This window comes from Arachis stenosperma, chromosome 5 (genome assembly GCF_014773155.1).
Source record: "Arachis stenosperma cultivar V10309 chromosome 5, arast.V10309.gnm1.PFL2, whole genome shotgun sequence".
In the NCBI taxonomy this organism is placed as follows: domain Eukaryota; kingdom Viridiplantae; phylum Streptophyta; class Magnoliopsida; order Fabales; family Fabaceae; genus Arachis; species Arachis stenosperma.
The window spans coordinates 84881207-84953295 of record NC_080381.1 but is presented as its reverse complement, the minus strand read 5'-3'; the positions used below and the strand labels follow the sequence as shown (position 1 = coordinate 84953295).

Genomic DNA, 72089 nt, shown 5'->3' with positions numbered 1-72089 from the left:
TAACTTGAAAGAAAATGGAAGTAGCAATAGTAGATCTACAACAAAGTATAAGAACAATATAAAGGAAATTACAACAAAGGAGTAGAAGAATGATGAAGGTAACAACAAAGAATTGGGAAGTAGAAGTAGAAGAGAACATGAATTAAAACCTAGATCTAAGAACTAAACCTAATCCTAATTCTAGAGAGAAGTGAGAGCTTCTCTCTCTAAAACTCTAAACTAATCCTAAGTATATTATATGCTAGACTTCGATGATTGATTCCTTGATTCATGCCTTCCCCTTAATCCTTCATCCTTTTATTCCTTTCCCTTAGCAATTGGCGCCAAAATTAGGTTCAGAAACCCTCTCAAATCGCCAGGCACGTGTTGCATTAATGAGGTCATGTGCTGTCATCGACGCGTGCGCGTCCTTGGCCGATTCTGCAATGTGCGCGCGAGCGCCTTGTGCGCGTGCGCGTGCATGGCCGAGATCAATTCCTTTGGCTTTTGTGCTTCTCTCCACTTGCATGCTTTCTTCCTTGCTCCCTTGATCTATGACTAGCCTATTTCAACCTGCGATTACTAGCAAACATATCAAGGCATCTTATGGAATCAAAGAGGAACTAGAATTCATCAAAATAAGGCTTAAAAAGCATGTTTTTACACTTAAGCACAAATACAGGAGAGATTACAAAACCATGCCAATTCATAGGTTAAATGCGAGAAAAGGTTATCAAAATACTCTAAATTCAATACAAGATAAACCCTAAAAATGGGGTTTATCACTAGGGCGTTAAACGCCCTCCCTAGTGTTTAACACCAATGTTGCAAATGATGTTTTTTATTTTTTTGAGGACGAGGTTTGGCGCTAAACACCCGGGTGGCATTTATCACCCTATAGGAAATGTACTGAATAGGGAGTGGTGCCATCCAAGGGGTTAAACGCCCTCCTTGGCGTTTAACGCCAGCATGCTAGCTACCAATTCAGGCACTAAACTCCCAGGTCTACGTTTAGCATCCAAAACAACATAACTTCACCTTGATTTGCGTGCTCCTTGGTGCGAAATGCCCAGCCTGGCATTTAGCGGCACCCAAACAAAGAGCTTCTTGAGATTAGTGCCCTTTCTGGCGCTGAACGCCCATCCTGGCGTTTAGCGCCACAGACCCAAATTGAAATCCTCTCCAGGGTATTTTGTTCTTCTTTCAGACTCTTCTGTCACTGTTTTAAACACTTTGCATGACCACAAACATTATAAAAACCAAGGAAAACTATGAATAACAACATAAATAAATGAAAGTAAAACTGGAAATGGAATCAAAGGATACTAAGGATTGGGTTGCCTCCCAACAAGCGCTTCTTTACCGTCACTAGCTTGACGGTCAGCCCTGCTAAGGCGAGGGTCGATCATAGTGCCTTAGCTCCTCACCTCTCACTGTGAATCTTTTCCCTGTGTTCTCATGGATTAGCTCAATATGCTTAAGAGAGATGATCCTGTTCACTGTATGAGGCAAGATTGGGCCTTTAGTCAACACCACTTTCATTCCTGGTGAGAAATCTTTAGTGGAGATCTTCTTGTTTCTCCATCCCTTGGGTATTTTGTTCTTGGAAACTTTCTCCTTGGTGGATGATGCACACCCAACACCAAACTTAGGTTTGATGTCAGGGAGAATTGTATTGGTTCCAATCAAAGGAGGTTTGAGCTGTAAACCTTGTTGTGCATTATCTGTGGGTTCTTGAAGGGTTGGAACAATAAGCTCAGTCTGCATACACTTTTCCTCTCTGCCTGATAAATGCATGATTTTGAAGACATGAAAGGCTACTTGCTCAGTATGTACTCTAAGTACTAATTCACCCTCTTCAACATCAATGAGAGCTCTCCCAGTGGCTACGAATGGTCTTCCCAGGATTATAGAGGCATCTTCATCCTCTCCCATGTCAAGAATAACAAAATCTGTTAGGAGAAAAAATTTTCCTACCTTGACCAAGACATTCTCCATTATTTCGTGTGCATGCTTCAAATATTTGTCTGCCATTTGTAATGCTATCCTTGTTGGTTGTGCCTATTAGATTTGCAACTTCTTCATCACAGACAAGGGGATTAGATTGGTACTTGCACCAAGATCACATAGAGCTTTGTCAAAGGTTATGCTCCCAATAGTGCATGGAATCTGAAAGCTCCCTGGATCTGGTATCTTTTTTGGCAATTTACTATGAATTATGGCACTACATTCCTTGGTTAGGACCACTGTCTCATCTTCCCTTAAAGACTTCTTCTTGGAGAGTAAATCCTTCATGAACTTGACATAGAGAGGCATTTGCTCCAAAACCTCAGCAAAAGAAATATTGATTTTCAACTTTCTGAAGACTTCCAAGAACTTTGAAAATTGTTTGTCCTTGGTCTCCTTTTATAGCTTCTGAGGATATGGCATCTTGGGCTTATATTCAGGAGCCATGAGAAATGCCGAGTGCTTCTCAAGATTAACTGGGGAAGGATTTCTCGGATGTCCTAGAAGGACATGTGCCATAGTTTCCTCAATCCTCTTTGGAGCTTTTGTTTACACTAATCCTTCAATAACTTGTGCTTCCTCATCTATCATTGCTTCGTTTGCCACTGTGATAGCCTTACACATTTCTCTTGGATTAGGCACTGTGTCACTAAGAAGAGTGTTAGGGGCTTCTCAGGTACTTGCTTACTCAACTGACCCATTTGAATCTCCAAATTCTTGAGTGAAGCTCTTGTCTCCTGCATAAAACTATGGGTGTTCTTGGAGAGTTCTAGAACTATAAAGGCCAAGTCCAGAGTATTTTAAGGCTGAAAGGGTGTTTGTTGTGGCTGAGAAGCTTGAAACTGACGGTTGTTGAAATTATTCTGATTAAAACCTCCCTAAGAATTATTGAAGTTCGGTTGCCTCTGAGGTTGGTCTCTCCACCCAAAATTGGGATGATTCCTCCACCCTTGATTATATGTCTTAGAAAAAGGGTCATTGTTGGAGGGTCTAGAGGAATTACCCATAAAATTAACCTGTTCATAAGTAAACTGGCCATAGTCATAAATCTCACCTTGAGAGAGGCCACCACTTATATCATAAGAAGTGTCTTGAGCATTGACGGCTGAAACTTGCATTCCACTCAAGTGTTAAGTAATAGCATTAATTTGCTGAGACATAGCCTTGTTCTGGGCAAGAATAGCATCCAAGGTGTCCAACTTCATGACTCCCTTCTTAATTGAAGTCTTCTCAGAAGAATATAAATACTAGTTATTGGCAACCATCTCAATTAACTCCATGGCCTCATCAGAGGTCTTTTTCATGTGGAGTGACCCTCCTGTAAAATTATCTAGAGACATTCTGGCGGTCATAGAGACTCCATCATAGAATATCTACAACTGAATCCAATTTGAGAACATATTAGGGGGACACTTCTTGAGCATCAGCTTGTACCTTTCCTAGGCTTCATAGAGAGACTTTTCCTCTCTTTGCCTGAAGGTCTGAACATCTGTCCTCAGCTTAATCAGTTTCTGAGGTGGAAAGAACTTGGTCAGAAATCTGTTCACCACCTTATCCCAAGTATCAAAACTCTCCTTGGGCTGAGTGTCAAGCCATTGTTTAGCTCAGTCCCGTACAATAAATGGGAAGAGAAATAGCTTATAGACATCATGATGGACTCCATTAGTCTTCACAATGTCACAGATCTGTAGAAAATCAGAAATAAAAAAGCTTGCGTCTTCCTACTGGAGTTTGTGAAACTGGCAATTTTGCTGCACCAGAGAAATCAACTGAGGCTTCAGCTTAAAGTTATTAGTAGCAACTGGGGGTACAACAATACTATTTTCATAGAAATCTGGGCTAGGAGCAGTATAAGAGCTAAGTGTTCTCCTAGGTTTTGTAGGCATATTAGGAGGAGGATTAACAACATTGGCATTAATCACATTGTTGTTATTGTTGAGCTCCATAGTAGATTCTGCAGCTTCTTTGTCAAAATTATCCCTGAGATTCTCACCGGCTTTATAAGCTCTAGCTTGTTGTAAATGCCGCTTCAATGTCCTTTCAATCTCAGGATCAAAATCTAGAAGAGGTTCTTGTTCCTATTCCTGTTCATAAACAATAGAAAACAAAGAAAGGATGGGAATCTCTACGTCAGAGTGGACAGAATTCACAGTGAAGTATCCTGTGTAAAAGAAGTAAACTAAAATAAACTAAACAAATAGCACTAAAAATTTTGAAAAATAACAAAGAAAAATAACCCTTAAATTCAAAAATAATAAAAAGAAAATTAATCAGGAAAAATAAATAAGATTACTAAGGGGACACCAAACTTAATTTCAAAAACTAAGAGAAATTTAAAAAAAATAATTTGAAAAAAATTAAAGAAGGAAATTAAAGCAAAAATGCCTAATCTAAGAAATCAAACAACTAGTAGTTGTCAATCACAGCTAATCCCCGGCAACGGCACCAAAAACTTGAATTGAACCTAATCCTCTAATTTTTTTGAGGGGAGGAGCCCTGCTGAGTCCTATGAAATAATAAAAGTACTACTATTTCTTGTTCGATCAGTGTTTGAATTACTTCTATGATGTATATCCGATCTTCATCGTGGTGAATAGGATGATCTAACAAATTAGCTCTGTTCATCACATTAAGATCAATGTGCCTGACAAACACCTGCGTCTACTTGGGTTTGTGTGAGTACCTGGAAGAAAAGCACGAGCCAACAGCTATGTTTATACATCTCTCAGACGGTTAATCCACGACTTCGTTGGGGACTTCTCGAGACACTAGTTCAGCCAATTTTTGGGGAGATTATGGTCTCCGTGGTATAGGCTAGAATTCCAAGAAGCAGCGTTCTCTGATCCGGAATATTCAACCTTGTCTGTGACGTTTTGAGTAGGATCGCCAGGAGAATGACTTGCTAAGCACTTCACCCTTCGTCAGATTGGATGACCACGGCCAATGGCGTTTATTCTGTAGCAGAGGAGATCAATGACCACGGGCAATGGCTTTGATCACATACAGCCTGCCATAGAAGAAGATCATTCACAAGCAAAGAAGATAGTAATACCAGAGTTAATTCAGAAAGGCAAAGCAACTCCGACTCTCAACTCTATTCCTATCATTTAATCCAATTGGTTTTACCCCTTTCAACATTTATGACATATAATCATTTAAGGGTTACATAATATAATCCAACTTCTTCTGAATCCGCCTGATTAAGACCTGCAAGACAACCATAAGCTTGCTTCAAGCCACAATCCTCGTGGTATAGAACCTGATTCGCTCAGGTATTACTTGGATGACCCAGTGCACTTACTGGTACTACCGTACGAAGAGTTGTAAGGTTTGCGTACGCGCACCAATCGGGGTGCATAGTTATATTCATTTTATTTTATTCCTTAGTCAATAGCAACACACCACAGCATACTGACAAACTTCAACAAAGCATGATTAGTAATTTACTCTAAAGTCAATAAACCAAAAACCATACAGACACATTCACAGAATTTCACAACACAGAGATATGCGCAAACAAGTATGATGTATGTCTAGTCCTGTACAGGCCATGAGTTCATGTGTCGATTTGTTGCCCGATTCTCGATACTGGTCCTGAGATAAGTGTTTTGTATCGCCGTCCCTATCTCAGCCAACGTCACCTTCATGAGCATCATGCATCGCCGTCCCCTCTGAGCTATCCCTATAGTATCAAGTGAGCGTTATGCATCGTCGTCCTCACTAGACACTTGGCACTAAGGCCCAAATAGCACTCAATTTCTTTTCAGTCTTTGCTCTCAACTCTACTGTGGTAGAGATCCCTTTAATTAATACCTTCTTTTCTATATGCTCTACTGTGGTAGACGTTCATTATCATCCTTTCGGTCACTGCTCTCTGCTCTTCTGTGGTAAAGATCCTTTTACTTAATACATCCTTCTCTTTTTGTTCTTTTTCTTTTCTTTTCTTTCTCATCTTTCTCTTTTATTTTCTAACTTCATTTCTTTCTCTCTTCTTTTCTTTCTTATCACTCCATAATATAAATTATCTTAGCATTATTCCATCGCCTTTTCCTAAGTGTCTTATGAAAAAGAATTATAAAATACTTTAATTAAGTCTGCATTCTCTAAAGCTTTTAAGATCACTATGTTCGCTCTTCTCTGACTTATAATAATATTACTAATATCTTTACTTGATAATATTCTTAATAAAAATAATAATAATAATAATAATATAAATAAGATATTTTAAATGATAAATAAATAATATTTATATCCATTCTTAAAAACTTAACTTCATAAAGCTTTTATTCTTAAACTCTTATTATCTATGTTTGAACCTTTAAACTTTTAAATACATTATTTTTAACTCAACATTTTTACAAAATTATATTTGAAACCTCAATTATCTCAGTATTTATAAAAGTAACCCTGATCTTTAATAAAATACCCATTTTATCCCCGTACTTTATTTATTACCCAAAATATCCAAAACTTATATAATTACAAAATGTACATCGATTTTTATATACAAATACAATGTTACTGATGAATCCACATTTCACGGTATTTATTGCTTTAATTAGGTAGATTTCATTGACTTTTCTTGCATTTATTCATTGAAATAGCATAATTTTGTGAATTCTTTCTTAATTGTGCTTAATTGTGAAAAACATGATTTTTATGCCTAAAATTGTCAATTTTAATTCATTTTTCTCCCATTCGATGCTTTGATATATTTGTTTGAGTGATTTAAGGTTTTGAAGGCATGAATGGCTTGAAGAAGTGGAAGAAAATCATGCAAAGTGGAAGAATCCAAGAAATGAAGGATTTGCAAAGCTATCAATCTTGGCGTCTTTACACTAAATTGATCATAACTTGAGCTACAGAGGTCCAAATGAGGCGGTTCTAGTGGCATTAGAATGCTAACATATGGGGCTTCAAAATGATATACATATGTCTATGGTGGACATGAAGTTTGGGTGTGTGTACGCACAAGTCCTAGCACGTGACCTCATTAATTACAACTTGCTAGCAGTAATTTTTGGGCTTTCAGAGTCCAATCCAACTCATTTATGGAGTTATTTCAAGCCAAATTGAAGAGGGATGATGGGGGAGCAATTAAGTTTAGCATAGTAACATGCTTTAGGTCATTCTAGAGAAAGATCCCCCTTCTCTCTAGAAATTAGGGTTTTTTAGTTTATTTTCTCTTCAATTTCTCTCTTTAATTCTTGTTTTAGTGTAGTTTTATTTACTTTTCCTTGCCTACTTGCCTTAATTCTGTTAGTTCTTCTTGTTAATTTCTCATTTTTGCCATCTCTAGTTTATGAACACTTCTGTTAATTTGAATTTTTATTAATGCAATTTAATGTTTCTTTGTTTATTGTTATTTAATTGAGTTGTTATTATTATTTTCTTGGTTTTGGTAGCTTTAGAATTTATTATTATTGCAATTTAATGTAATTTTCTTTTCATGCACACCAAGTGTTTCATCAAATTCTTGCTTAGTTTTAGTGTAGTTTTTCCCCACTCTTGGCTTGAAATTGAGGACTTTGGTAACTTTGAGTCATTGATGTCCATTCTTGATTGATATATTAGAGTAGTTAGTTAATTTGGTTTCCATTGACGCTAGTTTTTCACTAAGTTAATTAGTGAGTTGGCTAGGACTTTTGGATTGAGATCAATTATGCCTATTTGACTTATCCTCAATGTTAGGGTTGACTAAGTAGGATTAACTCTTCATAATCATCATATGTTTGTAGTCAATGGATAGGATAGGTAACCTTGACTCAATCCTTACCAAGAGGTTCTTTAGCATTTAAGTTTGCTTTACTTGCTTTTCTTGCTTTTCATTTATTTTCTTGCATGCTTATTTACTGGTGCCCCCGTACCTAAAACCCCACTACTTCCATATGGCCAGGGGCGGAGCTTAGTTAAGACAAGGGGGGTCATGGCCCCCCCCCCCCCCCCCAAAACTTTTGTTAAAAAAATTAGTAGTACTTCTTCAAAAAATAAAAGATAATTTAGTTGGCTCAAATACTTTACTATGACTTAAAATACCAAAATTTAATCTTCATATCTTGCTTTTATTGCACAATAATTTTTAGTTTTAAACATTCAAACCTTGTTGGATTTGGACTGAACTGAATGTATTCGCATTTTGCAGTTCTCTATTCAATAAGCAACACTCCCTCTACTTTTGAGTTCAAATATAAAAAATTAGATATTTTTATTTATGTAATTTAATATTATTTTATATTTTACTGTTTATTTAATTTATTTTTTTATATGATAAATATTATAATATTCAATAAGTATTGATATTATTGTATTTGTATAAATTGATAAAAAAATTCAATAAATATTATAAATTTTAATATTTGTCCTTCTAATTTTTTTTTTACATATTTTATAGGATATATATTCAATTTTTATACAAAATAATCATGAAAAATCAAAGAATTGATGCATTTTTAAAAGGAAGGCTAATATTCAAGAAGGATAACATATAACTTTTACAATATCAACACTTGTAGACAGTTCTTCTACTTTAATGAAATACGAAAAAAGTAAAATACAACCTTCAAAAGTTCAAAGAGTTGCATCTGATGAGTTTAACCTTAATTCTTTGGAACGAGACCCTAGAAAACAGCTTTAAATTTGGCAATATCACCCAAATTAGAGAGATAAGGTTAGACGAGCTTATCTTAAATGGGTCCATATCAAAAGCATCCTGACAATCATCTTCTATCTGGCTCCCCAAAATTTTGTTTCAAGCTCCGCCACTGCGTATGGCAGTAGTGTACCAGCAAGTGCACTGGGTCGTCCAAGTAATACCTGAGCGAGTCAGGGTCGATCCCACGAGGATTGTGGCTTGAAGCAAGCTTGTGTTTTGTCTTGCAGGTCTTAGTTAGGCAGAATCAGAAGGTTGAATTAATTTAACTATTAGGAATTATATGCTGGGAATAGAGTTGAGAGTTGGAGTTCCTATGTCTTTCTGAATTAACTTTGGTTTTACCGTCTTCTTTGCTTGTGAATAATCTTCTTCTATGGCAGGCTGTAAGTGATCAAAGCCATTGCCCGTGGTCATTGATCTCCTCTGCTACAGATTGAACACGACCGTGGCCAGTGGCCGTGGTATTCAATCTGACGAAGCGTGAAGCGCAGAGCAGTCCATTCTCTTGGTGATACTACTCAAAATGCCACAGACAAGGTCGAATCTTCCGGATCAGAGAACGCAGCTTCTTCGGATTCTAGCCTATACCACAGATACCCTAATCTCCCCAAAAATTGGCTGAACTGGTGTCTCGAGAAGTCCCCAACGAAGTCGTGGATTAACCGTCTGAGAGATATATAAACATAGTTGTTGGCTCATGCTTTTCTTCCAGGTACTCACACGAACCCAAGTAGACGCGGGTGTTTGTTAGACACGTTCGTCTTAATGTGATGAATATAGCTAATTGGTTAGATCATCCTGTTCACCACGATGAAGATCGGGATATACATGTTAGAGATAGATCAAACACGGATCGAAGAAGAAACAATAGTACTTTTATTAACTCATAGGACTCAGCAGGGCTCCTCCCTAGAAACTCATACGGAAGGTAAAAACAATGCAAAAACATGAATATGGCAGACCTCCATTAATAAAAGGTGTAAAAGTTCTTTAAATACTAGGTTAATACTAAGGATTACATAGAAAGTGTAAAACAGTCTATTTAGTACTAAAATCCACTTCTGGGACCCACTTGGTGAGTGTTTGGGCTGAGCTTTCATAAGATCCACGTGCTATGAGGCTCCTTAGGCATGGGACGCCAGCTAGGGGTCCTCTCTGGGCCCTTGGATGTTGGGCTCTGCTCTTTGGGCGCTGGACGCCTAGAAGTGGGCAGGAAGCTGGCATTGGAAGCCAGTTTTGGATCTTCTAATCCAAAGCAAAGTATAGACTATTATCTATTTCTAGAAAGCTCTGGAAGCCAGCTTTCTATAGTCATTGAGAGCGCTATATTTGGACTTCTGTAGCTCCAGAAAATCTCTTTCGAATGCAGGCAGGTCAGATCCGGACAGCATCTGCAGTACTTTATCTGTCTCTGAATCAGACTTCTGCTCCAGCTCCTCAATTTCAGCCAGAAAATACTTGAAATTGCCGAAAAATACAAAAACTCGTAGTAGAATCTAAAAATATGAATTTAACACTAAAACCTATAAAATCTCAATAAAAAATAAACAAAAATTACTAAAAACTAAGGTGGGGTGATGACGACTCCTTCTACCCCGCTTGATCTTATGTGCACCGAGGACGGTGCAAACTTTTAAGCGTGGGGAGGTCGTCCGACCAATCAGCCATTTTTGGGTGACAAATTTCTATTCCTAACACTTTCACATTTTATTACTAGGTCTTTTAGAATTTTTAGTTGTATTTTCTTGATTTTCATATATATATAATAAGCTTAGTCAAAAAAATAAAATTTTCCAAGAGAAACATTCTCAATAGGGCATCGCCATCCCAATTGATTTGAGTAAAAGTTTTTCATTGAACTTGTTTGAATTATATATTGTGGAACATGTTTTTGAGCTAAGAACACATAGGCATGTGAGTTTTGGATTGAGATCAATTATGCCTATTTGACTTATCCTCAATGTTAGGGTTGACTAAGTAGGATTAACTCTTCATAATCATCATATGTTTGTGGTCAATGGATAGGATAGGTAACCTTGACTCAATCCTTGCCAAGAGGTTCTTTAGCATTTAAGTTTGCTTTACTTGCTTTTCTTGCTTTTCATTTATTTTCTTGCATGCTTATTTACTGGTGCGCCCGTACGTAAAACCCCACTACTTCCGTATGGGCTATAGCATATAACCACTATTTTTATTTTTGTGTGTATTATTCTCTTTCTATGATTATAATCTTTGATTTGTTTGATTCTTTATGTCTATTATTTTGTGTATGAATGCATTTATATGATTGAGGCCTTCATTTCATTTGAGCTCACTTAGCCAAATAGCCTTACCTTTTATCCACCATTGTTAACTAACTTTGAGCCTATGTTAATCCCTTTTTTTTTCTTAATTTTAGCACATCACTACCCCTAAGTGAAAAATAATAAATTTCCTTAATTTGGATCTTTTATTAGCTTAGGCTAGTGAGTGCGTGTGTGTATCATCTAAGTGTCGGAAAGTTTGGGAATATTGGTTGAGATAAAAGTAATTTTTGTATTTTGTTGAAGATCTTAGGAATTGGGTACATACTCATGCATTAAATGTTTAAACCATATGTATTGGTACCTTTGTATATAATTCATCAAAAGAAAAAGAGAAAAACAAAATAAAAATAAATAAAAATAAAAAGAAAAAGAAAAAGAAAAAAAAGAAAGCAATAAAAAAGGGACAAAATACCCCAAAGAAAAGATCAATAATAATCAATGCATATATGTTGTGTTCAAAATGAGAATGCATGAGTGTGTGAAAAAGTGAAGAATAGGTAGTTAGATTTTATATTTAAATTGTATAGGTTGTTATGTGTATTAGGTGAGAGCTTAGGTTAATCAATGATTCAAATTTCAAGCTTACTTAGCCATATATATCCTTACCTTGATCCTAGCCCCATTACAACCTTATGAAAAGTCCTCGTGATATTTGTATGCATGCATTGAATAATTGTTGATTGTTAGATGAAAAACAAATCTTGGAAAGCATGATTAGAAGAGAATTGAGTGAATCAACCCTATACACTTGAGCGACTAGAGCGGATACACATCCGGTGAGGGTTCGATTGCTCAATTACATATTTTCACCTATGATCATCTCTTTTCTTGCAAGTTTATAATTCATTTCAATAACTTAATTCAATTGTGGATTTGATTATGATTGCTTTATTGGTTTGGACGATGCTTGCAACAAAATTCTTTTCTTGCAAATTTAGGGTTTGGACTATGCTTGCAACGAAATTTTTTTGAGAAATTCTAGACCGACATTTATCCTCTGTCACCCTCACAAGCATTATTTACCAACACATATATTTCCTCCTCAATATTCATCGAACTCAACAATCATCAAACAATTTTCAATAATATCAATAATCAATATCATCACTCATTCTAATCATCTATATCCTTCATCAATCATCATAAGCATATATAACACCAACACTTATCACATTATCATTATAACTCATATATCACACATTCCAACACTCCACAACATACTCTTGATCATCAAACATAAATTCACATATAACTAATCATATACCGACACCATTCAATCCTATCTTAGGGTCCACTAGTCTAAGTGTCCATAAACATTACATATTACATAAAGGAAACCAAAAACATACCTTGACCGATTTCCAAAATGCACTAAACACCAAAATGAAGCCACGTAGCTCGATCCAAAAGCCTCAAACCAACTCCAACAAACATCAAAACTCAATCTAACATCATACAACATACCAATCAAACCTAGGGTTCGAAAAAACAACTAAACACAAGAATTTAGTGAGACTTTACCTTATCCAATGATATTAAGGGCAAAACCCAACAATATTCCAATGCTAGATCACCCCTAAACAACCAAAATCACAAAATCTACTCAAAAACCAAATGTAAAAATGAAAAATTACTTAGGGCAGAAAACTGGAGTAGGAGACGCAAGTTTTTACCAACAAAGTTTAGTTAAAAATGACGGGCTATGCAATAGCTTCGCGTGGCCACAAATGGCTCGTCAATCGGAGCTCCGTAGCTCAAGTTATGGCCAAAAGAAGGAGAAGATAAATAGTGCAAAACCTCACCTCCACTCTTCTCACTTCAGCAGCGCCCTTTTCTTGTTTTAGGGCTAGAAATGAGCTGAAATACTCATTAGTTGTATTTATATATGTTGGGCTTGGGCCCAACTTTGGTCCAGTCCAACCTATTAACGTTTTTAGCCCGTTCGACCCACTTTGAGCCAAAACCTTTAAGATTAGTGCCCAGTTTTAAATTCTAAATTATTTTTGTCCTTTGAAAATAATAAATTCAATTTTCAAAATCTTATTTTTTCTAAAATACGCAGTACTGGACAGACTAGAACCGGTACTACCGGCTTAAGCACGGGTATGCATTTTTACAAATTTTTTCCGCAAAAGATACATTTTTCCACTCAGAAAAATTCATCGAATTCAAATTTCACCTTTTTATTTTTAAAATATCATTTCTATTTTTTTGAACCTATTTTGGGCAATTAAATTATTATTTTATTAAAATGGTTATTCTGGTTCATACATTCTCCCCTCCTAATTAGGAATTTTGTCCCCAAAATTTGAATTGCGTGATATATCATCCACGAAGCATTCTACTACCCACGTTGTCAACCTAAACAACTCGTCAAAGCCTCTCTCCACCATAGTTCTTCTGGGTAATTGTTCCCTCTCGCCTCTGCTGCGTTACTCTGATTATTCATCACTAAGAATCTGACTTACTCTACTACCTCGAACAGAAATTTTCCGTTAAACCAAATACCGCTTTTGTAACATTTTGCAAAGTTTTCAAAACGAGTTCAATCTAAACCAGTTCAATGTTAAACCCTTTTCAAAAGACTCAAAAATCATTTATTCATAAATCAGTCACTTTAAATCATGATTTCGTTAAATTCATTAAAATCCTTAAATCATAGCTTTTCAATTTGAATCCCTTTCGATAAAATAAATTACAAACCAAATTCAAAAACTAACAAAATTATAGAACTCGCTCTTCTTTTAAACCATATCATTTAAACCAAGAGTTTCGACGTAGTTTTAAAACCAAGTCATTTAAATCAAAAGTTTCCAACCAAATTTCAAAATCCTTCCAAGCTTTAAAACTTTTCAAACATGATTCAAGGCCACACCAGTTAAAAATTGAAAAATCATAATTAAAAACCGCAAAAGCATTTATCCTCATTATGTAACTGCATCAGTCGGCACTTCCCCCGTCACTAGTGCTGAACCTTACCCATCAACTGGTATGCCGCAAACTCCACGAACTGGTTTTCTGGAACATGTTGAGCTCGTAACGCATTGGCTAGGTTAATCATCCTCACTAACTCTTCGTTAGTGTGATTGATCTCGTCCACGAGTTGCCGTTTGGGGTCCTCTCTACACTAAACAATCGATATCGAGGTGATCAGTCTTGATATCTCAAGCCCAGTGCTTCAATTATCCCCAAAGACACTCACAAACAAGCATGCTATGCAATATCAAGCAGATAACCTAGATAGCATGAAAGAAAAATGACCTAGAGTGTGCAATGAAGCACAACCGGTCCATCCATCAAGCTCACGAGGATGAACTACTCTGATACCATAAATGTAACAACCCGTTAGACTAAGCCTTACCTCTAGCCATAAAGCAAAGGATCACGAAGCGTCATGATAGTTCTAAATCTCATACAATAAATATAGAATGAAATAGTAATACTAGAAGCCTGATAAAGGAATAAAGCTCAAAATCGCATAAAGCGGATTTACAAAGTGCAAAGCGTTCATACACGACGACTAAAAAGCGCAGAGGCACAAGATACAACATGAGACATAACATATTAATAGTCAAGATAGATATATATAAGTATGATAAACAAAATAACTCTAGTCGAAGCCTACGGAGTTTAGGGCGACTAGTTACAAACAGAAAACACAAGAGTTTTTGAGTTAAAACAACTTATACAACTTATCTCTCAAAGTAAGCCTCTAAGGCAATGAAGTATAATAACAAAGTGAGAGAACTACAACATAAAAACCAAAATACAATGATAACAAAAGATCCTCCGCTCTGCCCCCATCCGCAAACTCACTGAGTTGGGTTGCGACCTGCATCTGAAAAGCAACAACAACATATGGTATGAAAACCGGAGGTTCTCAGTATGGTAACAGTGCCCAGTATATAAGATGTAAGGTTCCGGGACACCGAAGGCAACCCTAGAACTTCACACCAAATAGATATTCAAGCTTAACGAGATAAATAACTTAAAAACCATAAACAAGTAAACAGGGTTATCTAAACTTAGGGGATATCTGACTAATATCATACCAAACCGCTGTATCCCACCGCCTTCGCCAACCTAACTTCCGTGTGATCCCATCGCCACCGCCTTCTGATCCTCCTCAACACCAGACAAACACAAGTATATGCAAACAAGTAATACACAGGTAATATTCATGTATAACAAGTAATTCAAGAAGCAAGTAGGCATATTATACATTTAGGCAAACTGAAAGTAATCAAAGCAAACAAACACATAAGAGATGCATATGATGAATGACTGTCCTATTGGCTTGTGATATCATTTGTCAGTCCATGAATGCCAACCCGACACATCATTTCGGATGTCGCCTTTTTGCCACGTCCGAGGATATAGCGCCTATCACGCTTTTGCATCGTTCTGAGGATATAGTGCCTGGCACACTTGCATGGTCCAAGGAGATAGTGTCTGGTACACTCTTGTGGTAGAGAAAAAAACAACAACAGCATATGTTTCATAATAAATCGTTCCAGTGATATAGTGCCCAGCACACTATCATTCCAAGGATATAGTGCCTGGCATGCTATCCACATCCAACAAGTCCATCAACCTTAAATCATCATCAGTCATCACCATTTTATCATCTCAACCCACTTCTCAAGTCTCAACATTCCAAGGATATAGTGCCTGTCACACTCTCCTTCAATATCCATCAAGCTCATCATAACCATCATCAATTCTTAATTCCACAAGTTACCATTCACTCACAAGTTCTCAAGCCATTGCCAAATAAAACACTTTGCTAGTTCCCCACAACTTCAGAAACCTAAGTCTCCGTCTTCTAAACATATACAGAAAATTACCAATTTAGATCACTAACCCATCTCTATTAGTCTTAAGGTCTAATTACTAGTTAGCGATCTTAAACAGTAGATAAAGAAGTTTGGAAAGCTAGAAAACTCTTGAAATACAAAGAAATATCATTTTTCAGCAAAATAGAGGCTGTGCGTATGCACACCCCTATCATGCATACGCACACGTTGAAAAAGTACATCTGCGTACGCATACAGTACGTCCGCATTTGCATGCACGAAAATTGGGCCATTTCATGCACGCATACCTGGGATGCGTAGGCGGGAATGCTGGATAGAGACCGTTACCCGCATATGGTGCATAGGGCCGCGTACGCATATGCATCAGATTTCGGAAAAATATCAAGTTGCAGAATTTTCAGTTTTAAACACCAAACCTTAAACGTTCATAACTTCCTCAACAAAACTCCATTTTCAATAAACTTTATATCTTTTTAAAGCTCTTGAAATCATCTTTAATTTAAGACAAAAAATCATTTAATTTCAATGCCTGAGACTCAAGTTATGATCCACCAAAGTTTACCAAAAACAGATTTTTACCAAAAGTGACAATTCTCTAGTTTTTTCCTAAAATTCAAAACTAAACCAATCAAAACCTACTCAAATTATCCAAAACACTACCACACCCTACAAATTGCTATTTCATTACACTTCAATCATTCCCACACCTATTTCTATCAATATTTCATCTTCTCCACTCAATAAATCCATACATTCAATAGATCTCAATCCAACCATACAACTTCAAAAATTTCCACTATTTCAATCCCTCACAAGCATTATTTACCAACACACATATATTTCTTTCTCAATACTCATCGAACTAAACAATCATCAAACAATTCTCAATAACATCATTAATCAATATCATCACTCATCATAATCATCTATATCCTTCATCAGTCATCATAAGCATATACAACACCAACACTCATCACATTATCATCATAACTCATATATCACACATTCCAACACTCCATAACATATTCTTCATCACCAAACATAAATTCACATATAATTAAACATACACCGACACTATTCAATCCTATCTTAGAGTCCACTAGCCTAAGTGTCCAGAAACATTACATATTACATAAAGAAAACCGAAACTGGTGCACGAAATTGCAATAACACTTTTGCAATCCCGCACAACTAACCAGCAAGTGCACTGGGTCGTCCAAGTAATACCTTGCGTGAGCAAGGGTCGATCCCACGGAGATTGTCGGCTTGAAGCAAGCTATGGTTATCTTGTAAATCTTAGTCAGGATATCAGAAATTATCAGGATTGATTGTGAAAAGCAAAAGAACATGAAAAAGGTACTTGTTTTGCAGTAATGGAGAATAGGTTGAGGTTTGGAGATGCTCCATCTTCCGAATCTCTGCTTTCCTACTGTCTTCTTCATCAAACACGCAAGGCTCCTTCCATGGCAAGCTGTATGTAGGGTTTCACCATTGTCAGTGGCTACCTCCCATCCTCTCAGTGAAAATACGTCCCTGATGCTCTGTCACAGCATAGGCTAATCATCTGTCGGTTCTCAATCAGGCCGGAATAGAATCCAGTGATTCTTTTGCGTCTGTCACTAACGCCCCGCCCTCAGGAGTTTGAAGCACGTCACAGTCATCCAGTCATTGAATCCTACTCAGAATACCACAGACAAGGTTTAGACCTTCCGGATTCTCTTGAATGCCGCCATCAGTTCTAGCTTATACCACGAAGATTCCGATTAAAGAACCCAAGAGATAACTACTCAATCTAAGATAGAACAGAGGTGGTTGTCAGGCACATGTTCATAGTTGAGAATGATGATGATTGTCACGGATCATCACATTCATCCAGATTAAGAACAAGTGTTATCTTAGAATCGAAGCAAGCATGATTGAATAAGAAACAGTAGTAATTGCATTAATCCATCAAGACACAGCAGAGCTCCTCACCCCCAACCATGGGGTTTAGAGGCTCATACTGTGGAAAGAAACGTGTAAGAAATGTTATGAGGTCATAAGGTACGGATACAATGTCAAAAGATCCTATAAGTAGTAAACTAGTGTCCTAAGGTTTACAGAAATGAGTAAATGACAGAAAAATCCACTTCCGGGCCCACTTGGTGTGTGCTTGGGCTGAGCAATGAAGGAATTTCGTGTAGAGACCTTTTCTGGAGTTAAACGCCAGCTTTCATGCCAGTTTGGGCGTTTAACTCCAAATTTTATGCCAGTTCCGGCGTTTAACGCTGGAATTTCTGTAGGTGACTTTGAGCGCCAGTTTGGGCCATCAAATCTTGGGCAAAGTATGGACTATTATATATTGCTGGAAAGCCCAGGATGTCTACTTTCCAATGCCGTTGAGAGCGCGCCAATTGGGCTTCTGTAGCTCCAGAAAATCCACTTCGAGTGCAGGGAGGTCAGAATCCAACAGCATCTGCAGTCCTTTTCAGTCTCTGGATCAGATTTTTGCTCAGGACCCTCAATTTCAGTCAGAAAATACCTGAATTCACAGAAAAACACACAAACTCATAGTAAAGTCCAGAAAAGTGAATTTTAATTAAAAACTAATAAAAATATACTAAAAACTAACTAAAAGATACTAAAAACATACTAAAAACAATGCCAAAAAGCGTACAAATTATCCGCTCATCACAACACCAAACTTAAATTGTTGCTTGTCCCCAAGCAACTGAAAATCAAAATAGGATAAAAAGAAGAGAATATAATATAGACTCCAAAATATCAAAGAAACACAGCTCCAATTAGATGAGCGGGACTAGTAGCTTTTTGCCTCCGAACAGTTTTGGCATCTCACTCTATCCTTTGAAGTTCAGAATGATTGGCATCTATAAGAACTCAGAACTCAGATAGTGTTATTGATTCCCCTAGTTAAGTATATTGATTCTTGAACATAGCCAGTGTATGAGTCTTGGCTGTGGCCCAAAGCACTCTGTCTTCCAGTATTACCACCGGATACATATATGCCACAGACACATAGTTGGGTGAACCTTTTTAGATTGTGACTCAGCTTTGCTAAAGTCCCCAATTAGAGGTGTCCAGGGTTCTTAAGCACACTCTTTTGCCTTGGATCACAACTTTATTCCTTTCTTTTTCTTTTTCTTTCTTTTCTTTTTCTTTTTTTTTCGAATTTTTTTTTTCACTGCTTTTTCTTGCTTCAAGAATCAATTTGATGATTTTTCAGATCCTCAATAACAGTTCTCTTTCTCCTCATTCTTTCAAGAGCCAACAAATTTAACATTCTTAAAACAACAAATTCAAAAGACATATGCACTGTTCAAGCATTCATTCAGAAAACAAAAAGTATTGTCACCACATCAAACTAATTCAGCTAGTTTCAGAGATAAATTTCGAAATCCTGTACTTCTTGTTCTTTTGTGATTAAAGCATTTTTCTTTTAAGAGAGGTGATGGATTCATAGGACATTCATAACTTTAAGGCATAAATTTTATTAATTATGAACTAAGAACAAGACTCAAATATAGATATAAGATGAGACTAAAATTAGAAATAGAAAACAAAAAGAAAAACGAAAAAAAATAGGCTCCTAATGATAGAGGTTTTCACAGAGTTAGGACTCAACAACCTTGATTTTGAGAAGTGGATGCTCCCTCAGCTTGAGAGGAGAACTTTTGGCGTTTCATCTCTTGAATTTCACGCCCCTGCTTCTCTTGTTCCTTCAGCAATTTGCAGAGCATGCAGTTCTGATTCTGCTGTTCTTCCTTCAGTTGCTCCATAGTCTCTTGCAACTTGTTAATAGATGCTTCTAGGTTGGACCAGTAGTCAATTCTTGGAAATTCAGGAAGGAATTCCTGCGCCCTCCTCTTGATGGAGTTGTCTTGCACTTGTCCTTCCATTGACTTCTTGGTGATTGGGTGTTCAATGGGTATGAACTCATCTACTCCCATCTTCACCCCAGCCTCTTTACAGAGCAAGGAAATCAAGCTTGGGTAAGCCAATTTGGCTTCAGTGGAATTCTTATTTGCAATTGTGTAGATCTCACAAGCAATCACATGATGCACCTCCACTTCTTTTCCAAGCATAATGCAATGAATCATCACTGCTCTCTTGATGGTGACCTCAGAACGGTTGCTAGTGGGCAATATGGAACGCCCAATAAAGTCTAGCCAACCTCTTGCAATTGGTTTGAGGTCTCCCCTCTTGAGTTGGTTTGGGACACCCTTAGAATTGGTTATCCACTTAGTTCCAGGGAGGCATATGTCCTCTAGAACTTGATCCAACCCCTTATCTACTCTCACCATCCTCCTATTAAAGGAATCAGGATCATCTTGCAGTTGAGGCAACTTGAAGATTTCTCTTATTTTGTCCAGATGGAAGTATATAACTTTCCCTCTGACCATGGTTCTATAGGTATGGTAAGCAGTTCCAGTCATTCTCTGCTTATCTGTTAGCCACAGATTTGAGTAGAATTCCTGAACCATGTTCCTTCCAACCTTTGTCTCAGGATTGGTTAGAACTTCCCATCCTCTGTTTCGAATTTGCTCTTGGATCCCCGGATATTCATCTTCTTTTAGATCAAATTTAACTTCCGGGATCACTGACCTCAGACCCATTATTTTGTGATAATGGTCTTCATGTTCTTTGGTTAAGAACTTCTCTTCATTCCAAAGATTTTTTGGATTATTCTCTTTCTTGCCTCTTAAATTGGTTTGTTTTCCCTTAGGAGCCATGATATTGATGAATCTTGGCTTAGTGATCACGGAAAAGCAAACCAAACTTAGAGGTTTGCTTGTCCTCAAGCAAAATAAAAGAGAGAAGAGAGGGGGAGGAAGAGGAAATTCGAATGGTGTGGTGGAATGAGGGAGCCAAACGTGTATTTATAAGGTGGGGAGGGGAGTTTTCGAAAAAAGAGAGAAGGATTTGAAAAGATATGGAAAGAAATTGAGAGAAGGGTGAGTTTTTGAAGAAGATTTGGGATTAATTTGAAATAGATTTGAAGAATGGTTTTGATTTGTGAAGATTTGAAAGTGAATGATGAAGGGTTGAAGTGCATTTATGTAGAAGAGTATGGTTAAAAGAGGAAAGTTTGAAAAAAAAATTGAGTTGAAAACAAAAATGTGGTCCCCCACCTTTCTGGCGTTAAACGCCCAGAATGGCACCCATTCTGGCGTTTAACGCCCATTTGCTACCCTTTTTGGGCGTTTAACGCCCAGCCAGGTGCCCTGGCTGGCGTTAAACGCCAGAAATCCTTTATCACTGGGCGTTTTTCCAAAACGCCCAGGATGCTGCACACCTGGCGTTAAACGCCCAGAATGGTGCCCATTCTGGCGTTTAACGCCCAAAATGGTACCATTACTGGCGTTAAACGCCCAGAATGGTGCCCATTCTGGCGTTTAATGCCCAAAATGCCCCTTACTGGCGTTTTTTCGCCAGTAAGCTCATTTTCTCTGCTTTTTGAGCTGAATCCTTCTGTAACTCTGTGAATTCCTTCATTTTTGATACTTGCCTCTGTAAAAACAATTCATACAACCTTCTAATGACTGGGTTGCCTCCCAGCAAGCGCTTCTTTACTGTCTTTAGCTGGACTTTCACTAAGAATCACTCAAGTCTCAGTTTTGAGCATTCCTGCTCAAAATTTCCTTCAAGATAGTGCTTGATTCTCTGTCCATTTACAATGAACTTTCTGTCAGAATCAATATCCTGAAGCTCAACATATCCATATGGTGACACTCCTGTAATCACATACGGACCCCTCCACCGGGATTTGAGTTTTCCTGGAAACAGTTTGAGCCTAGAGTTGAAGAGCAGAACTTTTTGTCCTGGCTCAAAGACTCTGGTTGACAACTTCTTGTCATGCCATTTCTTTGCCTTTTCCTTATAAATTTTTGCATTTTCAAAGGCATTGAGTCTGAACTCCTCTAGCTCATTCAGCTGGAGCAGTCTTTTCTCACCAGCTAACTGTGCATCCATGTTTAGGAATCTGGTTGCCCAGTAGGCTTTGTGTTCCAGTTCCACAGGCAAATGACAGACCTTCCCATACACCAGTTGGTATGGAGAGGTGCCTATAAGAGTCTTGAATGCTGTTCTGTATGCCCACAGAGCATCATCCAAGCTCTTTGCCCAATCCTTTCTTCGGGCTATCACAGTCCGTTCTAGGATTCTTTTTAGCTCTCTGTTAGAGACTTCAGCTTGCCCATTTGTCTGTGGATGATACGGAGTTGCCATTTTATGGCTGATTCCATATCTAACCAAAGCAGAGTATAGCTGTTTATTGCAGAAATGAGTGCCCCCATCACTGATTAGCACTCTGGGGACGCCAAACCTGCTGAAAATATTTTTCTGGAGGAAATTCAGTACGGTTTTGGTATCATTAGTGGGTGTAGCAATTGCTTCTACCCACTTAGATACATAGTCCACTGCCACCAGAATATAAGTGTTTGAGTATGATGGTGGGAATGGTCCCATGAAATCAATTCCCCATACATCAAACAATTCTATCTCTAATATCCCTTGTTGAGGCATGGCATATCCGTGAGGCAGGTTACCAGCTCTTTGGCAACTGTCACAGTTACGCACAAACTCTCGGGAATCTTTATAGAGAGTAGGCCAGTAGAAGCCGCACTGGAGAACTTTAGTGGCTGTTCGCTCACTTCCAAAATGTCCCCCATACTGTGATCCATGGCAGTGCCATAGGATCCTTTGTGCTTCTTCTCTGGGTACACATCTGCGGATCACTCCGTCAGCACATCTCTTAAAGAGATATGGTTCATCCCAAAGGTAGTACTTGGCATCTGAAATTAATTTCTTTCTTTGCACATTGCTGTACTCCTTGGGTATGAACCTCACAGCTTTATAATTTGCCATATCTGCAAACCATGGAGCTTCCTGGATGGCAAAGAGTTGCTCATCTGGGAAAGTCTCAGAGATCTCAGTAGAAGGGAGGGACGTCCCAGCTACTGGTTCTATCCGGGACAGATGATCAGCCACTTGGTTCTCTGTCTCTTATTTCTATATCAAACTCTTGCAGAAGCAACACCCATCTTATGAGCCTGGGTTTTGAATCCTGCTTTGTGAGTAAGTATTTAAGAGCAGCATGGTCAGTGTACACAATCACCTTTGATCCCACTAAGTAGGATCTGAACTTGTCAATGGCATAGACCACTGCAAGCAACTCTTTTTCTGTGGTTGTGTAATTCTTCTGTGCATCATTTAGAACACGGCTAGCATAATAAATGACATGCAGAAGTTTGTTATGCCTTTGTCCCAACACTGCACCAATGGCATGATCACTGGCATCACACATTAATTCAAATGGTAATGCCCAATCTGGTGCAGAGATGACTGGTGCTGTGACCAGTTTAGCTTTCAGTGTCTCAAATGCCTGCAAACACTGTGTGTCAAACACAAATGGCGTGTCAGCAGCTAGCAGGTTACTTAAAGGTTTTGCAATTTTCGAAAAATCCTTGATAAACCTTCTATAGAATCCTGCATGCCCCAGAAAGCTTCTGATTGCCTTAACATTGGCAGGTGGTGGTAATTTTTCAATTACCTCTACCTTTGCCTTATCCACCTCTATTCCCCTGCTTGAAATTTTGTGCCCAAGGACAATTCCTTCAGTCACCATAAAATGACATTTCTCCCAGTTTAAAACCAAGTTAGTCTCTTGGCACCTTTTCAAGACAAGTGCTAGGTGATTAAGACAGGAGCTAAATGAGTCTCCATATACTGAAAAGTCATCCATGAAGACTTCCAGGAATTTCTCTACCATATCTGAGAAGATAGAGAGCATGCACCTTTGAAAGGTTGCAGGTGCATTGCACAGACCAAAAGGCATCCTTCTGTAGGCGAACACGCCAGAAGGGCAAGTGAATGCTGTCTTTTCTTGGTCCTGGGGATCTACTGCAATTTGGTTGTAGCCTGAGTAGCCATCCAAAAAGCAGTAGTAATCATGACCAGCTAGTCTTTCTAGCATTTGGTCTATGAATGGTAAAGGAAAATGATCCTTTCTGGTGGCTGTATTGAGTCTTCTGTAGTCAATACACATGCGCCACCCTGTGACTGTCCTTGTAGGAACCAGTTCATTTTTTTCATTATGAACCACTGTCATGCCTCCCTTTTTGGGAACAACTTGGACAGGGCTCACCCAGGGGCTATCAGAAATAGGATAAATAATCCCAGCCTCCAGTAATTTAGTGACCTCTTTCTGCACCACCTCCTTCATGGCAGGATTTAGCCTCCTCTGTGGTTGAACCACTGGTTTGGCATTATCCTCCAACAGGATCTTGTGCATGCATCTTGCTGGGCTAATGCCCTTAAGATCACTTATGGACCACCCAAGAGCTGTCTTGTGTGTCCTTAGCACTTTAATCAGTGCTTCCTCTTCCTGTGAATTTAAAGCAGAGCTTATAATCACTGGAAAAGTGTCACCCTCTCCCAGAAATGCATATTTCAGGGATGGTGGTAGTGGTTTGAGTTCAGGCTTAGGAGGCTTATCCTCTTCCTGAGGAATTTTCGAAAATTCCTTTGCCTCCTCTAGTTCTTCTTGATCAGGTTGAGTATCTTTGAAGATGTCCTCAAGCTCTGATTCTAGGCTTTCAGCCATATTGATCTCTTCTACCAGAGAGTCAATAATGTCAGCGCCCATGCAGTCATCTGGTATGTCTGGATGCTGCATAGCTTTCACAGCATTCAACTTGAACTCATCCTCATTGACTCTCAGGGTCACTTCCCCTTTGTGTACATCAATGAGAGTTCGTCCAGTTGCTAGGAAAGGTCTTCCTAGAATGAGAGTTGCACTTTTGTGCTCCTCCATTTCCAGCACCACAAAGTCAGTTGGAAAGGCAAATGGCCCAACCTTGACAATCATGTCCTCTATTATGCCTGATGGGTGTTTAATGGAGCCATCAGCAAGTTGGAGGCATATCCTGGTTGGTTTGACTTCTCCGGCCAACCCAAGCTTTCTGATAGTGGATGCAGGTATTAGATTGATGCTTGCTCCAAGATCACATAGGGCTGTCTTGGTGCAAGTGCCTTCTAATGTGCATGGTATCAGAAAGCTTCCAGGATCTTGAAGCTTTTCTGGTAAGCTTTTTAGAATGACTGCACTGCATTCTTCAGTGAGAAACACTTTTTCAGTTTCTCTCCAATCCTTCTTATGACTTAAGATTTCCTTCATGAACTTAGCATAAGAAGGTATTTGCTCAAGTGCCTCTGCAAACGGAATCTTTATTTCAAGAGTCCTTAAATAGTCTGCAAAGCGGGCAAATTGCTTATCCTGTTCCGCTTTGCGGAGTTTCTGAGGATAAGGCATCTTGGCTTGATATTCTTCAACCTTAGATGCTGCAGGTTTATTCCTTACAGAAGTGGTTGAAGAGGCCTTTTTAGAGGGATTACTGTCAGCACTCTCAGGTGTCTGATCCTCCCTTGGCGTTTGGACGCCAGAATTGGGTGGAAAATGGGCGTTTAACGCCAACTTTTCCCCCTTTTTTTGGCGTTTGAACGCCAGAACTGGGCAAGGAATGGGCGTTTAACGCCAACTTTCCCTCCCTTTCTGGCGTTTGAACGCCAATATTCCTCTCTGGGCTCTTACTGTCCTCAGAGGGATTTTGAACAGTGGTTTGGTTGTCCTCTGTCATTTGTTCCTTATTTGGCTTTTTGCTCTTTTGAACAGTGTTATTCAAGGTCTTTCCACTCCTCAATTGAACTGCTTGACACTCCTCTGTTATCTGTTTAGATATTTGCTGTTTTGCTTGATTCAACTGTAGTTCTATGCTCTTATTAGCAACCTTAGTTTCATGGAGCATCTCTTTCAATTCTGCTAACTGTTCTGTCATCAGGAGTAGTTGTTGATTAAGCTCCATTATCTGTTCTTGAGGATTAGAGTCAGTGACTACTGTCATGACTTCCTCTTCTGAAGAGAACTCATTGCTAGAGTACAAATATTGGTTTCTAGCAACAGTGTCTATAAGCTCTTGAGCTTCTTCAATTGTCTTCCTCATGTGTATAGATCCACCAGCTGAGTGGTCTAAAGACATCTGAGCTTTTTCTGTAAGCCCATAGTAGAAAATGTCTAACTGTACCCACTCTGAAAACATTTCAGAGGGACATTTTCTTAGCATACCTCTATACCTCTCCCAGGCATTGTAAAGGGATTCATTATCCTCTTGTTTGAACCCTTGGATGTCCAGCCTTAGCTGTGTCATCCTCTTTGGAGGGTAAAAATGATTCAGGAATTTGTCTAACAACTGTTTCCATGTCTTTATGCTTGCTGTAGGTTGGTTGTTCAACCACCTTTTAGCTTGATCCTTTACAGCAAATGGAAACAGTAATAGTCTGTAGACATCCTGATCTACCTCTTTATCATGTACTGTGTCAGCAATTTGTAAGAACTGTGCCAGAAACTCAGTAGGTTCTTCCTGTGGAAGACCGGAATACTGGCAATTTTGCTGCACTATGATAATGAGTTGAGGATTTAGCTCAAAGCTGCTTGCTTTGATGGGGGGCGTGCAGATGCTACTCCCATATGCAGCTGTAATGGGGTTAGCATATGACCCCAGAGTCCTTCTGGACTGATCAATTCCACTTAAGTCCATGATGGACAAAAGGAAAATGGTAATGATTGCAAAGAGATAAATTTTGTTTATTTTTTTTTTTTTGAAATAACCGAAAAAAATAAAATACAATAAAATAAAACAAAAGGAAAATAAAATAAAATTCGAAAATTAAAAATAAAATAAGATCAAAGCAAATTGAGAACTGAATCAATTGGTGAAAAAAAAGATTTTGAAAACAGCAATTAAGAAGATATGATTGAAAAATTTTTATGAAAAAGATTTGATTTTTAAAAAGAGGAAAGAGAAAAACAGCAAAAAGACACCAAACTTAAAATTTTTAGAAATCAAACACTAATTTTTTTCGAAAATTTTAAGAGAAAAACACAAAGAGGACACCAAACTTAGAATATGAAACTAGACTCAACTAAAAGACTCTAAACCAACAAAAATAAAACAGTCCTAATCTAAGTAACAAGATAAGCCGTCAGTTGTCCAAACTCGAACAATCCCCGCACAACTAACCAGCAAGTGCACTGGGTCGTCCAAGTAATACCTTGCGTGAGCAAGGGTCGATCCCACGGAGATTGTCGGCTTGAAGCAAGCTATGGTTATCTTGTAAATCTTAGTCAGGATATCAGAAATTATCAGGATTGATTGTGAAAAGCAAAAGAACATGAAAAAGGTACTTGTTTTGCAGTAATGGAGAATAGGTTGAGGTTTGGAGATGCTCCATCTTCCGAATCTCTGCTTTCCTACTGTCTTCTTCATCAAACACGCAAGGCTCCTTCCATGGCAAGCTGTATGTAGGGTTTCACCATTGTCAGTGGCTACCTCCCATCCTCTCAGTGAAAATACGTCCCTGATGCTCTGTCACAGCATAGGCTAATCATCTGTCGGTTCTCAATCAGGCCGGAATAGAATCCAGTGATTCTTTTGCGTCTGTCACTAACACCCCGCCCTCAGGTGTTTGAAGCACGTCACAGTCATCCAGTCATTGAATCCTACTCAGAATACCACAGACAAGGTTTAGACCTTCCGGATTCTCTTGAATGCCGCCATCAGTTCTAGCTTATACCACGAAGATTCCGATTAAAGAACCCAAGAGATAACTACTCAATCTAAGATAGAACAGAGGTGGTTGTCAGGCACATGTTCATAGTTGAGAATGATGATGATTGTCACGGATCATCACATTCATCCGGATTAAGAACAAGTGTTATCTTAGAATCGAAGCAAGCATGATTGAATAAGAAACAGTAGTAATTGCATTAATCCATCAAGACACAGCAGAGCTCCTCACCCCCAACCATGGGGTTTAGAGGCTCATACTGTGGAAAGAAACGTGTAAGAAATGTTATGAGGTCATAAGGTACGGATACAATGTCAAAAGATCCTATAAGTAGTAAACTAGTGTCCTAAGGTTTACAGAAATGAGTAAATGACAGAAAAATCCACTTCCGGGCCCACTTGGTGTGTGCTTGGGCTGAGCAATGAAGGAATTTCGTGTAGAGACCTTTTCTGGAGTTAAACGCCAGCTTTCATGCCAGTTTGGGCGTTTAACTCCAAATTTTATGCCAGTTCCGGCGTTTAACGCTGGAATTTCTGTAGGTGACTTTGAGCGCCGGTTTGGGCCATCAAATCTTGGGCAAAGTATGGACTATTATATATTGCTGGAAAGCCCAGGATGTCTACTTTCCAATGCCGTTGAGAGAGCGCCAATTGGGCTTCTGTAGCTCCAGAAAATCCACTTCGAGTGCAGGGAGGTCAGAATCCAATAGCATCTGCAGTCCTTTTCAGTCTCTGGATCAGATTTTTGCTCAGGACCCTCAATTTCAGTCAGAAAATACCTGAATTCACAGAAAAACACACAAACTCATAGTAAAGTCCAGAAAAGTGAATTTTAATTAAAAACTAATAAAAATATACTAAAAACTAACTAAAAGATACTAAAAACATACTAAAAACAATGCCAAAAAGCGTACAAATTATCCGCTCATCAGAAACCATACCTTGATCGATTTCTAAAATGCACCAAACACCAAAACAAAGCCACCAAGCTCGACCCAAAACCCTCAAACCAACTCCAACAAACACCAAAACTCAATCTAACATCATGCAACATAACAACATCAAACCTAGGATTCACAAAAACTACTAAACACAAGGAACTAGTGAGAACTTACCTTATCCAACAAGATTAGGGCCAAAACCCAACAATATTTCAATGTTAGATCACCCCTAAACAACCAAAATCTACTTAAAAACCAAACGTAAAAATGCAAAATTAATTAGGGCAGAAAGCTGGATCAGAAGATGCAAGATCTTACCAGAAAATCTTAGTTAAAAATGATGGGCTCGACAAGAGCTTTGCGTGGCTAAAAATGGCTCGTATATCGGAGCTCCGTAACTCAAGTTATGGCCAAAAGAAGGAGAAGATGAATAGTGCAAACCCTCACCTCCACTCTTCTCACTTCAGCAGCGCCCCTTTCTTGTTTTAGGGCTAGAAATGAGCTGAAATACTCATTAGTTGTGTTTATATATGTTGGGCTTGGGCTCAAATTGGGTCCGGTCCAACCCGTTAGCGTTTTTAGCCCGTTCGGTCCACTTTGGGCCAAAACCTTTTAGATTAGTGTCCGGTTTTAAATTATAAATTATTTTTGTCCTTTCAAAACAATAAATTCAATTTTCAAAGTCTTATTTTTTCCAAAATAGGCGGTATCGGACAGAATAGAGCCGGTACTGCCGGCTTAAGCACTGGTACGCATTTTTACAAAATTTTCTCGCAAAAGATACATTTTCTCACTCAAAAATTTATTGAATTCAAATTTTACCTTTTTATTTTTAAAATATTAATTTCTATATTTTCAAACCTATTCTGGGCCATTAAATTATTATTTTGTTAAAACTGTTATTCCAGTTCTTACAGAGAAAGCTTACGAATTTAGAAATTAATTGGGAAGGTGTTTAACTCTTAGAAAAAGCAACGCTTGTGTTTTCCTATCTTGACTAATGCAAAACTCTTTTCATAGTAAATCATTTATAATCAAATCACAATTTCTTGACAATTTAATATTTCTTAACTTAATTAATCTTCAATCATTTGATCAACTAATTAAGAGAAGAGATTAAGAATGATTTTCATTTAAAGCCACACAATTTTCAAAATACTATTCCTAGTCAAGTTGAAAATCATGAGAAAGAGTTTTAAGCTAATTCCGATATTAAATTTTCCTAAGTAATAACAGAATCCAAAACAAAATTATAATATTTTTTAATACATCTAACCATTAAAGATGAAGAATGAGACTCAAAATTGAAAAAATAAAGAAGCCTGAATCAAAATAATGAAAACAATGGCATTACTGATAAACCCTATTTTTAAGGTTTATCTTGTGCTTAATTTGATGGATTTTATCCACTATTCCCACACTTATTCATAGAAATCGCATGTTTTACATTTTTCTTCCTAATTTTGTGCTATGATTGAAAACATGCTTCTTTGGCCTTAAATTTGCTAGTTTTAATCCTCTCTTATTACCATTTGATGTCGTGATATGTTTGTTGAGTGTTTTCAGGGTTTATAGGGTAGGAATGGTTTAGAGGATGGAAAGGAAGCATGCAAAAGTGGAAGGAACACAAGAAATTGAAGGAATTGCTAAGTTGTCAAGCCTGACCTCTACGTACTAAATCGATCATAACTTGAGCTACAGAGGTCCGAATGAGGCGGTTCTAGTTGCGTTGGAAAGCTAATATCCGGGGCTTCAAAATGATATGCAATTGTCTATAGTTGCTATGCAGTTAGGCGACGCGCACGCGTGGATCACGCGTACGTGTGACCTTGCAAAAGTTCAACGACGCGTACGCGTGGGCGACGCGTACGCGTGACAGAGTCACGTGCTGCACGTATCAGAAATCGCTAGGGGCTATTTCTGAGCTGCTTTGGACCCAGTTTCAGGACCGAAAATACTGATTAGAGGCTACAGAGTGGAGCTGGATGGGGAAATCAATCATTCACACATTCATTCACATAATTTGTAGGTTTTAGATGTAGTTTTCTGGAGAGAGAGAGGCTCTCTCCTCTCTCTAGGTTTTAGGACTTTTAGGTTTATTTCTTCTCCAATTCAGATTTCCATGTTGCTTTAATTTAGTTTCTCTTTTACATTCTATTGCTTTAGTACTTTAGTTATCTATTTCCCTTTGTGATTTCCTTATTTTGCTAATCTAGTTTATGAATTCTTCATAGATTCAATTCTCTTTTAATGCAATTTGAGGTATTTCATGTTTATTGCTTCTTGTTTTATTTGTTGTTATTATTATTCCTTTGGAATTGTTAATCTTAGATTTTGCTAGGTCTTGTTAGTTTTCTAGGTTTTTATATTGTGCCTTCCAAGTGTTTGATAAAATGTTTGGTAAGATGTTAATTTAGATTTTTATATTCTTAGCTTGGATTGATTAATTGGAGACTCTTGAATTATCAAAGGTCTTTTGTTGATTGGTGATTGAGACTTGCTAGTTGGCTTGAGCTTCACTAACTCTAGTCTTTGATTAGGACTTGTGAACTCAAGTTGATTTACTCACTTGACTTTCCTTCATTGTTAGAGGTTAACTAAGTGAGAGCAAATTGCAACTACCATCACAATTGATGATGATAATGAGGATAGGAATTCCAATTCTCAATCCATGCTAGGACTTTTCTTAGTTATTATCTTATTTCCTTGTTATTTACATTACTTGTCTCTTATTACAAAAACCCCAAAAATATGCTTTCCCATAACCAATTATAAGTATACTTCCCTGTAATTCTTTGAGAGACGACCCGAGGTTTAAATACTTCGGTTGATTTTATTGGGTTTGCTTAAGTGACAAACTATTTAAATTTGATTGAGGTTTAATTGTCGGTTTAGAACTATACTTGCAACGCGCTTATCTTTGTGAAAATATTTACCGACGATTTTTCCCCCATCAATTACTAATCCATAAAATCAAACAGAACTCCTAACTTTTAACAAGGGGAGGTTTAGTTACTCATGGTAGAAAAGAAAACAACCTAAAACTAAAGAGTTTTCGAATCCGTAGATGATCTCATTCCTTCATCTAGATGTGAACTTTGTTCACTTATTTATCTTCTAACTTCCTAACTATTTGAAATTCAAAATCTAATCTTATCTTCTATACCTCCAAAGGATAAGATGACACTTATTCAAATTCAAAACAATAATTAAAATCTAATATGAACTAAATCCTAACAATTAAATCTTATCTTTCTAGAAGAAGTTAATGCTAACTATTGATGAGTGAAAAGTAAAGCTCACGGATACCGACAAGTGCACCGGATCGTTCAAGTAATACCATAGTGAGTGGATATCATTTCGACGAGGATTAATGGATTGAGCTTGCAAATATTGAATTAAAATACTAATTAGACCAATGAAACCTAGAATTGTTGAGTGCTGAAATCTTGAAGACTTGCTGAAAAAGTAAAAGCTTGAGGAAAGTTGAAAGCTAGGGTTTTGAATTGCTTGAGGCAGTATGTGTGATTGTTGGAGGAAAATATATATGATGAGGAAGTCAAGGATTTTTGGAGATGCATAAGTCTTTAGAAGAATCAAACTTTGTTTTCTCTGTTCAAGGCAAGCAAGGATCGTTCACGACGAATCTTAATTAATCTATTTCCAATACCTTGGCTCCTCGGTGTCTCCTCAATTAATCAACAGCCAATGTCTTGGTTAGTCAATTAACTGAAGAGGTTAAGTGCAAAAAACGATTCAATTTCACATAAGATTCAAGAGTAGTCCTCAGGTTATATTATATGTCACGTATCTAAGTTAGTCATGTCCAATTAAATTTTATACGGAAACATAATTTTTGGAAATCGTCCTAATCCTAATTATATGTCACATATTCAAAACTAGGGTAATCGAAAATCATGTGATGTCACACGCTTTAAAAACTCTATGTCTAATCAATTTAAGAAGTCACGTGAAAGAGTTTTCAAGCACGATTCAGATATAGGTTCTATTGAGTCAGTAAACAAATTCAAGTCGAGATTAGCACACCTGTCGGCACTAGTAATCGTTTAGGGATGAAGAACGAAATACTCAATCATAAATGGACCAATGCAAGTTTTAAATCAGAAGGAAACTTAGATTAATAATTCATAAAAAACAAAAACAAAGCCCGTAACCCGATGACAAAGGATTAGTAACTCATGGAGAATGTAAAAACACAAAGATGAAAAGCCTATGGTGGAAACCTGGGTGTCCTTCCTCTGTAACTGTAATTCACTTATCATACCTAGCTTATTTTCTAATTCAAATTCAAATCTTAATCTTATTTTAATCAAAATAATTAAGATAATCTCTAACTAATTCAAATCTTAAATTTCAAAACAGAATCAGAAGGAAATCAAAACTAATTTAACTACAGAATTTTCGTCAATCTTCAAATTGAAATCAAATCTTCAAAGTTGAATTTTGAAGGAATCAACACCAGACAAGACATTTTGGGCCTAGCATGGCACGTCCATGACTCCTCATGGCACGCCTGAATTGGACAACACTCCCAAGAGTTGAAATTAGGCTAGGGTGAGGCACACCTCTCTTGATTGGTTAAGACGTCGCACGCCTAACCCTTGGCGTGGCACACCCTTCATCTTGAAGTGCTTCCAAGGGCTTCTCTTGGTTAGGGCATGGCACCCCCAATTCTTCACATGGCACGCCCTCCTTGTGGGCTTGGAATTAACTAGGATGTTCTTGTTGAATTGCTCCAAGGGCTTCTCATGGTCCAAGGCATGGCACGCTTCCCCTCTCCCGTGGCATGCCATTGCTTGATTCCATAGGGCATGGCACGCCCCGCTTTGATTGTGCTAGGGCGTGCCATGGCACGCCAGGTTCAATTATTATGGGGCGTGAGACGCCCCTGCTTCCTTCCTCCAAAACGTGGCACGCCCCCTGCTTCCTGATTTAGGACGTGGCGCGCCCCTGTTCTAGCTCTTCAATGCGTGTCACACCTCCTTCTATGCATCTTGCATGGCTAGCATGGATTGATGCTTGTGTCCTTTGGCACTCCATTCTTCATGCTAAGCTTGCCCTTTGATCAGCTTTTAATTTGATACTTGATTACCTCTCTTTTAATCATAATTTTAATATTTTTTTACGATAGATAATTATTTAATTTATTTTGTAATTGTTTTAAATAAAAAATAAATTTACATAGAATGAAAGTAATGTGATTAAAAATAAAATTAAAAAATAAATTTATTTAAAATAAAAATAATGTAATTAAGAATAATTTACTTAGATACAATTAAAAAAATAATTAAATAATTATCTATCATAAAAAATTGATATTGTTGAAGCGTAAAATTAAAATTTATTTCAAAATTAAAAATAAAATTTAACTAATTAAACATTAAAAAAATTAGTATAATAGAGACAAAAGATATAATTTATACTTTATTGTATATGTACTATTCTCCTTTTTTTTCTCAAGTTTATTTACTAGTCATTATACAAATATTTTATAATGATTAAAAACTTTTAAGATTAAAATTAAAAAATAAATTTATTTAGAATGAAAGAAATGTGATTAAGAGCAATTTACTTAGATGTAATTAAAAAAATAATTGAATAATTATTTACATTAAAAATTGATATTATTGAAGGATAAAATTAAAATTTATTTTAAAATTAAAAATAAAATTTAACTAAATTAAACATTAAAAAAGTTTGGTATAATAGAGACAAGATATAATTTGTATTTTATTGTATATGTACCATGCTTTTTTTCGCAAGTTTATGTATTAGTCATTCTACAAACATTTCATGATCAGTAAAAATCTTTGAGTAAAATAAAAAAATAAATTTATTTAGAATGAAAGTAATTTGATTAAGTGTAATTTACTTAGATATGAATAAAAAATAATTGAATAATTATCTATCATAAAAAATTAATATTATTAAAAAATAAAATTAAAATTTATTTTTAAGTTAAAAGTAAAATTTATTTAAATTAAACATTAAAGACGTTTGATACATTAGAAATAAAAAATGTATAAATTTATACTTTATTATATATATATATATCACACTCATTTTTTTCTTTTTCCAAAAATTTATCTACTATTCATTTTAAAAGTATTTTATAATGAAAAAAATTTAAATCCATAATATAATTTATTCTATTTAAATTTATTTTTATTTTACTTAATTTAATAATTCTTCTAAAAATAATGTATTGTTTTTATCCCCAATATTTTTGTCCTATTTTAAGTTTTTAATCTTTCAAAATCATTTTAATTTTGTCTCACCGTTCTGTTAACAAATCTCTAACGACAAGACAACATTAAAACAATTTTAGAATATTAGAAACTTAAATAAAACAATTTAACATTAAAAACAACTTTAAAACTTACCCCTAAACATTAGAGACAAAAACAACACTTCACTTACTTCGAAAACTAACGATGACAAATGTGCATGGATGATGGGCATATAAAATTTTGTCTTGCACACGGAAGTGATTTTCTCAAATAATACAATCTATTTGTAATAATCATAAAAATATAACATTTTACGTCGTACAGTGACCAACAGGAAATCTATTCTTCCTTGCAGTAAAGATATAATCCACTTTTCTTCCCTCAAGATATATATATTGTCAAGTTACACCCTAACAACACACACCCCGTCATAGGCTCTATATAACCACTTTTTAGTCATAGCTAGGATTTAAACCGTGATAAACTCTAGCAAGACATATACAAATGCCACTAAACCAAGCCTTGCAGTGCCCCTCAAGATTTCAATGTCACAAACATAATCCTTCTATTTACATTACATCCGAATGGGCTTTACAATTAAACACACACACACACACACATATATATATATATATATATATATATATATATATATATATATATATATATATTTCCCCTCACCTAAATAGAATGAGCTCCAAAGTAATCCTTAAGATTGGCTTCGTGCATTAAAATGGTGTTTGAGATCTTAATTGCACCAATTGCATCCCTGAGATCTGCAAAAGTGCACTACGTTATCCCTACAGCATGATGAGTCCCTTGATGGAAAAAGGTTGGGAGACTAACATAATGCACTTTTGCCAATCTAAGGGGTGTAATTAGTGCAATTGGAATCTCGACGACTAATTTAATGCATTCGGCCAATTTGAAACAACACTCTGGGACTTAACTCCACCTAAATACAACACAATGGCCATCTTATTTGCAGAGCGCTAGCATATAATTTTTTGGACATGAATATAGCTATTCTCTTTCCAGTCACTGTTATGGGCTAGCGGGATTGAAGGGTGGATTTTGCCAGCCACAACAAGCCAGGGTCATTCCGCTTCAGCACCAAATACACTTCTGGCTTCCCAAGATTGTCCATTATGACATCTTCACTGAAGCCAACCAGAAAGAGAATTTCCAAGGCAGCTGTGTAGCATTCAAAATTTAGAAAGTTAGCAACCCCATTCAGAATGATACTCTGCAAAAGTTGCTTACTTGCTTTACATACACTTAAGTATTTCTTTTGCAGCTATATATAGAAACAACTCTCCAAACGTGACGTAATTATATCTATGAATGATATCTATAAATGGGAGATAAAATCTCATGCGCACACAGGAAAAATTTTGTCCAAGTGGTACTTGTACACATCAGGCATGCTAAAATGAAAGTGGAGAGTCTAGGTGCAAACCTTTGTTACCAATGATATTCCTCTCAATGACTGGATTAGCCTGCAGGATACAGGAAATATTAGGATGAAGCATTGCCAAAAGCACGATATGACTAAAGTTAACACAGAATGTACCTTCCGCAACCTCTTGTATTTCATCTCCTCAGGGTGTTCAATTACATTACTGCCATGGATACCAAACATGATCAATGGATAACATGATGCTGTCATAACTGACTACCCATAAATTTGCCATAAGTATTTCTAAGACATTTTAATCTAACTCCTTAAAGAATATGAAAGCCTATTCAGCTAAAAGGTACAAATGATATCAACGATCATATAATCTTGAATAAGCATACCTGACTATTTTCAGGAGAGTTTGGACAATTGAAGCAGTTTGCATTGGAGTAGCTTCACCTCTCAGAATTTCCAGGGCCATCTGTAAACGGTTACAAACAGCAGTTACAGGATCATTAATCCTCTGAAATTCTTGGTCATCAGGATCTGGCTCATCGATCTGCATTGTAGAAAAGCTTGGAGTGGGAAATACAGGATCATCGAGGTCATGTTCAGCCATGTTACTTGTATCTGCATAAAATATAGTTCACCAACAGGTTCTTTTAAATCATTGACAGGATAAGCCTATCAAGAATACTCATGTCAGGGGAAGAATTACCTTGACTTGCATTAACTGACTTCAAAGAAGATTCTGAATCATCCGGATCAGGTTCTCTAGATACATGCATTGTAGCTGAATACATGTCACTGGTCTGAGTATGCAAAGTCTCTGCTAAAATAAATTGGTTTTTGTTGAAATACAGTTCTGATACCAATATATCCTAAAAGAAAAATCATAATTAACAGTTTTACCATGATCAGAATCATCTGGATCAGGCTCCTGCTTCATTCCTTTAATAGTATCATCATGTGCGTCAGGTTCACTGCTAAGTCCTTTCTCAACAAGGATGGGCGTGTCATTAGCTACGATTTCTTTGGAAATGGATATCATATGATCAGGATTTTCACTTGCATGAACGCTAGAATAATCGGGATCCAGCTCTTGATATACTTCAGAACCTCCCGACTTATTGAGAGAAACATTAGCCATCCGAAGATAAGCAGCACTGATAGAAGATTCACGGGCACTTCTCAGCTGATCTATCCTGTTACCTCCAAGCTTCTGGCGAACATCGCTACTTTCGGCTATAAAATCTTCTTCATGGATTTCAGAATTCCTTACTCCACTCAGAGTGTGGCTTGCAGATCTAGTCCAATCCAAATTAGCAGCTTCTTGATTTAACTGCAATTAGGCAAATTAAATTAACATACAGTACCTAATACAAAGCAAAAGAAAAATGGACAGACAGACAAGTATTTAAGCAGGTACACACACCTGCTTATTTAGAGCATAAAAGTTTGCATCATGTTCAGTGTGTATCATGTGAGCCTGAAACAAATAATGAGTTAGATAGTTCCACAACCATTGTTGTCAAATGGACAAAAGCACATTACTTTCTCTTTGTATTTTTATTTTATGAACATTTGAGTAAGAAGCCCAGCATAGTTTTCACAAATGAACGTTACATAAAATTAGCAATCTTTTTTGGTAGCTCAAAAGAAAATTGATTTTAGTCCCTCATCTAAAATAACTGTCTGGTTGAGTTATACATTTGGGTTGTAGGAACAGAATTTTCTTTAAATAATAAAAAACAGTGTAACTAACTGTTGTCACAAGGATAAAGGATATTTTTCTCTTTTTAAGTTTTTAAACTTCAAGATCATTCTTAAAATATAAGGAACTGAACAAAACTTTTACCGAGGGTCTGTGCAATATTTGCAGCTACAGAAGAGATATTTATGGCTGTTCGAATGTTGTATATACTTCTCCATGTTATGTAACTTACAAGTTCATGCAGTAGTGTTTTCTTGATACTTTCATACTTCCTGAAACCTTTGAGGTCGTCCGTTCGAAGACGCAATGATATCTCCTCTCCCTGATTCTGTAAACAACAATGAAAAGAAGGAATGAGATCAACAAAAGAATAATGATGGCTGCTTCCTATACTGAAAAAGCCATTACCTTGTTCAAACCAAGAAGACATTTTGGACTCTTGCCAACATAACCAACGGGAGCCATCTCGCTCATTATTCCTACACACCAACAATGCTGTAATATGTATTACATTTGTCAGAACATGCCCCAAGTTGTAATTAGAATGCATTCATATACTGAAAATCTCTTAAATGTACCTTGTTCATGACTGCAATAATTCCAGGATCTGCAGCAAGCATGTGCATTCTTTTAAGTGCCTCAGAGGGGGGAGGATTCAGCTGAAGACAAGAAAATACAGAGTTCATCCATAATCAGTTGAGAAAACCACAATTAGGAATTTCATGTTATGAGATGTGTGGCAAAGAATATAATGGGAAATCATTCAATATTAACACAATAAAGAAGCTTGGCAAAGTGTCATATGCATAGCAAACACTTTCCCAATCCAAAAGCAGGATACTGAAACAGTAAAATCAACAGCAAAACTATAAAGAACAAATTTCAGAGATATAAGCTTTATTCTTGAAAAAGAACAATGATCATATAATAATAATAATAGAACAATACCTCTATTCCTGGAATTTCAAATGTCCGAAATTCACAAAAAATATAAGGACCTTGTGGAAGTTTCAATGAAAAACGAGATCCATGTGAAACCCTCTGTTTCATTCTCTTCTCCTCGTCCTCAAATCCAGCAATTCTGAAATTTGCTTTCGCATTTTGAAGAACTTCTTCAACTTCATTTGATGACACACCCATCATTTTAATTGTCTTGGCCTAAGGAGGAAACATGGAAAATTAGGGAACAATAAGCCATAAAAAGTTAATCCAATACAACCATCATCCAGAACAGTATTATATGGATAAATTCAAGCATAAATTAATATTATATAAGTACAACCAATGCCTTGAATTTTTTGAAAAAATAATTAATACTTTTTTATTTAACAATTAGAAAGTATTAGAAGAATAAACTCATTCCCTCTATTTAACATGGAGTATCCAAATCATCTCCCATCCCATTCCAATTCAAGAAACTCACAAGCAAAAATGGTGGTCCATGCTTTGCTTTTCTTGGGTTGAAGTGAAGGGCCGAAATTCCATGGTGATGGGCCAATAGCCTAAAATTGCATACATGGGTTGTTCTCCAAAGTAAATAAACTTCTAATACTTATGAAGAAATTAATTGGGATTTTGTTAAAAAGGGAGCAGGGTTTAATAATAAGCATATCATTGCCACTCTAAAGTAACTTCACATTTTACAGCTATGCTAACCATAAGAATGATCAATTCAAATAACCTAAAAAGGTAATAACAACACAATTTCTTTTTCCTCACTCCATGGAAAAATTCAATCCAATTGCAGGCATGAATTTTTCACAAAAACACAAAGATGGAAGAAATGGATACAATATAGCTGGTAGAATAGCATATAAAAATAGAAACATAGACACTGAATATAGGTGAGCCACAATAAGAACCATATCATTCTAAGATCATAAGGCACATATAAGAGTAAAAGCGTTTATTACCTCAGTAATGGCAGTTTCCAACAAACTTAAACAAGCATGCTCTACAGAAAATGGAGCCAGAAGCTTTGAGTTTTTCCCAGAGCTCAGTGGAACAATGAACCGCATAGTATCTTCTTGGACATTTGTTAATTTCTGCATTTCCTGCCCTAGGTCCTTCACAGTGGCACCTGAATTCATCTCCACAGCAAACTTCTTTCCCCTCCATGTAACCGAGATTTTAAAAAGGCTTGACAGAGTTTCCATGTTTGATCTAAGTAATCAAATATCAACACGATCTAATGATTTTCGAGTAGTTATACAGTTGGAGGTCCAAAGAGTGACCCAAAATGACGATATTACTCATTAAAGTCATTGTTTTTAATAAGGAACTAGTTGACCTGTAAAAGTACTTAGTAATCTGAGAGTAAAACTATAATTGTTCATATTTCTGTTTTATTTCAACCAAAACAGTACAACAGCAGGTATCGCTATCCTCACAAAAACTAAGGGTACAGAAATAGCGATACCTCCGAAACCCAGCACCAAATCCTCCTTTTTTATATCTGCCAAGGCTCGAATTTCTTTGAATAAAATTCAATAAAAGATGAACGATCCAACACGGGGAAATTTCAACAAATTCAAGCGCATAAGCCATAATTCATAATGGTGTTAACTTAACCACTTCATGTCGGGACACATCAACAACCATATTTCGAACAATTTAACCATACAACAAATTTTTTCAAAGAAATTCTCTCAACTTCCACAACGAAATTCTTGAAATTCACGAAAACCCATACGATACCATCCTAAACCACAAACGGATAAAACGAAAGAAAAAAATACGACTTCGAAACAATCAGTTATCAGTCAAAAGTAAAAAAGAATAGAGAAAAACAGACAGATAATAATTTATTCAGAGGATAACAGTTGAAATGGGTGGTGCGGAACAATAAGGGAGATTATGGAATTACCTGAAACTGCAGGAGTAGAAGAACAAAATCGGATAGGATAATGAAAATATTGAGAAATTTGGTCATAAATTTGATCTAAGAGGGAGTAAAAGTAAGGGAAGGTCAACGAATGAAGAATGAAGAATGAAGAATAATTGGTAATGGGAGACGACGGGAGATGAACGTATCCGGTGACGCGGAAGCCAGGAGAAGGTTCCAGATATTTCTTTATATATATTTATATATTTACGATAAAGTAATTACAAATCAGTCACCGAGAATTAGAGAAGAGGATATTTGAGTTCAAAATTAATATACAACGGTTCTTAGTTTTTTTTTTAATAAATAAATAAATTAAATATCTATCTATCTATTATCTATTAATCTATTAATATACTAAAATTGGATTTTCTCCCAACTACTAAAGGTGACGTGTCGATTTCTCATGCCTCCGTTTTCCTTCCAAAATGAATAAATTTTTTTTCTATTCTAAATAATTTTATTGTAATTATATTATAATTAATACTAAATAAATAATATATAATTATACTAATTTAACAACATATCTTCATTATAATTATATCAAATCAATATTTAATGCACTATTAAACTACTTATCAATTATTAATTAAAAATACTTTTAATATTTTTAATGATAATAATAATATCAATAATAGTAATAATAATAATAATAATAATAATAATAATAATAATAATAATAATAATAATAATAATAATAAATCTTTGTTACCTCATTCACGTATATCAAATAATTTTTCTAAATTATTTTATAAAAAATATCTTTAATATAATTATATTGTAATTAATATTTAATGAATAATATATAATTATACTAATTTAGACACATATCTTCATTATAATTGTATCAAATCAAAATTTAATGCATTATTAAAAAATTATCTTAATAATAGGTAATTTACATATTTATTTTTGTTTTACTAAAGTCTATATATAGTGTTTTCCTGTGGTACATGAATCTAAATTTGAGAGTCAATTCATAATTTTATATTTAGTGTTTTTTTTACTAATTCATAGAATAAGAATGTATTCTTCGTTTTTTATTGAAGTTGATCCTTTTAAGGTACAATTTATAATTTTTATAATACTTTTCATATACTCATTATATTATATTATTCTTTTGATAATTTTTTATTTGTTGTTACTCTAAGTTATTCTTATCGTCTAATGTTCCAGTTCGATTGTCTTTTACCACAATCATTTACAATGCATCACATCCATCAAATACCTCATCGAGTTGTCTTCACTGATTCGGGTTCCAACTATATGGATGTAAGCGTTCAAAGAAGAGGCAATAGTCTCTATTTTATCGAAGGATGGTTGGATTTACTCACCTATTATGACCAACCCAATGGAATATGGTTAAAGTTAGATTTCTTAGGAGAAGCTCGATTTTTGATTGAGGAATTGCATCCACGGAACTTTATAGGGCAAGTTCAAGTTTCATCCCCTCCATGCTTTTTACGTCAGCCCGAAAATCTTTGAAGTGGAGCACATAATGAAATTGAATTCCCTCAGTTTCAGTTCAGTTTTGCTAAATTCGTGACAAATTCAGATATGCAATTTCAACGATTGGTAATATATTTAAATTTTCTTAGTTTAAGCTGTTCATTATTAGAATAAATTTTTAATATATTTTAATTTTTTTCAGAAATTACCAGCTTTCTTTTGCATACATGCAATGCCATTGAGGGGAATAAGAGTTAGTTTGGTTTCTCGTGTGACAATTCTATATCTTGCCGCATTGTTTGGATAACGAATGATGAAGCTTATCTAACAAGAGGATGGTTTGATTTTGTACGAATTCTAAATATTGAAACTTACGATGTTATTTCAGTTAGTTGTCGTTACAAGAATGATTCTATACTATACGTGACTAAGGACTAGAATAAGTTCAATATTTTTTAGGTAATTTGGTTTTACTATTAGTATTTGATTAAATTATAATTATAGAATTTTAAATTATTGCCTCAATTTATATATTACGATTATTTTTTGTGGATTTGCTATTTTTAAATAATTTAATAAAATAAAGTAGTGTTAGATATTATTAAGTTTATTTTTATCTTTTATTTTTTTTATTTGTATTTTCATTATATTTGACAAAAAATGAACCTACACATATATTAAATCGTTGACCTAAAGAAAATTTATTTGCCAATAAAAACAGATTTTATTTATAATTGGAATAAAATTTATTTGCCAATAATCGGTGGATAAAATTGAAATTACATCCGTGTCATATAATTATAATTGATTAATTGGTATAAAATGAAATTATACCCGTGCCATGAGTAATAATCTAAATAATTATATCTTAACAAAATATAATTTGAAATAATTTATAAACAATTATCTTAACAAAAATAATTATTTAATAATTGATTTAAAAATAAATGCAAAAAATAATTATTAATAATAGTATTATTAACTGGGTAAATAATATAATTTTAAATTATTACTTGAAATATAAATAATATATGAAAATCTATTGAGTAAATCAATGATTTTGCAACTTTGACAATTATTACTCAATTAACCAGTTAATTGAATTAGTAATAACAATTTCTAATTTCAAATTTTGTATATTAAGTAGTTATTAAAAACTGGGTAATAACGATTTACACGGGAAAATCATTGATAAATTCAATTAACCATATAGAAGATAATATATATACTAACAGTTTTAGTATATTATTTATGGCAAGCGAAATTATTTCCTCAAATTTTCTATTAAAATTGAAATTAGTAATAGTTTAAAAAAGGTTTATTAATAAAATTACTAATAGTCACATTTTTATACACAGGATATATATTTTCTATATATTATTTAAAAAATATAATGAAATATGAATAATGAATGAGTATGTTATTTCTTCAACTAGCTAATTAATGCAAAATCGAGTACCCTTTTTTATTCGATTGAGGTCATATTCTATTTGGTGAAAGTTTCAATCACCTTAATAAAATCATGTATTTGTGCCTTAACTTATACAGGTAGTAATATATTACATATTATTTGGTATATCTAAATAGTTATTTCCCATAGCGGAGATGTAAAAAATCATATTAAGGTTTATTGTCAAATAATTAGTAGATGAATAATAGTAGATTATATTATTTTGGGAAAGTATTTTCATTATAATTATATCAAATCAATATTTAATTATGATAAAATATGTTAATTATAATTATATCATAGAATTATAATAATTATAATATTTATGTTATATATTTTAATCATTTATGTACGTAAATAATTAGAAATAAAAATATAACTTATAATTACCCGTGCCATGCAAGATTAAATAAGATATATAATAACATAGATGATTTGTTACTTATAATGATTAAATATAATAAATACATATTAATTTAGTTAAACAAAATCACTGTCTCCTATGTTTTTCTATTTATTTTTTTAATTCATTAAATCCAATCAATTATAATAAATTAATTATATCAACTAATTAATTCAATCAATTATTTTCTAATTTATTTTTTGAATTCAATAAATCAAATAAAATTAATTATACTAATTATTTGTATTGACTAATTGATTTGATTAATTCGTAAAAATATTTTTATTTAATTTATTTTATTTATTTAAATATAACTAATTAATTATTTAATTTTATTAGGATAAATATCAAATTCTATTTCTAATATAAAAATACAAAATTTTATTCATTCCATTTTTATTTTACCACTGTAAAAGACCATACATGCTAAAAGAAAATATCATTCATTTACTAATTACTCTTTCATTGGGTAGCTTTTACAACAATTCTTTTTCTTCCTATGAAGCGCTGTCACAAGAAGGCAACTATCATGAACACAAATCAGCATACACTCTTCAACTCCCGTGTTCATCATTTAGAGCAATATATGATATGTTATCCATTAAGAATTTATAGACCATGGTGTTATCATGTTTGCATAAATAAATAAAAAAATTCATAATTAAGCTTAAGTCATTTATCTATTTGTGTGGTATATTGTAGTGTGAAATTACTTTTAATTTGTGTTGTGCAATGATATTACGGTTTAATTTAAGCTTTTATTTTAGAATTGTGTTATGATTTTATCTCATCTTTTTTTCTTAGATATTAAGTTGATGTATTTTTATTTATTATTATTGAAGCAGATGTGATATAAAATTTGTAAAAAGAAAAAAAACTTACATTCAATTTATTTTATTGTAGTTTTCTATTCTTCTATTTTTTTATTCTTTTATTCATTTTATTTTCTTTTTAAATATCATATAATTTATTATAATTTATACTAATTAATTAATTATAATTTATTATATCAGTTAGTTTAATTCATTAATTTATAATATACATGATAAAATAGATCATTTGTTACTTATACGTTTATTTTTCTAAAATCTAAATCGGAATAATTATATTTTCAGTTTTTTTATGAACAAAATATTATTAATATTGAATAATAATTAACTATTCATACTTTTAATTAAAGTATTTGGATGATTTTTATATATATTAATATTAATTATTGATTTTTTTCATAAATAAATTATATTATAATTTTATGTTAGTTCATAATTGATTAATGATTAATGTTTATAAAGCTATGTTACTCTAAATTTTATATTTTATAAATATTTTATTTAAATATAATTTTTTTAACATAAAAATGTATTATTTTTAATAATATCATAATTTTATATTTTTTAATTATTCTAAATGAATATTTTATCAAATACTAATTAAAGCTATTCTTCCATTTGCTTTTACTAATATATTTTCTAACTATTATATAAAATTAAAATCGTATTAATGAATTTAATATTAAAGTTAATTTGCCTTTTTATTATTTAGAGTTTTTTTCAATCAATAATTTTATACTCTTTACTTTTTTTAGTTTCATTTTAAATTTTAATTTAGTACTCAAAGGTAGTGAAATTCTATTGATATTGAAATAAAGTTACAAAATGGTCTATAAGGTATAATAAGTAAAATAATGTGATACTCACATTGCAACATTCAAATGAAATAACTTAGGATCTAAAATGTTTATCTTTCTCTTTCTCGTCGTCTATTATATTATCTATCCTATCATATAAAAATCGAATTTTTACCTTTAATGAATGAATCAACGTAGCATGCTTCTGTATTATTTTGTTTAACTCATTAAAGTCAATTCATTATGATGAATTAATTATATCAACTAATTGATTTGAATAGATATTTAAGTATCACATAATTTAAAATTATGTATATTAATTATTTGATTTAATTTTTATGATATATAAATTTAAGGAATAAATTAAAATAAGATAATTTATTACTTATTTAAATTGAATACAACAAATATAAATTAATTTAGTTAAAAATTTACTATTTTCTAATCTTCTATACATAAAAATGACAAAACAAAATTATAAAAATAATCTTTTTATCACTTTTGCTATTTTAATTTTATTTTTTTTGTTTTTTTATTTATAATTTTATTTTATATTAACTTTGTTTATTTATTAATAAAATATACTCATATTAATTCTATCATATAATAATATATTTTTCTCCTATATTAATCAAAGAATTTCAATAGTTATCAACTACATCTAATAGAATGACTGAGAAGTGAGAACTATGAGAAGTTAAACCCAAGTTCAAAATGCTGAAACAAAGAAAAGAAAACAGTGGATATATGATTAGAGAAAAATGTATAATAATGACAAAATATACTAAAACTGGATTTTTTCCAACTAATAAAAGTGAGGTGTTAATTCCTCGTGAATTTATTTTTTCTCTAAAATGAAATCACTATTTTTTTTCTAAATTTATTTTAAAAAAATATATTTATTATAATTATATTACAATTTACATTTAACGAATAATGCATGATTATACTAATTTAGAGAAATATTTTTATTATAATTATATAAAATCAATATTTAATACATTATCAACTAATAAAATTGAGGTGTCAATTTCTCATGAATTCATTTTTCCTCCAAAATGAAAGTACTATTCTCTCTTCTAAATTTATTTTAGAAAAATATCTTTATTATAATTATATTACAATATTACAATTAGCATTTAATGAATAATGCATAATTATAATAATTTAGAAAAATAAAATAAAGTCCAATAATTTATCTTCTAACTGCACACGTGTATATAATAACTTTTAAGAAGGAGTCATGTATAGTAAATACGGTCGATGATTGTAAAACTGTATACTAACATTGATATAATATTATTTTAGGTATATGTTTTGCAAGTATCAAAGAAAAATATTGAGTTATTTTTTAGTAGATTTAAATTATTCATTGTTTATTAGAGAATTTTGTGTATTAGGATTCTCTAATAATTTATTATTTATTTTGAGCTAATTTTGATATGTTCTTATTTGACAGTAAAGCAACATATAAAAATTTGTTGGTGGGTCTAAGTATTATTAAGTTATTTATGGTCACATTGAGTATATATGGTTGATTTATTGAAGAAAATAGATTACTAAAACCAATTAATAACTATTTAGAGTTAATATATTTAACACTAGCTTAAGAAAAAACAAATAATACATAACATGTTATATTTTTATTAATCAAATTATTATAATTTAAATTAATCTTAATAAAATAATTTAAAATTATAATTTTAATCTTATCACGTGCATGGCACGGGTTAATACACTTGGAAATTACTGCACGATGAATGTGATATATAGAGAAGTTTTTGAGAGCCTATAATAAAAAGGTGATAACAAAATGTCTTACTAAATCTATTTATTTATTAAAATTTATTACTATCACTTAAAAAAATTTAGAAATTCTAGGAATTAATAGATGAATTCTTATTGTACATTAATAGTTTGAGAATATTAAAATTATCATAAAAATTCGTATAATTTTATTCTCTTGACAAACAATTTTATAATTACGTTAATCATATAATTTTATATACAAACATTGATACAGTGTTGTTTCATGTATATATTTTACAGGTATCAAATGATAGCATTGAATTATTATTCAGTAGGTTTAAATTATTTATTGTTTATTACAAAACTTTCTGCATTAGGATTCTCTATTAATTTATTCTTCATTTTGAGCTGATTTTGATATTTTCTTACTTCACAGTATACCAACATATAAAACTTTGTTGGTAGATTTAAGTATTACTAGATTATTTATGGTCATATTGAGTATATATGCCTAATTTATTGAAAAAAGTAGATTAAATAACTATTTTATAGTTAATACAATTAACACTATATTAAGAAAAGAAAAACAACGCATACAAGTTATTTTTTTATTAATTAAATTATTATAATTAAAATAAAATTTAACATAACAACTTAAAATTATAATTTCAATCTTATCACGTGCATAGCACGGGTGATTAAACTTGTAATAATTACTAAAATAAATAATTTAAAAAATATTTACCCAAATAAATATTATTTTCTTGTCTCGCTTGCACGGTAAACGAGACAATTTTGTATGTAATCCATCTACAGTGTAAACGAGATATACATAGTTTTTCAATTTTTGAGATAGATGCATTTATAAATAATTTAATATAATTTTTAAAAATAATAAAAAATATTAATGCTTTTAATTTGACCAAACTCTTAAAAATGGAATGTTTCAAATAATAGAAAAGATAAACCGTCAATTTTAAATAAGAAAAAATGGACTGTCCATTTAAAATAAGCACGTTAACACGTTCACAAATGCACCGTTAAACTGCCCGCCACTATTAACAGCATAGTTACTTTGGATAAACCAATCAATCCATTTCTTATTTCTGACATAAGGTTGTTTAAATTATATTTCAAATTTTTATATACTCTCATGCAACAAATTAAATTTTTATGTACTTTCATACAACAAATAAAATTTTGTAAATTTAAAATTTTAAATTTCAATAATTATATTTAATTATTTCGTTTAAAAATTTGAAATTTCATTTGTGGTATGAGAGTACATAAAAATTTTGTTTATTGCATTGGAGTACACCAAAATTTGAAATATAATTTAAATAACCTTATCCCAAATAGGGGTAGCAACGGGGCGGGTAGGTGATAAACTCCGATTTCATGGTTTATTTTGTGCTTAATTTGGGGGATTTTATCACCTTTTCCCACATTTATTCAATAAAATAGCATGATTTTGTAATTCTCCATTGAATTGTGCTTAAGTGTAAAAAAACATGCTTTTTAGGCCTTAAATTGGTGATTTTAACTCACTTTAATTCCATTCGATGCCTTGATGTGTTTGTTGAGTGATTTCAGGTTCATAAGGCAAGTATTGGATGGAAAAAATGAGGAGAAAAGCATGCAAAGTGGAGAATGCATGAGGAAACAAGAATTGGGAATGCATCAATGGGCGCACACGCGTAAAAGTGATTTGGCATAGAGACGCGCACGTGTACATGACGCGTCCACACGGATGAAGAAATAGCCAATCGACGCGCACGCGCACATGGTGCGTACGCGCCGATACTCTCATGTGACTCACTTAAAGGCAAAACGCTAGGGGCGATTTCTGAGCAGCCCATGCCTAATTCCAACCTGTTTCTGAGTGTATTTCATGCAGAATTGAATCCCAAGCAAGGGGGAGCAATTGATTGTAGCATTAGCATCATGTAGTGTAGTTTCTAGAGAGAGAAGCTCCCTCTTCTCTCTAGAATTAGGTTAGCTTTAGGACATTTCCATCTTAGATCTAGGTTCAATTACATGTTTCCATCTCATTTCCTTTATGAATTCTTGCTTCTACTATTTCATTCTCATGGTTTGTAGTGTTAATTTTTCTCTTTGCTCTCTTTTTGTAATCATGCACTCATGATAGATTTGATTTATTTTTAATGCAATTTAATGTTTGATGTTCTTTTATTTTTGATTTGAGTTGTGATTTTACTTTTCTTGCAATTGGTAGTTTGTAGATTTATAATTCTTGCAATTTACCATGCTTTCCATTTGTACCCACCAAGTGTTTGACAAAATACTTGGTTGGGCTTTAGAGTAGAATTTTATGCTCTTGGCTTGGGAAGTTAACTTAGGAACTCTTGAGTTGCTAATGTCCAAGTGATTGATGATTGGGAGCCATTGACCTTAGATCTCACTAATTGAATTGGTGGAGAACTAGGACTTATGGACTTGGATTGACATAGCTCATTTGACTTTCCTTTATCATTTAGAGGATGACTTAATGGGATTGATCCTTGCCAACTCTCATGTTGTGGTTAGTGATAAGGATAGAGATCCTTGACCACCAACCCTTGCCAAGGCCTTTTTGTTATTTGAATTTCCTTATCATTTACTTTTCATGTCTCTTATTCCAAAAACCCCAAAATATACCCCATAGCCAATAAGCATTCACTTCATTGCAATCCTCGTGAGACGACCCGAAATCCAAATACTCCGGTTAATTCTTATTTGGGGTTTGTTACATGTGACAACCAAAATTTTAGTATGAAAGGATTATTGATTGGTTTGGAAACTATACTTTACAATGAGACTCCATTAGATAAATTCTAAACCGTCAAAAAATTCGTTCATCAAAATGGCACCGTTGCCGGGGAAAGTAATGGTGCTATGTTATTGGCTATTGTATATATTGTGAATATCTTGATTTTTGATTTGTTAGTTTTTGCTAGTTGTAGGATTTTGTTCTCTTTGTTTCTTGTTAGCCTTTGTTTTTATTTTCTCTTTCACTATGAATTTTCACGACTTTGGCTATAAGTGTGGTTCAAACTATGTTGTAGGAGATGGAATTTACAATGATAACATGCATTAAGGATTTGGAGATCAAAGATTGGAGGAGCCCCAAGCTTATGGACAACCTTCTTGGCAACAACCTCCTCCAGTTTCTTATGGGTACAATTCAAATCTTGATGCATACCAATCTAATGTATGTGATGACCCTCATTGTAGTTGTCAACCGCAATCATCATATGCATATGAACCCCCTCCTCAATATAGCCTTCCACCATACTCACAAGCCTCATACCACCATTCACCTCCATATGATCCTAACCCATACCCAACATACCAACCACCATATGAACCATATCTAGAACCACCACCATTCCAACACCAATACTTCCATGAACCACAAAATCCATACACACCACCTCAAGAATTTCACCAATACGAACCACCTTCCAATTACAACAATCTTCCCTCAAACAATGAACCCTCTCTTCCACCATCGCCTCCCGATGAAGCCCCCATGCTAGAATTGAGAGATCTTGAATCTTATCTCTTAAGGCGACAAGAGGAGGATGAAAAGAAGTTTGCAGAGTTAAGAGCAAAAATGGCTATCATAGTAGAAGCCATTGGTAACATAGTCTCATCCCGCCTAAGCTTATGCGATCAAGGCACTCCCATTGTTGAATGTGGAGAGGCAACTAAAAAGCTTAGTGAGGGAGTGAACTTGATGCTCCAAGGTGAAGAAGAGGAGTCAAAGTAAGAAGTGCAACAAGAGGAGAAGGTAGAGATGATTGAACCAAAGGAAGTAGTGGTTGGCACCTTAGGATATGTTGAGTACATAGAGGAATCACAAGTTGAAGAGCCTTCTTCCATGGAGTGCCCCCTTGCTCATCTTTGAGTGCACCGAGGACGGTGCAAACTTTTAAGTATGGGGAGGTCATCCGACCACTCGGCATTTTTGGGTAACAAGTTTCTAATCCCAACACTTTTGCATTTCATTTTAGGATTTTTAGTTGCATTTTCTTGTTTTGCATATGTATATATTAAGCTTAGTCAAAATAATGAAATTTTTCAAGAATTTTATCTATAGGGCACCCCAATTGATTGAAAAAAAAATTTTTTTAGAACTTGCTTGAATTATATATTTTGTGGATCATGTTCTTGAGCTAAGAACACAAGCATGTGAGATTTGAGCCTAATTGTATGGTTACATCATACATAACCACTTATTTTCATTCTTGTGTGCATTATTCTCTTCCTATGATTATAATATTTGATTTGTTTGATTCTTTATGTCCATTATTTTGTGTATACATCCATTTATATGATCGAGGCCATTATTCAAATAGCTCACTTACCCAAATAGCCTACCTTTTATCTTCCATTGTTAACCAATTTTGAGCCTATGCTTAACCCACTTATTCTTAATTGTAGCACATTACAAGCCTAAGTGAAAAATAATAAATGTCCTTAATTTGGATCTTTGATTATCTTAGACTAGTGAGAGTGTTTATCATTTGATTTTGGGAAAGTTGGGAACATTGGGTAGAGATAAAAGTATATTTTGTATTTGTGTTGAAAATCTTGGGAATTGGGTACATACTCATGTATTAATCATTGATAAACCCCATTTTTAGGGTTTATCTTGTATTGAATTTAGAGTATTTTGATAACCTTTTCTCACATTTAACCTATGAATCAGCATGGTTTTGTAATCTCTCCCGTATTTGTGCTTAAGTGTAAAAACATGCCTTTTAAGCCTTGTTTTGATGAATTCTAATTTCTCTTTGATTCCATAAGATGCCTTGATGTGTTTGCTAGTAATCTCAGGTTGAGATAGGCTAGACATGGATCAAAGGAGCAAGGAAGGAAGCATGCAAGTGGAGAGAAGCATAAAAGACAAAGAATTGATCTCGGCCAAGCACGCGCACGCGCACAAGGCGCCCGCGCGCACATTGCAGAATCGGTCAGGGACGCGCACGCATACCGTGCGCACACGCGTCGAAGCTCGCACATGACTTCATTAAAGGAACACGTGCCTGGCGATTTGGAGGGGTTTTCTGAACCCATTTTAGCGCCAATTACTGCTGGAAAGGAATAAAAAAGGATCAAGGATAAAGGGGAATAATCATCATCATTCTACCATATAGCATAACTAGGATTAGTTAGAGTTAGTTTAGAGAGAGAAGCTCTCACTTCTCTCTAAAATCAGGATTAGGTTTAGGTTAATCTCTCTTCTTAGATCTAGGTTTAATTCATGCTTTAATCCACTTCTCCTTTATCAAATCTTAATCTTCTCCTCTTCCTCATTCTAGTGAGATGCTTTAATAATTGTAATTCTTCATTTTGTTTTGGATGGATTGTTGTTCATTTGTTTTCTTCCAATAGTGCAATTTGAGGTAATTCATGATAATTGTGATTTCCTTGATTGTTGTTGTTAATTCTTTGTATTCAATTGTAGTTAGAATTCATTATTGTTGTGATTTACTATACTTTTCTTTTGTGCCTTCCAAGTGTTTGATGAAATGCTTGGTTGGATTTTAGTATAGATTTCGTTCCTCTTGGCTTTGGTAGAGTGATTAGTGACTCTTGAGTTATCTAATTCCTTTGTTGATTGATAATTAGGGATTGCTAATTGATTTGAATGTCTCTAAAGCTAGTCATTCCTCTAGGAGTTGATTAGGACTTGAGGAGTCAAATTAATTCATCCACTTGACTTCCCTCCATGGTTAGAGGTTAACTAAGTGGGAGCAATGAACAATTCTCATCACAATTGAGAAGGATAACTAGGATAGGACTTCTAATTTTTATACCTTGCCAAGAGCCTTTTATAGTTGTTAGTTTATTTTCATTGCCATTTACTTTTCATGCTTCTTATCCAAAACCCCAAAATAACTCATAACCAATAACAAGACACTTTATTGTAATTTCTAGGGAGAACGACCCGAGGTTTGAATACTTCGGTTTATAAAATTAGGGGTTTGTTACTTGTGACAAACAATCTTTTGTATGAAAGGATTATTGTTGGTTTAGAAACTATACTTTACAACGAGATTTCATTAGTGAAATTCTAAACCGTCAAAAATCTAATCATCAAAATGGCGCCGTTGCCGGGGAGTGCAATGGTGTTATGTTATTGGTTATTGTACATATGTGAATAGTGTAAATATTTTGTCTTTTGCTTGTTTACTAGATTTTGTTTGTTTTATTTTGTTTTTCTTTCATTATGAATTCTCACTTTGGCTATGAGTTTGGTTCTAATTATGTTGTAGGTGATGAGAGCTTCAATGAGGATGTGTATCAAGGATGGGACACTCAAAGGTGGGAGGAGCCATATGCATATGATCAATCTTCATGGCAACAACCTCCACCAATGCACTATGAAGAAGAGCCATTCCGTGATGCATATCAATCCAATGGCTATGGTGAATCTCCTTGTGACTTTCAAGAACCACCACCATATGCCTATGAATCTCATCCTCAACATGAACCTCAACCATTCTCACAAGCCTTTCATTACCAAACACCGCCCTATGATCCGTATTCACCATATCACCAATCATCCATGCCATACTCTTATGATCATTATGAGCAAGAACCTTTAGAACCACCACAACCCTATCAAGATTACTCCCAAGAACCACCTTCCTACTATGAACACTCTCTCCAAAATAATGAACCTCCCTATTCACCCCAAGCCCCAATAGACAATCCTTTCACTTTGTTACTTCAAGGACAAGAAGCCATGAAGCAGGATACACTTGAGTTTGTGACCAATTTGACCAAGGTGGTGCATACTTTAGCCCACCAATGCTTGAATACTCAAGGTACTTCCGTGACCACATGTGAAAAGTCAAAAGAAGAGCAAAGCATGAAGGAGAAATTGGAAAATTCGGTGGAGAAGGAGGAATCAAATTTTGTGTTAGAACATTTGGAGGAGCCTATGATCATTGAAGAAAAGGGAGAAGTGGTTGAAGATTTAGGAGATGTTGAAAGTCCATGGAAATGTAGCATCATGGAGGACTCTTCCAAGAAGCTTGATATCGATGTTGAGGAAGGTGCGCAACCTCCAAGGCATGTCATAGTTGGAGACTTGGAAGAGGCTTATCAAGAGATGGATTCAATCATGGATGAATTTCTCTCTACAATGGAATCCTCTCCCATTGGACATGAAGTTAAAATTATAAAATGAAGCATCGTCCCTGATGCTCAATCAAGCTGGGTGTGAAGGGGTCTCATCACTGGTAGGGATGGTAGCTGTAGGCTCTGTGGAGGTGGTGGGCTGAGGGTCTGGCTACTCTAGAGGAGGTGCGGACTGGATCGGGATCTTCGGAGCTGCAGCCTCAATCTGATGGAGAACCTCTGCCTGGGGAGCGGCCCGCTCTGTGGCTGCCTGCTGATGGGTCTCCTCCTGGGAAGGAATCGCATCCTCGTGCTCATCCTCCTCCTCCTCTGATGGCTCGGAGGGGATGTCAGCACCCTGTCTGATAAACCCATATTTCATGGTTTATCTTGTACTCAATTGAGTGGTTTTTATTAACTCTTTATCCACTTATTCATACTATTTGCATGGTTTTATATTTCCTTCCTAATTATGTGTTTTGATTGAAAACATGCTTCTTTGGACTTCTATTTGCTTATTATTAATCCTCTCTTATCACCATTAGATGCCTTGATATGTGTGTTAAGTGTTTTCAGAGATTACAAGGCAGGAATTACTCAGAGGATGGAAAGGAAGCATGTAAAAGTGGAAGGAATACAATAAGTTGGAGAAATTGCTAAGCTGTCCAGCCTGACCTCTTCGCACTCAAACGGCTATAACTTTAGCTACAGAGGTCCAAACGACGCGGTTTCAATTGCATTGGAAAGCTAACGTCCGGGGCTTCGATTTGATATATAATTTCCCATAGCTGCCCCAACGCCAGACGACGCGAACGCGTGAGTCACGCGGACGCGTGACCTGGCAGGAATGCAACCCGCGCGGCCGCGTGAGCTATGCGGCCGCGTCACTTTTCCGCAACCTGTACAGACCAGAAAGCGCTGGAAGTGATTTCTGGGCTGTTTCTGACCCAGTTTTCGGCCCAGAGAACACAGATTAGAGGCTATAAAGTGGGGGAATGCATCCATTCATTATCATGCACTCATAATTCACTTTCCATGTTTTAGATGTAGTTTTAGGAACCTCTCTCTCTCTTAGGATTAGGGCTTCTCTTAGTTTTAGGAGTGACTCTCAATCCCAGGTTCTTTATTTTTATTTATTTTCAATGTTCCATGTTTATACTGATTTTCTTAATTAATGATTTTTGAGATATTTCAGATTGATGATTGCTGTCTTTTATTTATATAAATAATTTGGATTTTCCTGTTGCCCAATTGGCTTATGAATATTTTCCATGTTAGATTTTACTGCTTTGAATGAATTGAAGGTATTTCAGATATTTATAATTTTAATTTAGCTTTTTACATTCTTGGCTGTGGTTGATTAATTGGTGACTCTTGAGTTATCAAACTCATTATTAGTTGAGAATTGGAATTAATTCATCCACTTAACTTACCTTCACAGTTAGAGGTTAACAAAGTGGGAGCAGAATCCAATTCTCATCACAATTGATAAGGATAACCAGGATAGGACCTCCAGTTCTCATATCTTGCCAAGAGTTTATTTTACAGTTATTTATTTATTTTTATTGCTTTAAAAATATATCTGTGCCCACTGCCCAACTAACCTTTTACCTTAATCCAAAACCCCAAACACACTTTTTCATAACCAATAATAAGAACATACATCCCTACAATTCCTTGAGAAGATGACCCGAGGTTTAAATACTCGGTTAACAATTTTTAAAGGGGTTTGTTACTTGTGACAACCAAAACGTTTGTACGAAGGGATTTTTGTCAGTTTAGAGACTATATCTACAACGCGACTGTTTTTATGAAATTCTTTACTGGCAAAAATCCTAACGTCAAAATGGCGCCGTTGCCGGGGAATTACAAACGTGTGCCTTATTATTGGTTATTGTAAATATTAAAAAAAAATTTCTTTTGCTTGTTTATTTATTTGTGTTTTTAATTTTTATTAATTACTATGAATTCTCACCCCTCTCGCTTTGAGTTTGGTTCTAACTTTGTTGAAGAAAATAGAAACCACAGCAGGAATATGCATCAAGGTCAGACCAATCAAGGATAGATGGAGTCAAGAGGATTTAATCAACCCTTTAGGCAACAACACCATCCTGGATATCATGGACAAAGACCAGACTACAATGCATCCCAAGCTGATAGATATGGTGGACCACCTTGTAGCTACCAACAAGCCCCACCCTATGCTCAGAGATCATCCTTTCAACACAACCTCAACCCACCACACTCACAAGCCCCTTTCCGCCATTCACCTCCATATGACTCTAACCCTCAACCACCATACCAACCACCTTATGAGCCATATGAACCATATATAGAACCACCCCAATTCCAACCCAATTACTCACAAGAACCACCACTTCAATATTCACCATCTCCATATCCATCAATCCAAGAGCATTATGATCCTACTTATGAAAACCGAGTGAATCAAGAGGCAAAGGATCGTCTCAAGGAAACAATGGATTGATTTCAGGCAACCACTCAACAACTGGGGCAAGTATTAATTCAATGGGCTTCTCGACGCTTAAATACACAAGGATCAGCTATAGCCCCATGTGGACAGTCCAGTGAATAGCATAGTATGAAGGAGATACTAGAAACTCCAGTGAACAGTACGGAGCATGACTTTGTACTGGAACAAGTAGAGGAAGCCGAAATTATTGAAGAAGAAGAAGTGGTTGAAGACTTAGAAGATGCAGAACCTCCATGGGAAAGTCAAGACATCGAGCCTCCTTCCAAGACGGTTGAAATTGATGCTGAAGAGGGTGTACAACCTCCAAAGCATATCATAGTTAAAGACTTGGAAGAGGTTGATCAAGAGATGGAGATTCAAGAAGAAGAAACACAACCTCCCATGCCCTTGAAAAGCAATGAAAAGGAGATTGAATTGAAAGAGAGCTACCAAGAGGAAGAGGTTGAAATTGAAGAAGTTTGCAAAGAGGTGGTAATTATCAGAGAAGAGCACAAGGGAGTGGAGCTTGCAATTTCATTAAAGATACCTCCCCTTAAGTCGCCATCATCCTTCACAACATTCAAGTGGGTAAAATTCATATCCCATAGCTTTCTAATCCCACTTGAATATGGGCTACTGGAGACGGATGGTCAACCTAGAGCTCTTTGTGGCATTAAGAGTAAAAGGAAGATGGTCAGAGGTAGGAAATGTCCTGCAAGGTTCATAATGGTTGGAAGCTTTAAGCTTAAATGTAAAGGTTGGTATAGAGCTCAACGGAATGGGTCTAGGAAGTTGTTTGACCGCTTTAGTGAGAATTCAGATTGCTTGCTACCCGGATGGAATCATGATAATCAACACGAAGACGGGTGTAAAAGCAAGATTTGGGATCCTGGAATCTATTCTGATATTCAACACCCCGGGAGCCTAAGAATCTGTTTGAAGCTTCTTAAGGGCTTTACATGCTTAGTTTGGGATCCCGGAGGCTATTGGAAGTACAAACATTGGTGGGGATTCCTGGATCAGTATAAGCACAAGCAACCATAGCAGGAAGCTCATCAAATGTCCAACTTAAGGACTATAACTAAAAGTGCTGGGTGGGAGACAACCCACCATGGTATGATCGTTTCTCTTTATTTAGTTTTGTTTGTTTACAAGTTTTATTTTATTTATTATATTGAACCTGGAATTTTGCATCTCATTCACATTAAGCATTGCATTCTGCATTCTGCATTTTTCAGTTATTAAAAAAAAAAAAATTCGCTACGCGACGCGATCGCATCAGCAACGCGTCCGTGTCGCAAGGAGATGAGAGAATAATAAATTGAACAGAAAGTTACGCAGGAGCAGCGCTGGAGGCGTGCCAGTGGCACAATTCGTCCCACGCGACCGCGTCGCTGATGCGTCCGCGTCGCAGGGGAAGACTGGCCTCCCACGCGACCGCGTCACCCACGCGGCCGCGTGAACTGAAAATCGATGTCAAAAGGGTGCATGGCCGAAAGTTGTGCTGGAGTTGGGCTGGACTCGTGCTGGAAGCCCAAGCCCTCCCACGCGAACGCGTGCCCCACGCGTCCGCGTCATTTTTAAAAGATGGCCACTCACGCGATCGCGTCGACCACGCGATCGCGTCACCCAGAATTTTGGCAAAAAGAGTTTCAAACAGAGAGTTGCGCGACCGCGAGGCTACACTCACGCTAATCGCACAAAACAGGCCACGCGATCGCGTGACCCACGCGTCCGCGTCACCTGACCTTCTTGCGCACCACGCGACCGCGTCACTTATGCGACCGCGTCACAAGCGGCGCACAGAATATCCAGATTAGCCAATTTTCTTATTCTTTCTTCTCTATTCCTTATTTTCCTTCTCTTTTCTTATTTCTTTCTTCTTCCTTCCTTATTTTCCTTCACCTCCATTCTATTTGCATATTTCATTCATTGCATCTTAATTTTGTGCATATTTTTATTTTATTTTCTAAAATTAATTATTTTTCTCTTGGTGTTAAAATTTTCTTATTTCACTGTTGCAATTTTCTCTTGAATTAATTTGGGTGCTTCATAACTTGTTTTATTCTGATTGGGTAATATTATTTAAATCAATGCTAATTTTTATATTACTGCTATTCCTTTTGTATTGACATGAACTTACATTGTCTTTCATTACCCACTCTCTTCCCTATGTTGCAAATTTTTTGATCTGCCATGTACTTCTATTGTTTTCTCACTTGCATGTTGTAGCTACTATGTAATTGAGACCCTTATTATCTGGCATTAACACCCATATTTTATTTATTTTCTATCTTTATTTTTGGGTTACTTTTTCTTTTCCCTCTTCTTTCAGGATGGCCACCACAAAGGGAGAGGAAAAGCTTCTTAATGGGAGAGACAAACAAGCCCATCTGCACAATCCTTAGAGAAAAGCAACAGTTGAAACAACCCATCCACCTGCAAATCTCAGCATGCACCGAGGACGGTGCACCCTTTAAGTGTGGGGAGGTCGATACCGATCTCCGTGGGTTAGTACTTTTTTTCAACACCAATAATCTTATTTTCTTTATTTGTTCATTGTTGCATCTGCATATTTGATTGCATATTTATTTGATTTTGTGCATTTAGTTACTACTTGGTTAAAATAATAAATCTCTTTTTAAGATCCTATTTTTGAAAAAATGTCACTAATTTAAATAAAAAAAAAATTTTTAAAAATTTATTTTTTGTTAAACTTGTTTGGAAATTGTATTTGGAACATGGTTTTTGAGTTAAAGAACACACAACCTGTGAGATTTTGAGCTTCTTTACATGGTTACATTATTTAACCATAAATTTTTATTCCTGTGTGTTTTCTTCTCTATGATTGTAATCTATATTTTGTTCCAACCTATATGTCGATTATTTAATGTATTTACATGTTTGCATATGATTGAGGCCATTACTTATTTTAAGCTCACTTATCCCAAATAAGCCTACCCTTTAAATCACCCTTGTCAGCCACTTTGAGCCTTTTAATCCCCTCTTGTTCTGTATTTTACCACATCACTAACCTTAAAGCAGAAAAATAATTAAATATCCCAAGTGAATCTTTGGTTAGTTTAAGATAGGGATTGTGCATCAACTAAGTGGGGGAAAATTGTGGGAACTTGGGTTAATAAGGGAATGTGTCATGTTAATAACTTATTTGAATATTGGGAATTTGGGAACCTACTCATGAAAAACCAAAATAGAAAAATAATAGAAAATCCATGTGCATTGATAAGTTATGTTTATTTCTCCAAAAAAAAAAAAAATATATATATATATATATATATATATAAAATAAATAAGGGGACAAAATTACCCCAATGTTAAGTTAATGAAAAAAAAAATCAATGCACATGTAATAAATTAAAAAGAAAAGTTTGGTACATGAGTATAGGAATCATACAAAAGTGGGAATTATGGGTAGCTAGGTATGATTTTAAAGTTATATAGAGCGTATGTATGTTAGGTGAGAGCTTGGCTAGTCAAAGATTCAATTTATATCTCACTTAGCCATATATATACCTTTACCCTTACCTAGCCCCATTACAACCTTGAAAAAGACCTCATGATGTTTGCATTGGTACACTAAATTTTTGTTGATTGGTTAGATGAAGAACAAGGTTTAGAAAGCATGACTAGGGAAGAGTATAGTGATTTACCCTATACACTTGAGAGACTAGAGTGATATACACTACCAGTGAGGGTTCAGTGCTCAATTCTATGTTCCCTGCTTTCATGAGCTGTCTTCTTACAAGTTTACCTGATTTTTATTTTATGATTTGAATTAGTGAAATCTGATTTATGTCTGTCTTGGAGAACTTATTTATTTTTAACCAAGTAGGTAGAAACATTTTGCATGTAGTTGCATTCATATAGATAGGATTGCATTTCATACATCCTACCATTCCTCTTCATCTTTATAGCTTCTCTTGAGCTTAGCATGAGGACATGCTAGTGTTTAAGTGTGGGGAGGTTGATAAACCCATATTTCATGGTTTATCTTGTACTCAATTGAGTGGTTTTTATTAACTCTTTATCCACTTATTTATACTATTTGCATGGTTTTATATTTCCTTCCTAATTATGTGTTTTGATTGAAAACATGCTTCTTTGGACTTCTATTTGCTTATTATTAATCCTCTCTTATCACCATTAGATGCCTTGATATGTGTGTTAAGTATTTTCAGAGATTACAAGGCAGGAATTACTCAGAGGATGGAAAGGAAGCATGCAAAAGTGGAAGGAATACAATAAATTGGAGAAATTGCTAAGTTGTCCAGTCTGACCTATTCGCACTCAAACGGCTATAACTTTAGCTACAGAGGTCCAAACGACGCGGTTCCAGTTGCATTGGAAAGCTAACGTCCGGGGCTTCGATTTGATATATAATTTGCCATAGCTGCCCCGACGCCAGACGACGCGAACGCGTGAGTCACGCGGACGCGTGACCTGGCAGGAATGCAACCCGCGCGGCCGCGTGAGCTATGCGGCCGCGTCACTTTTCCGCAACCTGTACGGACCAGAAAGCGCTGGAAGTGATTTCTGGGCTGTTTCTGACCCAGTTTTCGGCCCAGAGAACACAGATTAGAGGCTATAAAGTGGGGGAATGCATCCATTCATTATCATGCACTCATAATTCACTTTCCATGTTTTAGATGTAGTTTTAGGAACCTCTCTCTCTCTTAGGATTAGGACTTCTCTTAGTTTTAGGAGTGACTCTCAATCCCAGGTTCTTTATTTTTATTTATTTTCAATGTTCCATGTTTATACTGATTTTCTTAATTAATGATTTTTGAGATATTTCAGATTGATGATTGCTGTCTTTTATTTATATAAATAATTTGGATTTTCCTATTGCCCAATTGGCTTATGAATATTTTCCATGTTAGATTTTACTGCTTTGAATGAATTGAAGGTATTTCAGATATTTATAATTTTAATTTAGCTTTTTACATTCTTGGCTGTGGTAGATTAATTGGTGACTCTTGAGTTATCAAACTCATTGTTAGTTGAGAATTGGAATTAATTCATCCACTTAACTTACCTTCACAGTTAGAGGTTAACAAAGTGGGAGAAGAATCCAATTTTCATCACAATTGATAAGGATAACCAGGATAGGACCTCCAGTTTCCATATCTTGCCAAGAGTTTATTTTACAGTTATTTATTTATTTTTATTGCTTTAAAAATATATCTGTGCCCACTGCCCAACTAACCTTTTACCTTAATCCAAAACCCCAAACACACTTTTTCATAACCAATAATAAGAACATACATCCCTACAATTCCTTGAGAAGACGACCCGAGGTTTAAATACTCGGTTAACAATTTTTAAAGGGGTTTGTTACTTGTGACAACCAAAACGTTTGTACGAAGGGATTTTTGTCAGTTTAGAGACTATATCTACAACGCGACTGTTTTTATGAAATTCTTTACTGGCAAAAATTCTAACATCAAAATGGCGCCATTGCCGGGGAATTACAAACGTGTGACTTATTATTGGTTATTGTAAATATTAAAAAAAAAATTTCTTTTGCTTGTTTATTTATTTGTGTTTTTAATTTTTATTAATTACTATGAATTCTCACCCCTCTCGCTTTGAGTTTGGTTCTAATTTTGTTGAAGGAAATAGAAACCACAGCAGGAATATGCATCAAGGTCAGACCAATCAAGGATAGATGGAGTCAAGAGGATCTAATCAACCCTTTAGGCAACAACACCATCCTGGATATCATGGACAAAGACCAGACTACAATGCATCCCAAGCTGATAGATATGGTGGACCACCTTGTAGCTACCAACAAGCCCCACCCTATGCTCAGAGATCATCCTTTCAACACAACCTCAACCCACCACACTCACAAGCCCCTTTCCGCCATTCACCTCCATATGACTCTAACCCTCAACCACCATACCAACCACCTTATGAGCCATATGAACCATATATAGAACCACCCCAATTCCAACCCAATTACTCACAAGAACCACCACTTCAATATTCACCATCTCCATATCCATCAATCCAAGAGCATTATGATCCTACTTATGAAAACCGAGTGAATCAAGAGGCAAAGGATCGTCTCAAGGAAACAATGGATCGATTTCAGGCAACCACTCAACAACTGGGGCAAGTATTAATTCAATGGGCTTCTCGACGCTTAAATACACAAGGATCAGCTATAGCCCCATGTGGACAGTCCAGTGAATAGCATAGTATGAAGGAGATACTAGAAACTCCAGTGAACAGTACGGAGCATGACTTTGTACTGGAACAAGTAGAGGAAGCCGAAATTATTGAAGAAGAAGAAGTGGTTGAAGACTTAGAAGATGCAGAACCTCCATGGGAAAGTCAAGACATCGAGCCTCCTTCCAAGACGGTTGAAATTGATGCTGAAGAGGGTGTACAACCTCCAAAGCATATCATAGTTGAAGACTTGGAAGAGGTTGATCAAGAGATGGAGATTCAAGAAGAAGAAACACAACCTCCCATGCCCTTGGAAAGCAATGAAAAGGAGATTGAATTGAAAGAGAGCTACCAAGAGGAAGAGGTTGAAATTGAAGAAGTTTGCAAAGAGGTGGTAATTATCAGAGAAGAGCACAAGGGAGTGGAGCTTGCAATTTCATTAAAGATACCTCCCCCTAAGTCGCCATCATCCTTCACAACATTCAGTGGGTAAAATTCATATCCCATAGCTTTCTAATCCCACTTGAATATGGGCTACTGGAGACGGATGGTCAACCTAGAGCTCTTTGTGGCATTAAGAGTAAAAAGAAGATGGTCAGTGGTAGGAATTGTCCTACAAGGTTCATCATGGTTGGAAGCTTTAAGCTTAAATGTAAAGGTTGGTATAGAGCTCAACGGAATGGGTCTAGGAAGTTGTTTGACCGCTTTAGTGAGAATTCAGATTGCTTGCTACCCGGATGGAATCATGATAATCAACACGAAGACGGGTGTAAAAGCAAGATTTGGGATCCTGGAATCTATTCTGATATCCAACACCCCGGGAGCCTAAGAATCTGTTTGAAGCTTCTTAAGGGCTTTACATGCTTAGTTTAGGATCCCGGAGGCTATTGGAAGTACAAACATTGGTGGGGATTCCTGGATCAGTATAAGCAGAAGCCACCATAGCAGGAAGCTCATCAAATGTCCAACTTAAGGACTATAACTAAAAGTGCTGGGTGGGAGACAACCCACCATGGTATGATCGTTTCTCTTTATTTAGTTTTGTTTGTTTACAAGTTTTATTTTATTTATTATATTGAACCTGGAATTTTGCATCTCATTCACATTAAGCATTGCATTCTGCATTCTGCATTTTTCAGTTATTAAAAAAAAAAAATTCGCTACGCGACGCGATCGCATCAGCGACGCGTCCGTGTCGTAAGGAGATGAGAGAATAATAAATTGAACAGAAAGTTACGCAGGAGCAGCGCTGGAGGCGTGCCAGTGGCACAATTCGTCCCACGCGACCGCGTCGCTGATGCGTCCGCGTCGCAGGGGAAGACTGGCCTCCCACGCGACCGCGTCACCCACGCGGCCGCGTGACCTGAAAATCGATGTCAAAAGGGTGCATGGCCGAAAGTTGTGCTGGAGTTGGGCTGGACTCGTGCTGGAAGCCCAAGCCCTCCCACGCGAACGCGTGCCCCACGCGTCCGCGTCATTTTTAAAAGATGGCCACTCACGCGATCGCGTCGACCACGCGATCGCGTCACCCAGAATTTTGGCAAAAAGAGTTTCAAACAGAGAGTTGCGCGACCGCGAGGCTACACTCACGCTAATCGCACAAAACAGGCCACGCGATCGCGTGACCCACGCGTCCGCGTCACCTGACCTTCTTGCGCACCACGCGACCGCGTCACTTATGCGACCGCGTCACAAGCGGCGCACAGAATATCCAGATTAGCCAATTTTCTTATTCTTTCTTCTCTATTCCTTATTTTCCTTCTCTTTTCTTATTTCTTTCTTCTTCCTTCCTTATTTTCCTTCACCTCCATTCTATTTGCATATTTCATTCATTGCATCTTAATTTTGTGCATATTTTTATTTTATTTTCTAAAATTAATTATTTTTCTCTTGGTGTTAAAATTTTCTTATTTCACTGTTGCAATTTTCTCTTGAATTAATTTGGGTGCTTCATAACTTGTTTTATTCTGATTGGGTAATATTATTTAAATCAATGCTAATTTTTATATTACTGCTATTCCTTTTATATTGACATGAACTTACATTGTCTTTCATTACCCACTCTCTTCCCTATGTTGCAAATTTTTTGATCTGCCATGTACTTCTATTGTTTTCTCACTTGCATGTTGTAGCTACTATGTAATTGAGACCCTTATTATCTGGCATTAACACCCATATTTTATTTATTTTCTATCTTTATTTTTGGGTTACTTTTTCTTTTCCCTCTTTTTTCAGGATGGCCACCACAAAGGGAGAGGAAAAGCTTCTTAATGGGAGAGACAAACAAGCCCATCTGCACAATCCTTAGAGAAAAGCAACAGTTGAAACAACCCATCCACCTGCAAATCTCAGCATGCACCGAGGACAGTGCACCCTTTAAGTGTGGGGAGGTCGATACCGATCTCCGTGGGTTAGTACTTTCTTTTCAACACCAATAATCTTATTTTCTTTATTTGTTCATTGTTGCATCTGCATATTTGATTGCATATTTATTTGATTTTGTGCATTTAGTTACTACTTGGTTAAAATAATAAATCTCTTTTTAAGATCCTATTTTTGAAAAAATGTCACTAATTTAAATAAAAAATTTTTTTTAAAAAAACTTATTTTTTGTTAAACTTGTTTGGAAATTGTATTTGGAACATGGTTTTTGAGCTAAAGAACACACAACCTGTGAGATTTTGAGCTTCTTTACATGGTTACATTATTTAACCATAAATTTTTATTCCTGTGTGTTTTCTTCTCTATGATTGTAATCTATATTTTGTTCCAACCTATATGTCCATTATTTAATGTATTTACATGTTTGCATATGATTGAGGCCATTACTTGTTTTAAGCTCACTTATCCCAAATAAGCCTACCCTTTAAATCACCCTTGTCAGCCACTTTGAGCCTTTTAATCCCCTATTGTTCTGTATTTTACCACATCACTAACCTTAAAGCAGAAAAATAATTAAATATCCCAATTGAATCTTTGGTTAGTTTAAGATAGGGATTGTGCATCAACTAAGTGGGGGAAAATTGTGGGAACTTGGGTTAATAAGGGAATGTGTCATGTTAATAACTTATTTGAATATTGGGAATTTGGGAACCTACTCATGAAAAACCAAAATAGAAAAATAATAGAAAATCCATGTGCATTGATAAGTTATGTTTATTTCTCCAAAATATATATAATGAATACACCTGGCAAGCTTTAAAATTGCAAGTGACATCTGATGAGACCATTATAAATGAAAAATATGATCCATTTGAGATTATCTATAGGATATATTATAAAATTACTAAAGTTGATTATGACTTTAGAGCATTAAGACAATCATCAAAAGAAGAAACAATAATTATGCATGCAAACCTAAAAAGATCTAATATACAAACACCTAGAAGATTAAGACATGAAGAATTAAAGAGTCGTATGCCTGAAGAATGGATAATACCTGATGGTATTGAAGAACCACAAATACAAAATACTAGGATAAGAGAAATCATAAGAGAAGGACCTGATATTAGAATCAGGATGAATAGATCCCAATCATTAAGAGTTCCTGATAATGTTGAAACTATTAGCCATAGAAATTCTATAGATAATTCATCCATAGGAAATATCGATGATATTGTAGGAATTGACAACAGAAGGCCACATATAGCCACTGCTGTATATAAATCACCTTCAGAATTTGATCCAAGAGAATCACAAATTATGTCCGTAATTATAAAGGAAGAACCATTTGAGATTGATAAAGAATGGATAAGACAAGATTTTAATGCTGATTACAATAAATCACTAAGAGATTGGTATTTTACCAACCATTCAGAAAAAGAGGTTATTAGAATAAGAGAACTATTCTATGATTTTATGAAAGAAAATAGGATTAGCTTATTCTTCTTTGATTGGTACGTAAATTATTACTCCAAACCCGATAAGAAATTATGTCCTTTAACAAAACCAACTATTGTTTGGAAAACAAGCTCAGGATCAGTAATAGAATCTGAATATCCTCCTAAAGAAACTATTAAAATACCAATTGGAAAGGACCTAGAAGTTGAAGCAACACCCTATAAAGATAGCAATACAGATGGAAATATAGAGAAAAGAGATATTAAAAAACTACATCAGCAATTAAACTTTACTAATACCATGTTAGATATAATGAAAAACCAGTTAGGAAGAATGGAAAACATGGAAAAGGTTGTTAGGGTAGAAAAACCCATAGAAAAACCTATATATAAATTACAAAGTTTAGATAATATTAGCTTAAAATCTAAAGTAGAAACAGAAGTTGAAGAACTAAAAGAAAAACTTAGAAGTATTAGTCTAGGAAAATTAACAATTAATACAATACAAAAGGAAGAAGAATTAGAATTAAATAAAATATCCTATAAAAGAGATTATCCTAAAACCAGAAATTATTATTCTAGACCATCACCAGTAGATGTAGGCCTAGAAGAGCGAACACAATTAGTACAAAATAGTTTTTCAGGATCAGACTTAGTAGAATGGAATATAGATGGATTAAGTGAACAAGCCATTTTAGATCAAATGTGTAATATGACTATGGCTGCCACTGCCTATAAGATGAGAAAAGCTTCTGATAAAGAGGCAGCAATTATGATAACCCAAGGTTTTACAGGACAATTAAAAGGTTGGTGGGATAATTTTCTCAGCCTCCAAGAAAAAGAATTAATTATTAATAGTATTAAACAAGAAGATCAGTCATCAGACGCTACATCCACATTAATATATACTATTATTAAAAATTTTGTAGGAGATCCCAGTATTTTTAAAGATAGGATACATACTCAATTAATGAATTTAAGATGTCCAACCATGTCTGATTATAGATGGTATAAAGATGTTTTTATGTCAAAAGTTATGATAAGAGATGATGCACATGCGCCTTTCTGGAAAGAAAGATTCGTAGCAGCCTTACCAAAATTATTCTCTGAAAAAGTATTACAAAAACTACAAACACAGTTTGGGACCCAGATTCCCTATAATTCATTAACTTTTGGACAATTGCATAATATAATAGTACAAACAGGTATAGAAGTATGCACAGATACCAAGATACAACAGAAAATAAAACAAGAAAGTATCACGGGTAAAAGAGAGCTTGGCACTTTTTGTTATCAATATGGAATAACTCCTGAAAAAGCACCTAGTGGACAGCATAAAGTTAAAAAGAGAAAATTTTATAAAAAACCTAAATATAATATAGACAAACCCCTTTATTATGAACAAAAATATCATAAAAAATTCCATAAAACCCCTAAAGGAAAACCTAAATTTTCTAATAAGAAAAAACCAATAACATGTTGGAAATGTAAAAAACAAGGACATTATGCTAATAAATGTACAACAGAACAAAAAATAAATAAAATAGAAAATAAAGAAATTAAACATGCTTTAACAGCCATACTAATCAATTCAGAATCAGAAGAAGAATCAAGTTATGAGGATTCTTCTGAAACTGAGGACTATTTTATACAACAATTAGACTTTATGTCAGAAAAAGAGAGTTCGGAAGGAAATAGTGGAAAAGAGGAACAAGATAATAATAATTGTTTAGGAATAGGATTATGTAACTGTAGAAACTGTGAAAAAACTGTAAATGTTTTAACTAGAGAACAGACTTCTACACTAGTCAAAATAATTGACAAGTTAGAAGATACTCCATTAAGGGATGAGTTTATAAGACAATTAGCTGAATTAGTTAAAAAAGAAGAAGAAAGTAAGCAAGAAATAAGACCAATAGAAATAAAAGAAATTTATAATCGTTTTAAAAATCCACAAGAAGAAGTTTCCCTTAATTCTCTTAAAGAAGAGATAAAAAAGTTAAAAAGAGAAGTTTCAGAATTAAAACAACAAAACATTAATATGGACTACAGATTACTAAAAATAGAAGGAGAAAACATAATAAAAATCCAAGAACAATCTTTGCAAAATAATGAAGGGACTAGTAATATAACAATCCCTGAGAATTATACTAACCTAGGTACGGAAAATTATATAAACATATTAACATTATTAGTAAGTCAAAAATGGTTCACTACGATAACTTTAATAGTAGGAGAAGAAAAATTTGATTTCATAGCTATGGTAGATTCAGGAGCTGATGTTAATTGTATACAAGAAGGATTAATACCCACAAAATATTATGAGAAAACTACAGAAAGAGTCTTAATGGCAGAAAATGACAAAATGACTATAGACTATAAGTTATCTAAAGCAAAAATTTGTAAAAATAGGGTATGCTTTGCTACTACATTCTTTTTAGCAAGAAATATATCTCATCAAGTTATATTAGGAAATCCTTTTACTTTATTATTATATCCCTTTAATGTCGACATCGACGGAATAACTTGTACAAGAATCCCTAATCATCCTATCCATTTTGAATTTCTCACAAGACCAAAACAGCATGAACTCAATATGTTACAATACCTATCTACACAGGTTAGTGTAATGGAAACAGAAGTGAAACAAATTAATTGTTTGAGTCTAGAGAAAATTTTACACCACTTACCGCGTCAAGTCAATATCATAGAAAGAAAGACAAGACAAATTAATTACTTAAACCAAGAAGTTACACATAAAAGAATAGAAGAGCAATTACAAACTCCAGAAATACAAAATAAAATAAAAGCAATTGAAGAAAAAATTAAAAAAGAATTATGTAGTTTAAATCCCACAGCTTTTCAACATAGAAAATTACATGAAATATCTTTACCATATGAAGATGGGTTTAATGAAAAAGATATACCAACAAAGGCAAAACCAATACATATGAACAAAGAATATCTAGAATATTGTAAAAAAGAAATACAAGAATATCTAGATAAGGGACTAATAAGGCCTTCAAAATCACCCTGGAGCTGTACAGGCTTCTATGTGATGAAAGCATCTGAAATAGAAAGAGGTGCTCCAAGGTTAGTTATCAATTATAAACCTCTAAATAAGGTATTAAAATGGATTAGGTATCCTTTACCAAATAAAAGTGATTTAATTAAAAGATTAAACAAAGCAAATATCTTTTCAAAATTTGATCTAAAATCAGGATATTATCAAATTGCAGTAAAAGAGGAAGATAGATATAAAACAGCCTTTATAGTACCTTTTGGACATTATGAATGGAATGTAATGCCTCAAGGATTAAAAAATGCTCCAAGCGAATTTCAAGAAATAATGAATAATATTTTTTACCCACATATAGAATTTACTATAGTATATCTTGATGACGTATTAGTATACTCAAAAGGAATAAAGCAGCACATATATCATCTAGAAAAATTTATGGATATTATAAAAGAGCAGGGATTAGTTTTATCAGAAAAGAAAATGAAAATTTTTACAACTAAAGTAAGGTTCTTAGGATATGAAATTTATCAAGGAACCATAGTACCTATTAAAAGAGCTATTGAGTTTGCAGATAAGTTTCCAAATGAAATAACTGACAAAAAACAATTACAAAGATTTTTAGGATGTTTAAATTATGTAGCAGAATTCTTACCTGGTATAAGAGTTACTTGCGAACCTCTTTATAAGAGGTTAAGGAAAAACCCACCTCCATGGACAAAAGAAATGACTTCTATAATAATAAAAATAAAAAATGCAGTAAAAGAAATACCTTGCATAAGTATACTAGATCCCTCGGCCAAACTAATTGTAGAAACAGATGCATCAGAATTAGGATATGGAGGAATTCTTAAACAAATACCTCCTAACAGCTCAAAAGAACAAATAGTAAAATATCATTCAGGAATCTGGAATCAAGCTCAAAAGAATTATCCAACAGTTAAAAAAGAAATCCTTGCCATAGTATTATGTGTTTCTAAATTTCAAGAAGATTTATTTAATAAAACCTTCTTAATAAGAACTGATTGTAAAGCAGCACCAAATGTTTTAGAAAATGATGTCAAAAATTTGGTTTCAAAACAAATATTTGCAAGATGGCAAGCTATTTTATCATGTTTTGATTTTACTATTGAACATATAAAAGGAGAACTAAATTCACTCCCTGACTTTCTTACTAGAGAATTTTTGCAGGGAAAAAATGGAGCAAAAACCAGCCTCCAGTGAAGATTATGGTCAACCTTTTGACCACGAAAAAGAAACAAAATTACCTATTATCCCTGTACCAGCAAAACCATTATCATTAAGACCTATGACAATGTCACAGGTTGTAAAAGCATCATCATCATCATCATCATTACCTTCTAAGAGCTCTTCAATTACTACTAATAATAAATTCACATTATTACAACCATCAGATCTCTACAACACTCAACCCTTGAAAGAACAGTTTCCTTACTATGAAAAACCCAATCCTATTAAAATATTAACCATTGAAAAAGAATGGTTCAAAAAAGACAGAAAAATCCTATACAAGACTATTTTCCCAAACACTTTCCATTACATTCCTATTAACCCACAAAAAACCCAGAAATTCTATGAATTCATATTAGTAGACACTGGATCTATTGAATTAACACATTATAGAGACTCCAATACTAAACAACCTATTTATTCAAAAATAAAAATCATGAAAATATTATCTCTACAAGAATGGGAATTACCCCCATATCATTCTAAAAACTTCTCTTTGAAGTTTGAACCTCAAAGCTATACCTATTATGATTACCAGGAAGCATGGAACCATATTTTATTTTTATCACCAAGTCCCCATTCTTGGTTCATATGGTTCAGGAAGGGGATATCATTACAATTTCCCAAATGGTTCCAATCATGGTTCCAGAATTTTGGACCAATAGAAGCCTTCTTCCCGAAAGAAGCCAGCATGGCGTATGAGTACTTCAAAAGCAAGTCATCATTTTTACAAGAGTACAAATTCATTTCATTTATAGCAGCTATGGGAATAAGCTGGATTATGACTTGGGAATATGATTCAGCAGCATATGAGGAGTGTGCAAGCATACAATATTTAGTAAGAATAATAAAAATTAAGTGGTGGAACAAATATGATATAAATCTGCTAAGTAAAAGAGCTATTGATCAATGGTTAACCACATCGCAAA

General features: G+C 34.8%; 1 protein-coding gene across 2 annotated transcripts; it reads right to left on the bottom strand.

Moving 5' to 3' along the window:
- Window positions 1-34929: 34929 nt before the first annotated feature.
- Window positions 34930-40785, bottom strand: LOC130980211 (uncharacterized). 2 transcript variants are annotated; one of them, XM_057903867.1, is made up of 13 exons: window positions 40554-40785; window positions 39601-39850; window positions 38636-38845; window positions 38266-38346; window positions 38096-38182; window positions 37920-38015; window positions 37409-37462; window positions 36886-37315; window positions 36692-36805; window positions 36375-36603; window positions 36148-36196; window positions 36034-36073; window positions 34930-35768 (listed from the first exon to the last, which is right to left on the bottom strand). In XM_057903867.1, exons 2-13 carry the CDS (start codon window positions 39841-39843, stop codon window positions 35626-35628), a joined length of 1776 nt encoding a protein of 591 aa, XP_057759850.1. In that variant the 5' UTR covers window positions 39844-39850; window positions 40554-40785; the 3' UTR covers window positions 34930-35625. The 2 variants fall into 2 exon arrangements, with proteins under 2 accessions (XP_057759850.1, XP_057759851.1); XM_057903868.1 differs by having other exon boundaries at window positions 36692-36802.
- Between the last annotated feature and the right edge of the window lie 31304 nt (window positions 40786-72089).

Excerpts from the sequence above, each read along its gene's own strand:
- LOC130980211 (XM_057903867.1), bottom strand. The coding sequence starts at position 39,843 with ATGGAAACTCTGTCAAGCCTTTTTAAAATCTCGGTTACATGGAGGGGA. Across the intron at positions 38,846-39,600 it reads TGGAAACTGCCATTACTGAG|GCCAAGACAATTAAAATGAT; the intron begins GTAATAAACGCT and ends TTTCCTCCTTAG. Across the intron at positions 36,197-36,374 it reads ACTCTCCTGAAAATAGTCAG|TAATGTAATTGAACACCCTG; the intron begins GTATGCTTATTC and ends TATCCATGGCAG.